This window comes from Trichoplusia ni, chromosome 23 (assembly GCF_003590095.1).
Source record: "Trichoplusia ni isolate ovarian cell line Hi5 chromosome 23, tn1, whole genome shotgun sequence".
In the NCBI taxonomy this organism is placed as follows: Eukaryota; Metazoa; Arthropoda; class Insecta; order Lepidoptera; family Noctuidae; genus Trichoplusia; species Trichoplusia ni.
Window position 1 is genome coordinate 2,031,088 of NC_039500.1, and position 66,275 is coordinate 2,097,362.

General features: G+C 37.8%; 4 protein-coding genes across 4 annotated transcripts; 2 read left to right on the forward strand and 2 right to left on the reverse strand.

The window, feature by feature from the left end:
* Positions 1-3,493: 3,493 nt before the first annotated feature.
* Positions 3,494-14,623, forward strand: LOC113504995 (post-GPI attachment to proteins factor 6-like). The gene is made up of 4 exons (XM_026887514.1): positions 3,494-3,498; positions 5,596-5,843; positions 10,387-11,538; positions 11,843-14,623. Exons 1-4 carry the CDS (start codon positions 3,494-3,496, stop codon positions 12,577-12,579), a joined length of 2,142 nt encoding a protein of 713 aa, XP_026743315.1. The 3' UTR covers positions 12,580-14,623.
* Positions 14,624-17,814: 3,191 nt separating this feature from the next.
* LOC113504816 (SAYSvFN domain-containing protein 1) lies at positions 17,815-21,138 on the reverse strand. Its single transcript, XM_026887279.1, has 3 exons — positions 20,862-21,138; positions 20,571-20,773; positions 17,815-19,751 (listed from the first exon to the last, which is right to left on the reverse strand). The coding sequence occupies exons 2-3, from the start codon at positions 20,730-20,732 to the stop codon at positions 19,371-19,373; spliced, it is 543 nt and encodes a 180-aa protein (XP_026743080.1). The 5' UTR covers positions 20,733-20,773; positions 20,862-21,138; the 3' UTR covers positions 17,815-19,370.
* A 196-nt stretch (positions 21,139-21,334) lies between these two features.
* On the forward strand, positions 21,335-26,776 carry LOC113504876 (FERM domain-containing protein 8). The gene is made up of 11 exons (XM_026887368.1): positions 21,335-21,575; positions 21,678-21,895; positions 22,256-22,381; positions 22,751-22,990; positions 23,333-23,498; positions 23,871-24,032; positions 24,445-24,630; positions 25,150-25,279; positions 25,517-25,657; positions 25,745-25,862; positions 26,132-26,776. The coding sequence occupies exons 1-11, from the start codon at positions 21,445-21,447 to the stop codon at positions 26,314-26,316; spliced, it is 1,803 nt and encodes a 600-aa protein (XP_026743169.1). The 5' UTR covers positions 21,335-21,444; the 3' UTR covers positions 26,317-26,776.
* Positions 26,777-26,782: 6 nt separating this feature from the next.
* Positions 26,783-44,370, reverse strand: LOC113504996 (dynein regulatory complex subunit 7-like). Its single transcript, XM_026887515.1, has 13 exons — positions 44,269-44,370; positions 33,178-33,372; positions 32,643-32,804; positions 32,099-32,284; positions 31,234-31,447; positions 30,698-30,845; positions 30,180-30,289; positions 29,490-29,637; positions 28,977-29,253; positions 28,593-28,814; positions 28,094-28,303; positions 27,913-28,004; positions 26,783-27,598 (listed from the first exon to the last, which is right to left on the reverse strand). Exons 1-13 carry the CDS (start codon positions 44,368-44,370, stop codon positions 27,427-27,429), a joined length of 2,238 nt encoding a protein of 745 aa, XP_026743316.1. The 3' UTR covers positions 26,783-27,426.
* Positions 44,371-66,275: the final 21,905 nt, after the last annotated feature.

Here is a 66,275-nt window from a genome sequence, read left to right on the forward strand (position 1 = left end):
AATATTGTGTAAAAAAATGTTTTATAGCTTTGCTTGAGGAATTATTTTTCTTATTTACACAAAGGTATGTTTAATCTTTGTGTAAATAAATAAAAATAATATCTCTATTAATTTTATTTAACTTGAAATAAACTTAGCAATTTAATATTCTATGCACTAAGCAATTACCATATAGGTACACACTGAATATACTCAACAGTGTACTCTCCAGTAGATACTAAGAACTATTTAATTAACACAGTTAATAAAAATTCATTAGCATAACAATGAAACATTTTCTAGGCATAATATTTAAATTCACATTTTCTAAATCACAAACACCAAATTAATTATCAATTTTTGTGTCCTAACATAGTCAGTTAATTTTAATATCAAGCTACATTGTCCAAGATAAATAACTGGTCACAAGGAGGTCATAACTGCAATCATTATCTCAATTGTCACTGATATGTACTGACAACACCTACATAAATGCATTATTTCATAAGACTGGCTGTCATATTTAAGACAGTAAGGATGGGCCTGTTGGTCTAGTGGTTAGTCACCCTGACTGCTATACAGAGGTCCTGGGTTCGATTCCCACCCAGGACCAATGTTTTTGTGTAAGGAGCAGTATAAGGGTGTAAATTATCTTTATTATGTATGTATTTAGAAATATATAAGTTATGTTTATCAGTTGTTTAGTATTTATAATACAAGTGCTGCTTAGTTTGAGACTAGATGGCGTTGTGTGAAAGTTACCAAAAAAGAAAGAGTTTCCATTAAGCTTCACAATGTCTTTCTCATGTTTAAGTGGAAAGACTAATAGACATTTAGGGACAACACAAGGAAAGGTGTCGATAGAAGCAGTTTGAATAAAAACAATTGTGATTGTAGAACTACACAGACTATTTAGAAAAATATGTAAAAGAGTGCTTTATTTTACTAATATTGTCTTGTTGTATTTAGATTGCTTTTGTCCTAAGTTTCATTCTCATTAATGGCCAGTTCTGTTTTTAGAAAGTCTATTTTTTCTGTAAAGTATCTTGTTCCTTTAGTAGTCATCAAGTCTACTTCATATTAAGTTTTATCATAATTGTCAGACATAAAGCTTGATATGCTTTCTCATTCTGATTGTTTGATTTTATTATGATCAATTTTATTAGTGAACAGAATTCTGTATTCTTAATCTATGTAGAATAATATGTTATTGACACTGTAAGTCATGGCTGTTGTGATTTAATAAAGTCATTCTAGTATTGGTCCTAGGTGTGTCCCTAGAAGGAGTCCATTTTTGAGTGAAGACAAAATAACGAAGGTTTCCTTTCCAATTCGGATTATTAAATTAATTAATTTAGTGACTAATTATTATATAAAGCTTTAAATTATTATGATCAGTCGCCAAGCAAACTTAATAGGATCAAAATTTTTAGTGGTATATGTGGGCAGAAATAGTCTTAAGCGAGGCTTCTGCCCAGCAGTGGATTGAAGACGTAACCTAACGGGCATCCAAGTAGCTATAACAACTTTCGTTTCGAGAGCTCTTGATGAAGGACTCCGGTTGTGACAAACAGCGATTACAAATGCGTGAGTAAACCGAACCTAAAAAAAGATGAAAAATATTTCAAACTAGCTGTTTACCGCGGTTTCACCCGCGTAGTATTTTTTTTCGTTGCCGTATTTTCTCATCGTTTAAACCTTCCCTGGACTTCTACGAATATTTCAAGACTAAAAAAAGCCAAATCGGTTCAGCCGTTTTTGAGTTTTAGCGAGACTAACGAACAGCATTTCATTTTTATATATATATAGATATATAGATTACTGAAGGTACACTAAAACTAGCATATGCCAACTAAGTATCATTAAATTACTGTATGATATACCGAATATTAAAAGCTGAGTTACATATAATGCTTTCGTATATCCCATTAATAATAGGGCTAGTGTAATAAAGTGTAGTTATTAATTTAATAATGGAGCGAAAGTGCGGCACGTCCCCCGGGCCCGTTCTTGCACCATAATAGGTTTATCTATTAGCTTTTATCATGAGTTTACATGCTCTCTGCCCTTTGATATTAAGGGTATAGCTGAAATATGATAGAGAATTACGTAAAGCTATGAGCATGTATGCAATATGCAAACCAAATCCTATTTTCGGAGTAAAGAAGAAAAATTAAAAATTCATCCTTATTCCAGAATAAGAAAGAACCGCAGTATCCGGGCAACTACTTTATAAAATCAGTATACCACAAATCGCTTTTTATTTTTCCTAAGCGACGATGATTTTAATTGCTTGATTACAGCTTCAAGCAGTCAAATTGATTGCTCGATAACTTCAAGCATCGCCTGTTTCAACAGTATTTCTTCGGCTGCTTAATAATTGCTCCAACGTTATAACAAGTAGACTTACTCCTATAACTGGTTCGGTTCTAATTTCAGTCCTGATATTTTACTATTGAACAAAACCGTGATCAAGTAGAAATCAATGTATGTGAATTTTCGCTAGTGACGGGTCTCGCTTCTTTTCTTCGCTCTCGATTCTTTCTCAACTCGTTCGAAACAGCAGTCGAATTCGTCTAAACCTACTACCTCCGAAGTAAACTGTCTTCTATTAGATCTCACGAATGAATGACAAACCTCTTTGAACCATCTCAAACCCGTTACCATTACGTTCACAGAAGTTTCTCCTGACAGCCTGGCTTCCTCAGTAATTGGATAACAAATATCCTAAATTCAAACTTCCGCATTTGTAGTAATAGCATCACGGATCGTTGCGTGCTTGTGGGCAGTTACAACGTTACCCGTGTCTTGTGGACAGATGGTTGTTCTAGCAAACGAACGTAAAGGCATTATGGTAATACTTTCACAGGGTAAACAATGGTAACTGTCGACATTTGAATTTGTAATGGGTAGAAGACTTTGTTTGACGAAGGTTAAGCCTAAGTTGTAAATATTATATGAGCGGTATAACCTATTAACTAGTTCGTCCTGTTTTTAGGGTTCCAACAACCAAAGAGTAGAAACTGAAACCTATTACAGAGGCTTCTCTGTCTGTCCGTATGATACAAAGCTGTGTCTCCATGAACCATGATATCTAGACTGATGTTGTATTTCTGATGCTGCGTTCCCAACAAATAACAAAAAACAAAGATTGAGTTACGCGATATAAAGTTGCGGTCATAACTTTTTTGGTTTCGACTTTCAATTTGATGTCCCCCAATCGATTTGTTTTCTTTAGCCCATATGTTCGGAACCCTCGGTATCGAGAGTCTGACTTCGGTTATTTGTTATCATCATCACATTTGTGAAACGAGGCATTACACCACAATACGTGCAGAATGTTACTCACAACGGGAACTCATGACTCTGCTGAAGACATTATACTTTGCAGATTACATCTACTTCAAATACTCCATTAAAAATGTAGCAATGCAGTATATAAATAACCAAATACAAAATTACTTTGTCCTCTGTTTACTGGGAAGGCCAAAAATAAAGTACATCTAATAAAAAAATGAGGTAAAGATCTAGAGTAATTCAATTACATTGTAAACTAGACGAAATGCCAGTTATGAACTATAATCTTGCGAAAGTACACGTTTGTGGTCTACCGCTACTATTCTGTGTGACAAAATGTGTTGAAGTCAAGAAATAGGGATGACAACTGAACATAAAAAAAAACAATCAATTTAGTTCATCAGATATTGAATTAACAAATATTTCACAAGTACTTTTGCCTTTATCAGAACAATAAAATTTGATAAAGATAAGTCTACAAAAGTTTAGGTAACCCCTAATGGTTTATGACTTATCAGCGAAGCCAAATTTTAATATACACAGAAGTGATGTCACGCTTAATTTCTATTCTGGAGAAGAGAAAAAGACGTATTCAATTACTATCATCCAACTACCAGTATCTGACCGACATTAAAAAAAAATGTCGGGTATTCAGACAAATTGCATTGTATCTCGAAAGGCATTTTGCCCATATTGCTTTCTTTTCAACCTAGACTTCAAAAACCTCACAACACATAGATTTCAAAGGTCATTTTATATGAGACTATTCTAAATCAGAATAGATCAAAAACAACCTATTGATGATAAACACAATATTTCATTATATACTCAGGCACAAGCGATAATGAATTGCGTGCTGATAATTTAGATAAATAATCTAGATAAAAGTCACTGAATTGATTAAACAATCGATATTTATTGTAATAATGTAAGAGTAAATAACAATTCAAATATTGGAGAACGAACCTTTCTGTTGGTTTTTTGAGGTTTTATAATATTTGCTTTTACATCCATAAAGCTTGCAAGAATAACAGGACAACGATTTCTCGGGCAATTCTTTTTTTCATATAATTATCATTTCATCGTCGTCATTATCGCTTAGTTTTGTAAGGTAGATAGTACTGTAAATAATAGTTTTACATCGCACTTGAACGTTAAGAATTTTATTTGGAAAGTAGAAAAAAGTAGCGAGGAACATCTATCAGTAAAGAAGTCACATCGTCTAAACATTCACACCTTACAGAAACATGGTGGTCTCGGTTGCCTGGTGTCGAATGATTGGAATAAAATACAGAGCGTGTGATAGCTCTTTATTCATAGATCAAAACGTTCCTTGTCTTTTGGAACCATAAATATGTATAAGGTATCTTATTTGCTAAAAACCTTTTGAAAGTACTTTCAACCAATTGAAAAGTCCAATGCAAAATAAACCACCAAAAGCGTTAAATAACTGTTGATATAATTTTCAATAATTTTAATGTTTGACGACCATTTCAAATCAGCTTTGTAAAGTATAAGACATGTTTGTGTGAAAACACAAAGCACATGTTGGAGCTACGTTTAATCGTCTCGGCCTTTATGGGCATAGCCATATTTAGGATATCTAGTTTTGGCAACGGGCAGACATTTTTGGAAGATAACTTTATAAAAGAATGCTTCGTGTCTTTGTAATACTTGAAACCTGAAGGTTGTCCCTTTGTCATTGTTCTATGTATTGTTGAATGATCACTTTGGAGATTTTGGGGGCAGGTCTTTGTTCAGCAGTGAACGTATTCCGTTCTTAGATTATGATAAAGATCATGTCTATCCAAAAACAACGTTAAAAATATGTTCACGAGATTGTTATTAAGGCCTTAAAAAACCTTCACAATACCTATCAAGAAAATATAAACAATTTAACATAATTTATTCGTTATCTTTGTTGATCATGCAAGCATGTATGAAACTAATTATCTATTAAGATTAGATTAAAAAATCCTGATTGATTTATAATTCAAACATCGTAATTTTTTTGTATTTTCAACCGTTCTTGTTTGATGGTTTAACAGCACAATTACCTGACAAAACTTCAATATCATCACCCCTCTCAGTGATCCATCGGCAAAATTTGTTATTTTTCAAAATACTCATCGCTCAAAATACAATCTGTACTTATGATGCGACGGTTTACTCGCTTATTTATCGAGGACAGCTCGACTAGTTTCGAAAGGAACCGAAGTCCTTAATCATAAGCTGACGGTGGTGTCGCGATTTGAACTAAATCGAAATAAACTGCATATTTCTTTCACAGAATACTTCATCCATTTCTTTTCCTTCCAGGATCATGCGATCCCAAGAAGTTATCATAAACATAAAACACGGCTCGTATCCGGCAGTCAATCCTGACGGGTACGGCTTTCCAAAGGACTTCATAGATCCAGCGACCAGAGAACCGGTGCACACACAAGAACTGCTGTCAGACGGAAAGAACAGGACTTATACGATAGAGAACCCGAAACCAGGGAACTGGTACGCACTCATCTATATAAAATGGGAGGATCCGAGGACGCAGAAAGTTGAACAGCAAGGTATGTACCTACTGTTTTTAGGATTCCGCAGAGGGTAAAAACGGAACCCTACCACTTAGATTTAGCGGAAAGCTTAGCCTTATCCTCAGTCAAGAACCTCATTCGACAAGTTTGATACGATTTAATAGCCCGTACCTTATCTTTTGCCCGTAAGTTCTATATAGTAAAAACTTAACCCTGTTACTCAGACTTAGCGGAAAGCTCAGCCTTATTTATCTTAGTCCTTCTGTTAAAATGCTGTATGTCATGAATTCAATGTGTTGCGAGTCCAGCCCTCATTTGACAAGTCTTGTTTTAAAAGTTTAATACGGTTTTATACACCGTACCTTATCTTTGCTGTAAGTTCTATATTTAAGGCATTATTTCTGCGAAGTTTTCCCTATAGGTGGTAGGTTAGGTAGGTATAAGGAAAAGGTATAACGTGTTGTATATTTAACTAAGGAAATCCTTAAACTAATACCAAGTGCAAATTAAATTTATAATTTGATTAAAGTTATAATGATAGCATTTAGTTCTTCGAATTATGATCTATACCAATTTAAAAATAACTAGAAGTGAGGAAATTACGCCAACATTTCAACAAGAAATTATTTTCCTAAAAATGCTCGTAATTTAAAATTGTTTACTTAGTTGCAATTAAATACACTTGCTTTGCTTTGTTTTTTAGCTATCTCCTATGTAATAAAAACTATCCTATGTTCTTTCTCAAGGTCAACTCTATCTCTGTACCAAATTTCATTAAAATCAGTTTTGGGTTTAGAGGTGAAAGCGTAACAGACAGATAGACCGAGTTACTTTCGCATTTATAACATTAGTAGGGATTTTTTTCGGCGCATTTTGAAAACCAGGTGACCTCTTCAGTAACTTTTCAGAATTATGTAGTATTTAAACTTAGCTTCACGTTTAGGCACTTTGTGTTTAAAATCAAAGTAATTACTTTAAAATCCTAGTAACCTAGTACCTTTTAGTAACTTGGATGATTCATTACGGATACGTGAATGGGCCGCTCCTTGTTTGGCCGCTTAGTCTAGTAGGCTAACTGTGAGCTCACGGCGCGGCGGTGCAACAACTACACAGCAGCACACACTATCTAATTATTAAACAAAAATAAAACATATATTCATAACAATAAAGAACTATGTCAAATAATCAAACGCCTGTTGAATATTGACTGCAAAAGAAAAGTTTTAAAAAAATATCGAAAAAATGATTAACTTGCGCGTATTTATCAAGATCTCTCGTTTAGCTTCAGACCTAACCAGACTCTTTAGGCAAGAGCTGATTGTGTCTATTATATATATGTGAAGGAGGTCAAAATTTGATTTCAATAAATTAAAAGCATCATCACTCAATTATTTTATTAGGGGTCGGCTCAACGTTGTCTTCTTCTTCCATACCTTTTATACTGATATCATCTCACAAGGAAGACTACGCCGCCATATCGACTTTAACAAAAAAAAAATCGTTTTCAATAAAAGCATAATCAATAAAATTTATTACCGGCCAGAAATATCGTTGACCTTTCGAAGTAATCGCGAGTAAACAGAGGCTGGAAGCGCCGCGTTGATTGATTGTATCCCGAGTTGTTTGGGAAAGACAAACACCTCGCCTACGCCAAGTTTATACATAATTATACGAATACTTAATTGTTATTGGTAGGGAGAGAACGGTTGCATTCTGAGAAAGTGGAGTTGACTGTGAAGATAATATTACGAGAGCTTCATTATATACACATGTGTATACTAGCAAATAATAACAGTTTATTTTTGTATATTATTTTTAATACCATAATAAGACCTCCCATTGTGGCACTATGTAACTGTTTTATTTGTATCCAATGGTGGACCTACATAATATATGTGGTGTGCAATAAAGAATATTCTATCTAATTAATCTGTCTCCCGCATGGGACATTAACCAGTAGATATGTTGGTTGATGCTGACCCTGGAGCTGTTTAGAATGTGACCTATGTTACATCCTTATTGTTTAGAAAGATCATAGTTCTTTTTCACGCAACGACTAAATACTCATAATAAAAGAAAAGCTTTGCTTTTGTTATGAGTAATAGGCGGTTGTTGAACATACTCATATATCTCACCCAAAACAAATGTAACTGGTTTCAAATGAAAACTATTAAGCCAGACTTGGACCAAATGACAGCTATTGCAGTTAAATGAAAAAGAATCGATAAAATTAGTTGATCAAGACCGAAGTGCTAAGGTGGAAGAAAACCGATGAACTGAGAATCATTATGAAGTCGTTTACAAATCAATTCAACTCACTTGAAATGTTTAGAAGGTTTACCTACCAGGTTAGTGCTGTCGTGGAAAATCCCAAAATCAATTCTCATGCATACTTTAGATACTATTTACTAGTATCCTTGATCCAAGACCTATGAATAAGAATTAGGTAACCTAGCTTGACCGTAGGATAAAAAAAACTCTTGAAAAACCAGCCTTAAATTCTACGTATTCGTGATTCCTTGTAAATTATGTTGAAGTAAATTAAAAAGGATAGAAATGTAGGTGACTTAGCTAAACGCAACACTGACATAGGCAGCTTCGTATTTTATGGGTTCCGCACTGAAAGGGAAAAACGAAATCTTATAACTAAGGCTCCGTCTGGTCGTCCGTTATTGACCACTTTGTATCTCATGAACCGCGATAACTAGACACTTGAAATTTTCACTGACAATTTATTTTGAACTTATTTTGAATTTTTCGTATTAGTATGAAATCATGAAACACCTTAATTTGCTCTACTTTACCTGTACTTTCGGCCCACACGTAATATCAATTCAGAATATAATAATAACCATACTTGTCTCATAATGATTGCTGTAATTATTACCACATTAGGAATAATTGCTATAGTGATTTGGCCGTAATTGTTCTTAGACCTGATCTATTTAGTAGTTCTTAGATTCCATAGCAACAATGGTGTATAATTTGTTTGTGTCGTTACAATGTATATAATTTGTGAGTAACCTTTATAGCTGTTTTGCAGGTAAGCAATCTCGGATAAACATTTTTGCCCATTTTTTTGCACTTTACATTTGAATTGTGTTGTGGCAAAATTTCTGCACGATAACTTATCGATCATTTTCCCGTTTCAATAAAACAAATGTGGCTTATCAGTCTGGGTCGTTTGAACTTTAAATTCCAACGATACGATGAGTAATAGAAAACCGAATTTGAGCTAATTATGACCTATCTATCGGCCTAGCCTTTTTCCCAACTATGTTTTGGTCGGCTTCCTGGACCTGGAATCCTGGATGGGTGGATGAATTAGGGTGCACTCCAGAAAATCGCGTTCTGAAGTGTTGTTTCTTAGTTACTTCTAGTGTGGTATTTGTTGCGCCTTTTCTCCTCTAAAACTTAAGCACAAAAGAATCGGTAAAAGATTTGAGAACCGGATTTACGTAGTAGTCGGCACTATTAGAATTAAATTTTAAATTTAAATTGAATCTAAGTTGCCTACATTAAATAAATGAATTCGATATATTTATTCACATCATCTTTAACAATACGTTTTTTTACAATTCTCCAGTTTAGACGCTAACCTTTAACTATCTAGACGTAGCTTAAAAACTAAAGCGTGGTATTGACCTTCTAACACATGAAGCAGTAGGCAACCAAATACGGTGGGTTGATCGATACAAAAAGTTTAGACTTTAAACAAAACTGTAACTACCGTTTGGATCTTTGCCCAAATGTACTTTAAACCTTTAACGTAAAAAAAAACCAGTAATAAAAGTATAGATCTGCAAATTACTCTCTCTGTCCCTTGCTTTTTAATATAAAAATAAGTTTACCGGCAAATATGACTATGCAAAACTCTTTATCCATTCAAAACAAAACATACGCGTGTTCTTGACTGTCGGGTCGAGCAAAATCAGCCCAGTATCCACTTTCCTCAAAGGAAGAAGAAATCTACTCGAGTTCTAACTAATAGAGATAATATGATACCCGATACAATACGGGCCTGAAATCAGGTCGCGTGTACTGACCTCGCAGCGACGCTCACTTGATTGTTCGACTGCCAACATCCTGTGACAATTGTGCAGTCGTGATGCTACCACAAAAGCTCCGTTGTAATGTTATTTAAATTTATGTTGGCCTATTGTTTGCTGTCACGTGGTCTGCTGTCCACAACTGTTGATGGTTTTAAGCGTGTCGTAACGTACTGTGATGTAAATTGTTAGGGAATAGAGTTTGCTGATTTAGTTATGACTTTTCTTTACTCCATTTTTTGGTATTGAAAAAAGGAACACTTAAAACGAAACGATCATGGTGTTTCTTTTTGCCTTAAAACTCAGTTTAAAAATCCCAGTCCAATTTCTAGATTTATATATCATCACGCTATAATTAATAGGAGCAGAGAAGTAATTAAATACAAATGCGGGGGGAGGATACGTACATATAAAGCTAATTTTTTTTTTGATTCCTAACTTAGGTATGTGTTCATCACCACTAGTTTATTGTAAATAAACAACATGTCTGATCAAAGAATATTATTATAATACTTGCCTTATTTTTCCAGGTCTCGTTGCCAATTGTCAAACGATCCTATACACTGACTTGCAAGTCCAACGCGAGGAGAACGTAGAGCTAATAGACTGTTACACGGGGATCACGGAGCTGAACTATGATGAGCTGCCGGCATACTTCAAATGTATGACCTTAGACAACGTCGACCCCATCAGCCTGAACGTCACCATCGTCAACACCACAGCCTCCGACAAAGAGCTCTTCGTCAGAGTACAGGCTCTCTCCTTCCCCACAGAGGAGAACTACCTCATATACTGCGCTTTCAACCCAAAAGGAAACAACATACAAACTATCACCTTCATCCCCAACCCAAACGCCTGGCACTACATCCATATAGGAGAAGCTACAGGCAATGTCACCAGGATAGCTGACTGCGAATCCTACTTCACCAGATCAGACGTTGACGAACTCATTAATCACACGGTTATCGACCTTATGCGCGACGATAAAGGACGCTTTTTCACTTTCGATTACGGTCTCCCGACAACCGATCTCCAAGATGCAACCAGTCTTGTCAACATCACATCTTCAGAAATAAAGTCTTTAAGGTTCAAAGTCAATCAATTTTTGGACATCGGAGGCAGCTTGACTATAGCGTCGAGCCTTCTTATGAGTTTGAAATACTATATGGGGTACAGGCGGGAGTTCGCAAAGGATGCATTGTTAGCGTTCACCGAAGACAACCAGTTTTTCAAGGCCGTGATATGTATGGATATCGGTCATGCGAGTATACCATTAGAGAGTGGTCACTGTCGGTACAACGATAAGGTGAAGCCGGCATTGTTCGTATTGAACAGTACGGACTCTGAGTCTATTTATGACAAGACGTTCATTCCTTATCCTGATAGTGGCCATTGGTATTTGACTTTCCGTATATTTTGCGATCAGGTTGTTTGTCCTTGTCGCACGTCGGATAACGGAACGAAGTACTACGTGGACACGTCTGCAGATAAGGATGGTGAAGGGGGTGTGTTAGAGGGGAATGACACGAGGGTGGGGACATCTGAGTGTAACGCGACGATAGTCCTGACTGTGTCGTCGATGTCGTGTGTAGGGGGGAAGTGCAGTAACCACGGGAGCTGCTTGCTGAACACTTTCGGTGGGCTGGTGATGTCCTTCTGTTCCTGTTCGGCTGGATACGGCGGTAAGTTCTACCTTTTATTTTACCTAACTTTTACTATTTTATTTAGCGGGACCTCTTCCCGCCAAATAAATCTTCTTCTATGCGCATGGTGGGATGTTTGTTATTGATTATTTTGTAATATTATAATATTTCTATCCGCAACGGACGTGTCGCAGTTGAGAAGACTTTAAATTTTTTATGCAATATTGCATGGAATTTTAAAACACACATTATGTTACTTTAAATTATCATTCCCTATGACATATGGGTCTCGCGAAGGGAATTAATAACCTCGATAAAGCAGATATTTAATTTATGTTTCCAGGTTGGGACTGTTCAGATAACTCAAGAATGGACAGCAGAGTCTACATGCTTGTGTCCATCCTCCTGCTCACGCTGAGCAACCTCCTCTTCTTCTTCTCCATCTACGTAGCGGTCATACGCACATACTACACGGAAGCCATGATGTACACCTTCACTATGATCTTCTCCACTTTCTACCACGCCTGCGACGCCCCCTCCCAAGTCGCCTACTGCATCGTCAAAGGTAACATTCTCCAGTTTGGAGACTTCTACTGCGGACTAATGTCATTCTGGGTAACTTTACTCGCTATGAGCATAATAGGTGACAAATTCAGATCCTCATTACAACTAATAGGTGCCATAATAATAGCTTTATTGACAACGTGGAATATGCATTCGATTGTCTCATTCTTACTGCCAGTTGCAGTCGGCGTAGGCGTTTTATTACTATCCTGGTATCTTGACTTTAGAAAAATTCGTAGTCTAAGATACCCTAGGACGTATTACATCAGATACTTGCCACTAGGCATAATTTTAGTGTCGATTGGCTTAATTTGTTACGCTTTTCTACAAACGGAACAGAATTATAAGATTGTACATTCGATATGGCATATGATTATAGCTTTAAGTGTTGTGTTTTTACTGCCCGATGTTAAAAGAGGTAGTGATGTGAATGCCTTCTTGCCGAGTCAGGACTATTTTAAGTTGTCTTTTCGTAAAGTGTTTCAAAGATCTCACCGGCCTACAGCTGTTGATTAACACATTGTAAAGTTACCCTTGCCACTAATTTTGGCGTTCTAACTTTGTTTTATAGCCTAAATACTACTAATACTTGACGTATAAATTTTGTAGTTTAAGTATGGCCAATGTTTGCCAATAAGACTGTCGATTCAAAAGATTTTTCAGGGAATTTCTCGAATTAAGTGTCATTTAAAAAGTTATTGTCGCGAACAAATATTGAGGTGCAAAGATTTTTTTATTTAATTTAGTTGTAAGTACAAATAACAAAAGCCTAGTATTTTTCTACTAGTCACACAAAGTACAGGTTAATTTTATACAAGATGGATGTCAATACAACTTTTCGAAGTATTTTTATATGGAGCTGATATTATAAAGATTTGAGAAGTTTTTCCTCAAATGTTGGTGGCCAATAAGCGAACGTCTAAGCGTGACTCGTGCTTTGTAACAAAAAGTCCTTGAAGATGAAAGTTAGGGGCATAGAAATCTCCCTAATAGATACTGCTGAATTTGGTTTGAGATTGTTTTCACGGTGTTTTGAGGAAGACGCGGGTAGTGCGGGTCGCGACAAGTGCTATCTTATTGGTGGATTCAAGGTCAATTTAGCAGGGCTTGAAGATCGATAATTATTATAAGGATATGGATGGTATATAAGGTGATATGAGCGCAAATGCATGTTTGTTTTGTGAATATAAGTAGTTAGACGGAATCCATTAGGAGGATGGTTAGGGATCAATGTATATATTTGATTGTTAGGAATGCATGAAAAAATTGATGGTCCAATACAAATGTCCCATCTCGAGATTAAGTAGGTAAGTGATGTTTTTAACTATAAGATTTGACCGATGTTATTTTTGACACCGTAAAGCTGAGAATAAAGTTTAGTAAATACATCTTGTTAATCTGACTGTATGTGGACTTGTGTTGATGGCTATTAGTATAGGTTGCTTTCCACGGCTTAGTTTGTGATATTTTATATAAATGCCTGTTAACAATATTTGAGATTATTAAACCTTGCAGTTTTTTTTCACTGTTGTAATACAATATTGTATTATATAGCAAAATATACATATGATTGACTTGTTTAAGATCCTAATTAACTTTTTTTATACTATTCCCGCTCTAAGGATTTTAATGCTTGTATCGCGGGGGTTTTACGAACATTCAAGTCACATGCACGCGCCATACACGAGCAAGCATTCGTGGGCTACCGCTTTTATGAAATAGATATTAATGTCCATTTATTTACGCGGCATAGCCCGCTGTAAGAGCTTCATATAACGTGAAATGTAGCCCGCGTTGCATTCAACCCTGCCCCTCTAGCCAAGTGTTATTGCTGTTATCGTAAAGGTGCGGCCTCATGCAGCCCGTATTTGTTTGCAGCAACAAATCTGGTCACATGACACCATTTTAAATTTCCCGCGACTCTAAAAGTTGCTGCTTAAAGTCGCTCGTCGCTCGTTTGCAGCGAAAAATCTGATCACGATGCACCCCTGTGTTGCTGATCTCCTAACCTTATTCGCACCCCGTGGCAATGATACAAATGAAGGAAATAGGAGCCTTTACCTTGTTTGATTCCATAATTTACTCGAATTTATTTATAAACCGTTGCAGCTCCTCACTTATGTCAACTTGTCTCACCGCGCACTCTCGATCTTTTCCCAGTGATAACGCTCAACATTTTGAGCTTTGTCGCTACATATCATGTGACCAAATTTGTCGCTGCAAACGAGCCTCAAGCGGCTGCATCAGGCCGCACCTTTATGATACAAATCTGATATGTAAAGGAAGAAGAAATTAGGTAGGTTGGTAAAATAAGATTTTGATATTATAAGGTCGAACAATGTCACGATGTATTATACTTTTTTTACGTCACAACTTTGTAATGATGCTTATCACCTTGTCTTGCTTGTATTTTCATTATTATTATATTCCTTAGTGAATTTAATCTGTTTTTGTTACTTTTTGTAAGTACGGATTGCGTTATCTTTAAGCACGTATATTTTATACGTTATTTACAGAGTTTTTGTAATGTATTTTAATTATGTTTCTTCGATTTTTTGGTTTATTTACCTACGATTTTTTAATTTTATTGTATATTTTTTACACATTTTTTTATTAATTGTTTGGAATTAATTAGATTTTAAATTAATTCTTGTTTAATTAATAGTAGGGTTTTACTAATTTCTCATACAAAAGCCCTATCTGTTTCCTTTAAAGACTTTCTGGAAAAGTTCTGCGTTCTGCCATATTTTTTGGAACTATTTACGGACTATTCTATGCTGAAAAAGTTGCAGAATATGCAAGAACGGCTCAGCCAAGTGGCGTTTATTTTATCAATCTCTGTCATTCTTTTTATTTGACAATGACAACAGCTGGACGCCATTTTGCTATGCGTAATTATTGCCTATATTTTAGTTCCATGTAACATGTCCTTGTCTACAGAAATATTGTAAATATAAATACGGTGCCTTATATTGTCCACTTTAAATATATAAATTAAATGTTTTGTGCCATTATTATTAATGTTTATTCAAATAAATATTAAATTGTAACTTTTTATAATAAGCTGTACCTAAGAAGGTATATTTAAGATTGGAAGCCAACTTTGAGATTATTGTGTTACAAATTAAATTTACGACCGTTGTAATTAGGTTCCTAAAGGCGGAGACATACTGCTGTTTCGTGGCGTGTCGTGACGTCGGAAGCGAATTGGTCTGCGTCAAGTTTCTTACCATCGTACCTACTTTTATGAGGCTCTGCGTTGCTATGTCAGTCAGCCAGATACTTAGTTCCTTTTTAAAAGATAGATGTATGAAACTAATACGCTTCTGCCGCGTCACCAATTGCAATGAAACAAAGGTGTGTCTTCGGCTTTCAAGCGCCGTTAGATCAGTAGCGTGACGAGCTGCAGTGGCGCCACTGTGCGTTTCTTGTCCCAGATTTCACACAGCTTCTAGGCAATACAGTGGCACTACTGTAGCGCACTGTTTTACGACACTGATTTAAAGACGCATGATGCTCGATGAAGCTTATTGTTAGTATAAGCTAGATGCAAGTCGAGGGAGTTAGTGATATCTTTATCCCTCTAGATACATTCGTTTATAAACATAATAATTGAAATTGCATTTTATAGTTGTTAAGTGGTTAAGAATTTTACATTTATGATGGATTTAAATTTTGTTTAACGGCAAACGAGGAATTTCGAGACACATCAAAAATGATCTGGCAACCCGGAAAATAATTTAGAGCAGATACCAAGCTAGAGTTTGGGACCACTGGTCCTACGACAGATAAAAAGCAATTGACAACTGCTTACCTTTGTATGTTATTGCTTCAAAATATTTATTCAAACGTCTTATAATTTTACTGCCGTCAAGTCCCGTGTTGTCTCTTTCACTTGAAAATGAATTGCAAAGAGAGACAGAGTCTTGAGTTTTATTTAAGTATACGATATAGAAATAAAGTTAATCAATTTTATAGTCTATTGTGTGTTCTCTCTGTGTGTTATACGTATAGATGTTTAAAATACACACGTTAGTTGAATTTCTGCCTAGAACATTCCTTATAGATTCATATCTGCAACATTATCCCAAATATAATTATTACGGTGCTTTTCATTTTATCCGACATTGTATCTCATTTATTCACAAAATATTTTTACTGTAATTGATTCTTTATTTATTGTAATATATTTCTGTTTTGATGTAACCCACAGATCATTTAAAAAATAGTGTTTTATACACACCACTGAAAATATATCACAAAATCATGGATTTTTCAAACATTTGTTTCTTATATTTGAAAAAATCTTGTTTGTTTTGAAATTCCGCCACAAATGTATACAGCCTTTATTCACGATTAATTAAAAAAATGTTTGTTTGATCTGTGGTACGAATTCGAGATTATGGTTATTTTCGCATATTTTGTAGCTTAAGATATTTGATATTATAACCGATCATGCTTTTAGCTCAATAAGTGATATTATTATATGCTCAAAAATATATCACTTTGCTGTTCTTTGGTATTTACATATGGACTTAGCCAGAGATGAAGCTTCTGACCATTATTACTTGTCAAGTGCGAGCTGGACTCGCAACAACGAGGATATTGAACATCATCATCATCATCTCAGACTGTAGCAATCCACTGCAGGACATAGGCCTCTCCATATATTCTCCAGTGCGACCGGTTCATTGCCACCTGCATCCACCGAGACCTAGCGGTTTTCACAGGTCGTCGGTCCATGAAAAATAAAATTTCAACAAAGATTATCCCTCAAATATATTTCCATAACAATTGTGGCGTAGTCTCCATTTTTTATTATTTGTTGTTATAGCAGATATATCTTTAATGAGTTTAGCCATAGCGACTCTTGAGAGACTCCCTGGTGACGGGCAGACTGACAGACAGCGGAAACCTAGTAATAAAGTTCCGTTTTAACCCTTTTAATGGTTAATTTACGTCTATCAGTTAACCGGTATATAAGTATTACTCGTATACTAGAATAATCTCTGTCTTTGACCATATTCACATTCAGTGCTGTGTTAAACGAAGTTACCCACACAATAAATATATAAAGGCAGTGTTGCCATTTTCAGTGTATATTCGTATTGTGTTGCATTTACATTTATGAAATTTATAATAGGTATATTATTTGTTGTCAATTTGTAAATGTGATTATTAAAATGAAAATATTTATAATATGTTTGTTTTATTCATTATCCTGTTGATTTACACACTCTCACCCACTCAAAGGTTAATTAGTAAATGCTGTTCTTCTTACCAAAACACTCTAGGTTCGAGATTTCCACCTTATAATAAACGGTGAGTGATTAATTGCCACGCATCGACCAAACATGGGAGGCGTTGCATAGCGGCTAAGTTTAGCTAGAAAAAGTCGGATACTACCTTCCTTCTCTGTGGAACAGGCTGACAACCCCTTTTTTATTGATTTTTTGTTCTCGGGCTTACACTAATGACTTCAACCTCGACTTGGGCACAGCGTGGGAATATGTCGTACTTCCATCGACTAAAAACACCTCGGGCCCCTTCTACTGCTTTAGCTAGATTCACGGGATCGCCCGCGTATGCTCTGCGCGACTCTGACTGAGGGTAACTACCACTGCTTGACCAGAAGAAAAGATTTTTCACAACCCTATATCTAATGGTAGGTAAATATTTCTTGGAGGGAAAACAATTAGCCTCTGTTGGACATGGATGATGTACCTACAATTTTGAATGAAATATAACCACTTCGATTGAAATAAATTATATTAATTCTACATATACAGTTAAGTTACAATGATTACATTCTTACATCAATCACAGCAATGCATAAGTTATAAATACATGCAGTTTTATACGAACTGTGCGTTTTAGCATAGTGCGTCACATTTTCAATAGACCTTTGATTGTTTGCTTCTCAATCATGTTGTTTATACTAATAATGTTATGGTCTAAACTGCAATAATAGCACTAACATCTCACGTCACATTTCGAATATACTTGTACTTTGTACACGCTATGATATGTCGAGCAATTTGAAATCGTAGCGGGTAGTAAACTAGGTATATTTTACATGATCTCCAAATTATACCACTCCTACGCACCATGGTAAAACGTATAGACGGTAGGCACTACATTGATAAAGTTAAAATACCAAATAGACACCTAACTAATGTAGATTCGATCTAAAAAATCTCTTATGTTTAAAAAACTTAAATAACAAAAGTAATTTTATTACGCTGGCAGCACAGGGTTTTATAGTCTGTGGCTGCATTGTTTTTTTTAATGATTTTAACGCCAAGGTCCTTTAGTTCGTCTGCCTGCTCATACAATACAACCATTTTGGGCAGTAATTAAGTCTATTGGTTTTACCATCTCTAAGCTGTGATTTTATCATTTCCATGATGATCCTATGGCGTTCAAAAGTCAAAAATATCTACAAACTAAAACCCTGACTACAGACTTTTAGTTACCGGGGGCTAACACCAGCACTAATAGACGGTTACATTTATGTAAGAGAGACAGGGATAAGAGATAAGGCTTCTCCCTTCCACGTCATTTCTTTAAGAGCTGATGGCAGGCCCCCTCAGGCCGACTACGCCGGGAATAAGCCGAAAAGTTAGCCAAGATCGTGGCTCAGTCTTAAAATTATATTGCCTAACTATCACATCGAAATCGCATTACAATAAATATTATATGGGACCGGATTATGACGTAATAACCATAATTGATCCATGGTTTCACTGGAGGTTTTGGGGTAGTTGGAATTATGACAAATAGCACCTTTTTTACATGGAATTGTTGAACAATACACTGGATTTGTGGTCGTTGAGGTTTAGGTACGTAGGTGCTGGACTCTTTTGAAACCTGATCGTCCATTTTACTTGTGCCCCATTATAAAAGATCTAGACACGATTTTTCCGTGTGATTTTGGAACTCTAATGGCCGGAAACCTTGTCAAAATCCGTCCCTAATGTTTCAGCTTATCATAGATTATATAATAGTCAAAAGTACATTCAAGTGATTCAAGATTCCAATACAACTGTTTATGATTAATTATTTCACGTTTGCTACAAGATTATACTTATTGACAGTCACATTGATACTACTTTAAATATTTTATAAATATAAAATAATAATCCTGAATGAGTGATATTTTGTGTGTAATTATTTGGTTCTACGAGTACATATTAGACTTGTGCTATTGAAGACAATAATAGAAACAAAAATTCGACATAGAGGATTTCATAAACCTGAAACTCCGCTCCAAAAAAAAAGGTATAATTAAAAAATGTAACAATAATTTAGAAACTCCTTACAGTGCCAGCTCCATATCGTATTTCCCTTTCAAATTGTTCGGGAGTGAGAGTACCGTCAATGCTGGCACAGTCTTCGTTGAACACGCTGTAAGCGGACACTTCTCCTTTCTTCCGCGGTCGCGTGCGGGTGTTGATATAGATACCTATTAGTACGGAGATAACAAAGAAAACTGCACCAAACTGTAGGTACAGGAAGTAAGCGTAGAGTCCAAGCCAGATTAAAGCGTAAATCGGGAGTTTGATCATGCAATACCCGCAGGATTCTTCTTCTTCATAAGATTCAACCTCGCTTGTCTCTGACCGAGCTTCCTCCGGAGGTATTTCTTCCACATGCGAGGCATGAGCTATGAGGTCCTCATTCTCAATCTGTAAATAAAGGAAAGTACCCTTATTAATTGTTGCAATTTGTGGAAATAAAGTCTGAAATAATGCCATTTGGCATAGGTATTTAGGGACTCAGTATTTATGATGCATTTAAATTTAAGAGGAAGATTGTAGATTGTAGAATCTTATAGATTTTCAATCCTGTCCTGATGGTGAGTTTAATTAGCTCTTAACTGAATTACGCCTGCTTAAAACTAATAGGGAGTTATTAGTTTCTGAGCTAATAAGCTACAAAGCACACACAATTTTGCAATTGGACAATATCAGTAAATAGTTGCAATTTAGCTTGAGTGTAAATTGTTCATGGGAGCTCAATTCACTCAAGGTAATGTCCAGAAAACCTATCAAAAAATTAATGATATGCTGCGAGCATGTGTGCACAAGTGTGCACAAGTTCATGCATAGAACTGAATTGCTAGCATGAGTGGTGCAATATTATAAAATGCTTAATTTCATATATAATTGAATGATCTTTAAAGCTTTATTTGGATGTGAACCTAAAGGGGGTTTACATTTAATTGATATAAAACCACCTATACAGTTAAAATTGGATTAAAGTGAGATGAGTATAAATGGTATACATGGAACATATGGATTAGCCATCCTACGTATGCTCCATATGAAAACGAGTGCTTCCATTTAGGGATGCAGACTGATTATTTGAACATACATTTTCTAACCACATTTATATTAAAAATGCTCCACAACTTTATGGTTCATGATGTTGTTTTTTCAAATACTTGCTTAGAGATGACATCATAATAATAGTAAAAGTCAAGGCTAATAAAAACAACTACCTACCAATAAAATTTCTTCTTCTCGTATCTTTCCCATGTTTTGTATTATTTTTGGAACTATAAAGTCCACAACTTTATCTTTGGTCTGTTGTAAAGCCTCTTTAGTGTTTTCTATAAGTTCTTTGCGACGTCTGAGGGCCCGGTATTCTTTGAGTTTCGCCTCCATTAGTGAAATTTTGGTGCCTTTCTTGAACTTCACTCTGTAACCTGTTGATTATCGAAAATGACGTTTTATATACGTTGATACTATTAAATTCACATTACCAATCCTTGAATTTACTGTAAATATGCTTACCGAAGTCACTTGAAGCCAAAAACCACGAGTCGTATCAATATTTCAAAACATTTTTGTTATCGATTTACACGTATTGAACTTCGACGCCGAAATGAAGTGCTATCTGCACTAGTTTTATCAAATACGCTGAAAGCGGTTTTCGAAATAGATAAACAATGACACTGATTTCTTTAAGCACAAAAACCTAATCAGAATCGATTCCGAATTCTGATTAACATACAAAATAAACACGTATGAGAACCTCAGCTGTATTGGTAAAGCTGTCAGTATGTATAGTGACATGACAAGTGATCAATAATTGCGTTTTGTTACACGCATAATCATAAACATCATGTTTGGAAGAACCACGCTGCTAATATTTATAGCAATTTCATTAAAGTTCCAGCAAAAATTAGCGTACATATCAGTAATTCTTCAAATAAACTATTTTAGCGTATACCATTATACAAATTAATTGTTAAAATTGGCAACACTCATCTTCCAATAGCGCGAACACGGATCGATATCCTGTTGTGCCGGAAGACAGTTGTGTGGCACCAAATATGTTATTTATTTTGTGAAGTATTATAAATTGTTATTCTAAATGGAACACCAATCAGACATGGGAGCTTATGGAGAAAATCCAAATGTGCAAAATAGTGGGAACTATATCACAATTATACCTGTGGATTATTCACGACGGGGATATCCTATGCAAGCTGAATACCAGTATAAGTAAGCATATAAATATACAAAAAGCTAAACAAAAATAAACCCTATCTTCATACGCATAGAATTAGAGATAGTATTCATTATATTATTCGATAATTTTTTCAGTGAATTTCGATCTCGGGAAGAATACTATAGCGTCCAAAGCCAGAAGCTTCAAGCGGAGGTGAATGCTCACCTGTACTCAGTGTCTCAGAGGCTGCCTCATCTGTCATACAGTCCGTTAGGTCGTCACAGCGACTGGGACAAACATGACCCGCACAAACCTCTGCAGCCAGACTCCAAAGATAGCAACAGTTCTGATTCGCTGGAGAAAAGTGTTATGGGTAAGTTATTTTTTAAGTTTTGACGCCCTTCTTTTGGGCAGAGGACTCTCCGAGTCGTCCCCATATAATATTTTTTAATACCACCTCGAACCTTTTATTTTCGCCCATAAAAAAACTTGGATTAAAGTGTGATAAGGTTTATCTTAATTGCGTTAATGAATTTCATAAAATAAGTCAGTTGCTTTGCCTCCAATAAGAATATTACATTTATTACTAACGAGAGTTTTTGTTTTTAAAAATAGAGCATTTATAAGATTTTATCTAAGTACGCTTTATAACGATTATTCTCAACTGATCCTATCGTGGTCCATTGCCGTATCTTTTCGAATTGTTTTTTCGTCAGACTCGCATGTGTTTTAGGATCGAATCTCAGCAGTTGTTCGAATCAGACTGGGTCCAGCAGTATCGCAGCAGGCTCCTTCAGCACCACGGAACCCATTACCAGCGGAGGAAGTTCTTCCAGCGCGATATCACCACCACTCCCAGGTTTCGATCTTTTTGCTTTGGTAATTTTTCGTAAGATATTGTCTCCTGTTCAATAACTTTTAGATCAACATAAAAGTAAGAACATGAATACTACCGTATTTTAAGGAGCGGTTAAATATTTATTTAAGAAATTTCGCATCGTCATTTGTTCGCTATAATAAATTGTTATATTAATTTCTTAAGTACATGGTACATCTTAAATTTGGAACAATCTCCATCAAAACTTTTTGCAGCTTTTTATCGCGGGATCTATTTAATAATTGCGGTTTATTTCTCATTTTTTACCATCATCTAGTGACTACAGAACTAAGACAAAAGTTTAACTTAAACCCAGGCTTATTCACATAATGATTCTAAGAATAATTTCAGGTTCTTCTGGTAGCACAGCATCATCCTCCACGGTATCTTCAAACCCAGTCACGTGTATCTACCTGATGTCACGTACTGCAGTCATGATGGAGATGAGCTCCGAAGAAATACCCTCGCAAGTGACGGCATCTCGGTTCCTGAACGCTTTACTGGCAACTGAGGAGTTGGGTCTGTCGCAGCCGAGCACCAGGAGCTTGGCGGCGAATGTGTTTGCCCTATGGATGTGCAGTCCATTGCTTGGTATGATATTTACTCAAATATTTTATTACGATCGTGTGTGGCAAAATTAAGGAACAGCGAAGAGCGAAAAATGTCTATATAATTTTTGTCTTTCATTTTTTTTTTGGCAATTATCTGAGATACATCAATAGTCGATGGTCAAAATCTCCACTTTTTTTTATTGCAAATGTAATGAAAGTTATTATATGGGTCGCGTTGGGATGGTTTTCAGATTCGCAAGTTAATCCTGGTATTAACGCACCAGTTCCTTTGCCTAAGCTATCGAGATCACAAACCAAGAGTTTGAATTTGTCCATGGTATCGTCTATCGTATCGTCAAAGATATGGGAAATCTCATTTCAGAAATCCAGTTGAAACCACATCATTGCCCTTGGAAGTTCTGGGCCAACTGGCAGAAGTTGGTGAACCGTTACGGCCACGCATCGGAGTCGAGACGAAGCCGCGACCAGCCCGTGCTAAGGTTGCAGAGAAACGTGTTCTTCCCAAAGCATTTAGAAGAAGGGATAAAGTAAGAAAATATTTACAAGTATTTGTATTTTATGAGACATGGGAAATGAGAAAATATGCTTTTGAGACGCTGGTTTATTTTTGTAAGGCAAATGCTGATTTGTAGGTAGTTGTTAAAAAGATTACAAATATTATATTATGTAAGTGCAAAGTGAGTCGAAAAAAAAGTCTACGTCTACGAATTTGTACGTTTTACAAGCGAACATAATTAATTCGAAAAATCAGAGTAAATTCACAACTGTTTAATACATTATGTGTTGTCTAAAATGTATTAATCGCGTGCGCATACCCGATAACACATTTATTACTCCTATGCCTGAAATCACTATTTATTCCATTTTAACCGGTACCTATACCTATTTCATGATTACAGGGACTCCCGCATCCAAGAGTTGCTGTATGAGGAAGCTCGCCACAACGTGGTGACGGGGCGCTACCCCCTGGAGAGCGCGCAGGCCGTCATGCTCGGTGGGCTTCAAGCGAGGATACAGCTGGGGCCGTATGACCCTCATCGACATACTGCTAAATTCTTCAGGTAAGTGTAAAGGAACCTCTTGTTGATTTTCGTGTTTTCTGGATGGTTCTAGCACGGGCGATTAAAACTTTGTGAACGGTTACGATATTTTTCTGCACTATGCATCCGGCTCCTTTTTTCTTAGTCCTTTTTTTTCCTTTTAATTTTTAATTGCTAGATAATTATTAGCTATTAATTGTACGTTTTTCCGTAATTTCATTTCTGAATTTTCTCATGGATGTCGGATAATGTGATAAGATCGGAAATTTCCATGTTTCCTATAACTGCACCTTATGGACTGTATCTGGACCCTTTTTCGGCATATTATAAGAACACTAAAATTTCCTTCGAAAAAATTCAAAATGTTAAATTAACCAAATTATGATTGATAGATTTTTTGACCTTGGTAAAGTGGTTAGTTTGTCGTGTCCAGAGCGCAGCAGGACAAGTACCTGCCGGTGCACGCGCGCAGCGGGCGCTGGGCGGCGCTGCTGCCGGCGGGCCGCAAGGGCAGCGCCGAGGCGCGGCTGCTGGAGCAGGCGCAGCGCCCGCCCGCCGCGCCGCCGCGCAAGCTGCGGCACAAGTACCTCGCGCACACGCGCACCACGCCCACTTACGGGTACTGCGGTACTTTACTCTAGCAAAACCATCGTAGTAGATTGCTGCTCTAGCGGATAGTGGCCCTGACTTCTATACCGAAGCGGATGTTGTTGGTTGAAATGTTGAGGTTGAGATGGTTGAAAATCGAAGCCACGACGGTTCGATTCCAACCCAGAAGAAATTTTTGCATGATGTACACGATCATTTGATGTCTTTAAGTATTTAAGTATGTTTATCAGCTGTCTAATACTCATTATACAAGATTTGCTTAGTTTGACGAGACGAGATGACGTGGTGTGAAAAATCTGGAAACAAAGTTTCCACGTTATCCCATTTGAAATTAGCACGTTATGCGATAGCAGTACCGTTTTATTCTGGGAATAAAGTAATGCCCCGCAGAAATGAACGATCCTCCACAGCACTACGTTACTCGACTCCATTATGGATATTATTACATCCGAGAGTCAAGAAACTCGATTGTCAGTGCCATTGAACTATTGTAAGTACTCGCAAATTGATGAAAATCATTTTTATCCAGGGCTGCGTTCTTCCAAGGCCAGATTGAACAGCCAGTGCGGAGTCTAACAAGCCTGCTCACGCACGAGGACATTCCAGTACTCGTCGCCATCAACTCCAATGGAGTATACGTCATCGATGATACTGAAAGTGTTAGTATTTGTTCGTAGTCATTTGGGATGAAAACCACTTTTTCACAAACCAAAGGGTTTTTTGCTGTCTAAATATTTTTTCGATAACACAAGCACACATTCTGGGTCAGTTTCTCTAATTGATCATCGCCGTTTTCTTCTTCTTCGCTGTCAAGAATATTTCGTACTTACCCAAGTACTACTAAAACCATCTTGCATTTCATCATCATCTTTTAATCAGCCTTTCCGATTTTCCAGACTGTTCTTCTTGGCCTGCTTTACGAGGAGCTGTCATGGGATATTGGGTTGCCATCAGATGACAACGAAGATTGCTTGCCTTGTCTTTTCCTACAGTTCATGGTCGTTGAAAACGGGTTGAGAGTGTCCAAGATTTTACAGGTGAAGATTAATGCCTCGTATATTATGAACTAGCTGTTGCCCTAATAATACATTATAGCCCAGTAATCTATTTTTTCGATATTTTAGGTATTCTCCAAGCAGGCTATCATGATGGATACTCTGATTGAGCACTTTGCGGGCGAATATAGGAAACGATTGGGCCAGGAGACGCCAAGTGATCACGCGAACTACGACTATCATTCAGGTGAGACAAAAGATAGTTTGGTTACGAAGCTGGTACTTTAACGTGCTCATAACAATTCCACCGTGACCAGCCTAACAGTAGAAAGAGAAATTATTAAAAAAAAATCTTGGAAATGACTAGCGTCCACTTACTAGAAGGAACAGTAATTTTCCCTTTTATTGCTCGAATTTAAACTTGTATCTTTCCATAAAATAAAAAGTCATTAACTACCCGAAGTTACTCACTTTCACAATATTTTCTTTAACCGTTTACTAATTTAAATTTTCCAGATTCAGGCAGCATTTCTCTGCCTCCCCTATCCCGCCCCGACTCTCCCCAGCGTCGACTTGCCAACAAGCTCTCCCGACTAGCCCTGGCCACGCACGACGGACGCGGCAACCTGCTCGGCGGCGCTGGCGACTGGAACATAGACTTAGACCATCCACAACCCTCATGGATACTGCCCAAACATTAAAGAAGTACTGCCAGATGTTCTTTAAACTAAAGAAATAACGAGGACAATGAGTATGATTAGCTGATGAGACGAGGATATCAAATAGTGTCCTTTAATACCCTGCAATAAGATGGATATTCGCTTGGCATTGGAAAAGTCATGCCATGCCCCAATGATAGATACGGTTGTTAATTCTGAATAGGGTTTAGATCTCTGAGAGGAAGCGAGAACGAGTTAATCAGATGTTAAAATAGTTAATAAAGTATCCACACATGTGATCTACCCTGTGCTTATATGTAACTTCTGCATGTTTATTTCAAAAGTTTATTATGATCTCAAACGTGATATTCTGTTAATTGTAAATAAATAAAAATCCGATCGTGTTGTTTTGTTTATTGAAAAAGTGATAAAAACAGTCTAGCATAATTTAGATCAACATTTACTATTATTAAAACATGATATTAGATAGCAAATGCATAGCATAAAAGGAAACTTTTAAAATATAAGTATTAAAAGCCTGTCCGATTAATGAAAGGGTTTTAGTAGAGCATATATTGATTGTATGTATTTGTGATTATTTATTGAAAAAAAAATCCTCATCCAATTAACTTACTTTTGAATAACATCATACGGATTATGACACCTCTAAAAACTATCTAATATTTGTCGTATAAACTGTGCTAGAAAAACATATTTTCCGTCAAGCCCTTTAAGGATCGGACAGGGTTTTTCATACTCACTGTATGTCGTAATAAATTAGTTAACATTGTAAAATTAATGAAGATGAGTCAACGGCAATTGATGGTTCTGCCCATATCGACTCATTTGTGATACTCCAACTTTCAAAGTCTATCATATACTATTTTTCAAAGTCTCGTGGCTTTCATTCACAACTACACGCAAAACTTTAATAAATTAAAAATGCTTCGGGTAAATAAATTACGAGTCGTAAGCAAAGCTTTCATCTGAATTCGGTAAGGCCGAAAGGATAACTTGAAAAGACTGGTGTAGACTTGTGATGGAAGTTGTTTTGTACCTATCATAAGTTATAGGGATATTTTGAGTTACTTTCAATATGAAATAATTGAGTAAAAGAGGATTCATCATCTTCTCCGCTTTCATCATCATTCTTTAAGGTCTTCCTCTATCAGAGCCTCGGTAGCTATGGGCCATCTTATTGTACTCCTTCAGAAGCGGGTGCTTGTCCAGGTAGTCCATGAGCACCTTGAAGCGAGGTCCCGAAAGGTCACGATGACGCGTCAGCCTCACTTCCAATGCGTGGACTTTGAATGATAGTTCAGCACTGTGAATCAAATAATTCAATGTTACATCATAAATTATAATGAGCCTAAAAAGGCGATTTAAATAATTGCTAAACGCGAGTCTGTGTCGCCACTTTGAGGGTTCCGTACAATTAGGACAAAGAAATACAAGAGCCAGCCATTAAGTGTATAACTGTATCTAATTATCTCTTGCTGATCCTTAATTTTTATTAGGTACTTGTTGTTATTGGTAGCGTGTAGTAATTTTTTTGAAGACAGTTTGTCTTAATATGTATATTTGTAAACATTAAATCTTGTTCTTGGTACCTACGAATAAGTAAAATGAAGTACGTACCTTGCAGCGAAATAAGCACTTTCCTTCTCAGGCGTCAGAATAAACTGGTTCGCTAAGTACCACAGTCTCTTCGCTTTATACTCTGCATTATTCTATAAAAAAGAAAAGCATTTATATTCCATATACTTCGGACTATCAAGATGGTGGAATTTGAATCTTATCCCAACGACATAAAAGTTACCTGATCAAATCTTTCCTGCACAATATTTTGTCTGACAAGTTGTTTCGCTTTGAAGTCATTAATGCATTGTTCTCTGACAAGCGTGGCCTCTTTGATGGTAAGGGGCTTGCCTATTCCGTGGCCAGAGCCAAACATCCGAGCCAAGTAGGGTGCCAATGGATCTATCTCAGCTTCCTTTTCTCGTTCCGTCACTTCGGCTCGTTGGAGTTCCTGAAATGAAGTTACATATGTGATGACAGACAGACATATCACTTATACTGAAGGTAGTGAAAGAGTTCGAAAAATAAGAAGGACTTCTTAAAGGATGATTAATGCAATCCAATTCATTTCCAAAATTGATGCAGCTAACTACCATTTGATCTCCTCAACCGAGTTACCTGGGCAACACGAAACTCCTTAGATTGGTTGTCAGACTTTCAAGCTTTAGACTACTCGTAACGGCTGTCAAAGATATACGATGTACCCTCAATTTAATCTGCCTTCAGAAACATTAACTCACCCTTTCAGTCCATCCTTTTTTCGCCGCCTCGTTTCTCTCCGTATCGAAGAGGGCGACCAGCAGTTCCGGTTCGTTCAACTCAGTCTGTCGCGCGCGCAGAGAGCTGTTACAATCGGTCTCTCTGTCCCTCAGGTGTTTGTTCGTCTTATACTCCCAGTCTATGTTCTCGCATAGAGCATAGTACACGTCTAGATTACGAGGAGGCTTCGCTACTGGGTCGGCCTGATAAAAAAAGGTTGAGAATTTTATCTTATTATGATACCAATTATGGTCTGCCAAATCGGTGTTTTTGGGTTTCTAATACCATTTACAATTAACAAAGCCAGATTTTTTTTTCAGATTTGTCGATTTTTAAGAAACACTTTGGACAGTGTGAATACTTACAATGTAACCCGAAGTTTTATCTGGATAGAACAGAATCTTGCCTCCAGTTTCAGCTAAATTGGGCTTGATAAAGTGTCTTGTATCATTGGTGACGAAGTTATATGCATACTGGTACAGGAGTTCTATAGTGTTGTCCTGGATGTGGAATATCTTCTTCCAGACATCCTTGTTGGCTGGTATGTCGTGGTTGCGGCTGTAAGTCTCCGTGATGTCCTTCACTTGACGCTTTGGTTCCTGTTTTGTACCTTCCGTGTAGATTATTACACGGGATTCCAACCTGGGCAGCAATGTAAAATTAAAGTCCGACTAGCTGTCAAGGAGAACTAGTTGTCCGAACTCTAGACATACTCAACTAAATAGTTGAGAAATGAGTAATGTGTGTTTGGAGCAAGACTTGCTGTACATATTATTTATTGATAATATTGCTAATTTGGCGTTGTCAATTGTGGGAATGGCACTGGTTAGGCTGAAAAATGTAACTCAAGATCCTAGAAAAAAAAAATGTGAAGTAACCTGTCTTCTCGTTCAACGTAGTGCTCCTCAAAGGTCAAGGCTGTGCAGATCAGTTTGCTGAGGTGGTCGAGGCGTGCGTACCAGTTAAACTCTACTTTCCGGTCTCCCTCCACTGTTGTCGGTGGCGCATCCATAGAGTACGTGTGCTCTGAAGATCACACACAAAAAAAGGAAAGTTATACACATCAAAAAGATATTCGCATTTTTAACGGAACGGATCTACGGTCTAATAACGTCCATCTACGCGATAAAAGAAAGAACAAACGGACAGCCAGATGAGATTTTTTGACAAGTACCCAAAAGCCAATGACTGTTTAACGAGACATAAACTCAAACAGAAGAATGATTAACGGTAGTCATTTTGCAGTGTGTAGCTCATTCAATTTATTTCCCATATCCTTAAGTTACCTCCCATCTAAAACCCTTATATCAGTTTTTTTTAAATTTCATATCACTTGTAGACTGTGTACTGGAAGCCTACCACCGCCTCTTAAAATAACGTGGATGCTAATCTGCCTAGCCTCCATAACATCAATAAATCAATTCGGTCTATCCAGGTCCATTGGTGGACAAAGGCCTCCCCCAGGTTGCGAAACAGTTCCCGGTCCTTCATAACAGACTCGATGATAATAATTTTAAGGTACAATGTACATACATCAACTTTTGACTAAGGATTAAAGGCCAGCTTACTCAAGAGATGATCTTTTCGTCCGCCTAAGAATGTTTCCTTGACCATCCGATTGACGTGGTCTATACTGACAGTATCCATCTTATCCTCCCTTTGCTTGTAAAATTCATACCTGAAAGGACATTAACTGCTGTTAAACTCTTGCAAATACTTTTTTTTTGGTGTGTGATGGATTGTTACGCATTGCCACTCACATGGAAAATAGCTCAGGTTTAGTCAGAATGAGTCTGACACTGTCGTCCATAAAGATATAATATCCTTGTTTTTCAGTAAAAACAGGCTGGGGCTTGTTTGGGAGAGGAAACCCATGGTAACTCCTATCGACTAAAACTAAATCGCCGTGCTAGGTCATCCGCGTTTTGGTGCAATGAATTGAAAATCTCGATGTTGTCAATACTTACTGTCTCCTACAGCCTTACAACCATTCAATCCTCATACATAAAACGAATATCTGTTTGTTGCGAGTATCGAAGTCAAGCAATTGGATCATTCTCAAATCAAGAGCATTGTAAGTACTAACGTGTGCAAAGGCACGGTGAGAGCATAGTCGTCAAATATCTTGATCCTCTTAACGATTCCATCGCGTTGGGAGTATGGTGAGAACTTCTCCAGGAGAACCTTTTTGTAGTGAATCACTTTATGACTGCCCGGGTAGCGCTGTTCGTATTCTGAAAAGATAACATTTGAAAACTTACTGGTTAGGTTAGTTAGGTATGTTATTTATTATTACTTAGTATAATATATAATATATTATTATTATAATAGTATAATATATTATTATTACGTACTATTCACACTTAGTACAACTTAGTACGTACGTACGTACTAAGTTGTACTAAGTGTGAATATATTCTAAAGAGGTATTTCTAATCAGTCGGTATTTTACCTTAATTATAAAATTCTACTCCACGAGAGACATCAACATTCAGAACAAATACAAGGAGCAGAGAACGTAACGCGACCTATAAGGAGTATATTCTTGGGTTGTGGAAGCGAGACAGCACACCATTCCACGAATAGAGGTGTCCCTCTTCCACAACTACGCTCTCAACAAACCATCAGCAGTAATATCCAGCTTCTCGACCCAGCTGCACGGCATATCGAGATGCTTCTCTGTCTCCACCGCAGTCCGCTTGTCAGAGGTGTCGATCCCCACGAACTGTCTTCTGTAGAAAGGCTCCCCGGCCAGCAGGTGTTCCCAGCAGTTCAGATCGCTCAGGTCGTAGGAGAGGGAGCTGAGGTCCTCCACCGGTTCAGGTTGGATGTTCACCTGGTAATCCGTTTAGACACTAGAGTAGTAGGGGAAAAAAGGTGATCTTGATCTTGGTACATTAATGATTGTATGACAAACTATACTTCGAGGAGACTAAAAGCGTATGGTCAGAAATTTAATCAAAACCATCAGAATAACATACATTAAAATGAATTATCTTTTTATAAGAACAAACTAGCTGTTGCCCGCGACTTCGTCCACGTGGTTAGAAGGTATAAGTTAGGAATTTTGGAAGGAAAGCCCTCGAAGATTAATATTTTTCCCCGTTTTTGCCACATTTTCCATTATATCTTCGCTCCTCGATTAATGGTCCATTGAACACAAAAGGATTTTTTCAATTTGAACCAGTAGTTCCTGATATTAGCGCGTTCAAACAAACAAGCAATCAAACAAACTCTTCAGCTTTATATATTAGTATAGAGTATAGATGTATTGATAATTAAAACACTTATATATATTGTAGAGTTCCAACACTTCCAACTCTGTAGATTTTGTCAGTTTGAAAATTTGACGTTTGACGTTCATTGTAGACCATACTAATTTATATTTCTTTGATGAATAAGTCAATAAAATAAGCTAAGGTCGAGTGGTGCATAACTTCTGGGGAAAGGAAAGTCATTAAAAATATAAATAGACAATTGATCTTACGTAATAATTCTCGTGATTGTAGACACTCTCAATGTGCTGGTAATGTTTCGTAGTCAGTGGGTATCCATTACCCTCGCTGGGCTCTATGAAGAACGGTTCCTCGACTCCCATGAACCCTGGCAGCACCAGGATCCAGGCATGCGTTCGCCATCCGTCTATTTCATCTGGAGGAGGCTTTTCTAACTCCTGAAATTGTACATGGATTTATTTCCATTTAACTGCTGCATGCTGTCAAGTTTGATGTGAACGAGAAGATGGCATGGAAATTTGTTCTTTATGTTTCGACAGTTGCCGTCGAGCGTTATCTAGATTATAATAAAACTACTTCGTCCACTAACTGAGTGAAATTGGTCATGGGTCAATTCGCAATGTTTTGCCAATTGGCCCTTGTAGTCCTTTAGTGTCGCGAGTCAGACTCGCGCTTAATCTGTTTATTTAATACACATGACACATATATGTAATAAGATTTGCCATTGACCAAAAAAAATGCCAATGTAGGTTGTAGATATTGGCTGAAAGAACTCCACATCGCACCACAACTCACAGCAATTTTAGCAAGTCTCTCATTTTCCACTTTGTCGATCTCTCCCTGGACCTTGGCGGCCTCTTTCGACTCCATCTCTTGGCAGTACTTCGACGTCAGGTCCGGGAGCGGCACCAGACGGTATCGGGGCTCCTCTTCCGGCGGCGGCGTCTCCTCAACTTCCTGATTGATAATAAATATTAGTCAATACGTATCAATGATATTTAATACTTGCCCAACCTTGAACTTTTTACTTTGACTAGGTTTCTCTAAATGCATCCAAGCATGCATCATATAGTCCCTTATAGCTTTGTCATGTAGTCTCCTAAAAAATTCATCACGTTTGGCTCAACTATTTTAAGTCGGTTGTATATTTCGTTAATTTAATACAATATTATTGTATAATATTTATCAGATCAAAGAGGTTTGAATCGCGACCAAACTGCCGCATTAAATTTTTCCATCTGAATCTAGTTGGGAACGAAATTAATAGGGTGATCCCGATTAGTATGCGTTACATAATTTAAGTTCAGCTCAAAATTATAACAAAGTCTACCTCAGAATCGTCAGGTATCTCCGGGCAGACAGTCCTGTATCTGATGGCCATACAGATGTCTCTTTCAGCGCACCCCACCACGACGTATGCATCGTACCCTGAGCCGATCAGCCAGGATGCTTGGACGTGAGCTAGTTCAAATGGATTGGCACTGCGACGGATTATCGCTGTGTACGGCGAGATTAAACGTTCCGGCTGAAAAAGAAATGTCATTTCAGAAATTGAACTGTGATACAGTTTTAAAATAATTAGAACGAAGGTCTTATTGTATCAATTAAATAAGTGACGTTAGTGGGTACCTATTGTGAGTGACCGTACGATGGTGCAAGGAAAAGGTTTATGAAGACACAAAATAAGTAGTACTCTTTCGATAGGACTTTTGTATAAAACCGTTTTTTTTTAAACTCGCGATCAATTAAAAAAACATAATCGTCATGTCGCTTCACCCTATCCTGTTTCTTTCTTTTTTATTTTAGAATAGCATCTGGCAAGCCAGCAATTATATAATGCACAGGGTGAGCAACGTAAGATAAAAGACAAGGATAAGAAACCAAACATTTTCATTAACGGCTTCAGGAAAAACTGGAACCAGTAGGAGTTCACTAAGTCAATAAGTTTGCTAAAGAAATCATAGATGGCGCTAGTAGTTCCAGTTTTCCATCCGTCTCGTTTAAAGAGCATTGTATACGAATTGTAAAACTATTGTACTTTTGACCACCTGTTACACTTTGCAAGAGTTGTTTTGAAGTTTTAGATGTTATAGGGACTATACTTCAATATGATTTGAGTCAATTAGGTAGGTATTCCTATTCAACGTACCTACTGTGTATACTATGTTTTAGACGTAGGTTAAAATTACATTGAGTCACGAGATTATTAAATAATTATTAGAAATAATAATTTTGATTCAGTTATGTACATAAGAAGATGTTAAAATGCTTTCAAACTTCGAAGAGATTGTTGTAAGATCAGAAATAAAAAAGTCATCATCACCCAATCATTTTCTTTAAGGATGATAATGATTTCCAACGTAATTGGTTCTAAAATCAATCAAAACCCATTTCAAAAACAAAATTTAAAACCAACACATTAAATAAACAGGAAAGTTACACTCAAAAAACCTATCACCCTTTAAACTTCCTCAAAAATATACTAAACAAATCTTTGTATAAAAGTTTGTTACAGAAAGATAACTTCCCACGGTTATTATTGTTGGGTATAAACGGTTGGAGGGGGAGAGAGGGGAGGCCCTCTCCCCCCACCCTCCTCCCACAAATTGAATCCAAAGTTGAGGAAAACAAAGTCAGTATTCGCAACTTTTGCGACCCCGCTTTCACTTTTCGCTGCAAACTTTTCAGTACTTTCACTATCAATTTTCTTTTCAGCATTCGCTTTTACAATTTATTGTGACTTGTGACCGACTGTACTTTGAAATGTGTCAGTTTGAAGATTATTACTTTTATCTGTTTTGTATTTCGATTTTAAGTTTTTTTTTTGCGTCGATATTTTAAATATAAGCCTGATTCGTTCTAACGTTTTGTAGCAAGCTCTTATGGTTTATGGTTTTGGCTACTTCTCAAACCATTAATATAAAATAAAAGGCTTTTTTTTTTCAACCGGCTTCTAAACCTAAGGAGGTGATTTTCAATTCGTTTCTTTCCATTTTTTATTTGTTACAATAGAACTTCGGACTGAATGAACCAATTTTGTTGATTATTTTACACTTAACGTGAAATAATTTTATCAAATTTGGATCAGTAGTTTTCATTTGGAGTCAGTTATGTCATGTTTTGTTAATTAATATCTACATATTGTAGATTTTAAGAATGTTTTCTTGATATGTAAGACTGATATTGGCAACAAAGGCTGCATTTAAAACAATATTATCAATAAAAAATAAAACATTTTTATATTTAACTAGCTGTTGCCCACGACTTCCTCCGCGTGGTTAGAAGATATAAGTTATGATTTATATCTGCCCTGTTTTTTCCACATTTTCCATTGTTTCTTCGCTCCTATTAGTCGCAGCGTGATGGTTAAAATATCCTAAAACCTTCCTCGATGAATGGTCTATTCAACACAAAAATAATTTTGTGTTGAATAGTTCCTGAGATCAGCGCGCTCAAACAAACAAACTCTTCAGCTTTATATATTAGTATAGAGTATAGATAAAGTGTCATTAAAAGGTGAAAGATCATAGCCGTCAGGATGGGTCACTGCAACATCGATGTAGCTTATCAAAACAACATGGATATATTTGTATGCGTCTCACACGCTTTTCTAAGATTCATCAGGTTTAATTTATACAGCCAGCCTGCAGCGTACACTTTGTGATCAATACGTGATTCGAAAGTTTGGTCTATTATGCCCAAGTTATAGAACCTCTAGAATCAACCTTTTTTGAGTATTTGATGCATGTTTAACTATCAAACATGATGTTGGTGATATTTGTGGTAGTGAAAAAGCTTATATTGTTAGTTATCTAGGGTTTTTCGATTTATCCGAAGGCTAAAAACGGAAATCTATTTACTAAGACTGTGCTGTCTATCCGTCATTTTGTTGATTTTCAGTGATGGTGAATTTCAGTTGTCGCAATAACAACAGAATTAATTGGTACTAAAATGAATATTCAGTTTCAGCGACGGTACGGTCATATATTTGAAGGGAAATATCATTTTTTGAACACAGAACCCTAAGTATCGCGAGTCCGACTGGCACGTGCGATGTAAGGTCAGAAGGTCATTGGGAAAAAAAGGTTGTCTTTATTGGTTAATTAATGTTGTTATAATTACATAACATTACCTAAATAAAACGAAATATTAATTTGAACATTGTGTTGAATTCGTTAATACTACTCAATAATTAATTATCAAAAAAATTAGTATACCATCATATTAAGTTAATGAGTAACGTCCCAGCGGTAATCCTTCCAAACAACGTGACGCAGGTTCAATTCCCAAGCGCGTTAAATTTTATTAAAACTTTCATCAAACTAAGTACGTAAAAGGTTAATTAATATCTTAACGGAATTAACTTGGATGGCCAGTCCAGTATGTACTGCTCAGCCTATAACTTCCATCTCAACCTGATTAGTAAAGCTATACACCAATTACGAGTACCAGTGTAGACTAGCCTCGCCCGCACAAAGAGCTGACTACCGCACAGCGGCACAACAGAACATGAAAACAATGTCAGCCTCCGCAAACCGTGAATAAGAAATGGATGTTCCCCGTACACAGAGATACTATACCCTGACGCAGAGTGCATATAATATTCAGTTCAAAAGCGCAGCCTGAGGTACACCGCATACGTCGGCGTCGTAGCGCACGGCACTATGCCCGGCGCAAATTAGACCATGCCACGTCCCTTTGAATCGCGCTTGACCAAGCGTTATTCGGATTTCGAACAAGACGCCCACCGCACTAGTGCTGCGACACGTCCGTTTTGAACGTTGTCGATAGCGAGCATCGATTAGTGTGCGGCTGGAGCGTAGCAACGCTCGCGTGCTTTGACTCTAATTGAATATGATGGGGTTTTGTCGATGTTGTGTATCGATAGTTTTTTCTTTTAAGATTAGGTAACCCTGATTAGGAAGAGATAGGAGAGAATTGCAAAACAAATAACGTCTAGGGATGAAAATGAAAAATGTGTATCGAATACTCGACGTTTTTAAGGGTTGTATAACATGGTTTATTAATGAATGCACCCTTCATCATGGTAGGTACTTTCTTTTGACATGCCCGCCTGAAAGCCACTAGTCATGCACCAAAGAAGCATAAAGCACATACATAAATAATCTAGGAGACTAGAACACCCCTTCCACCCAACATAAACATACGACATAAAAGACCACATCCTCCGGTCCACGGTTAGTGCACGAAACGGTATTTTTTTATCGACAAATAAAACTAAACACGTTGATAAAGGAGCGCAACGCGGGGGCGCTCTCCAAGAACGGCAGTCCGCGCGAGTGATTTGCGCCACCCGCCGCCTAGCGGTCGCGACGCTGACTAGGGGTGACTCTACATTAACGGTTTTTATCGACATCGATGTTATGTATAATTAATTACCATATTTTATATTGGGGTAGGTCAGTATGAATGATGGATACCGTACCGTTAGCGGTTTGAGTTTGCTTTGGTTTAATGAAAAGTTGGTAAAATGAAATTATCGACGTCGTCTCTAAAAGGAAACGTGGTCCAGCCGTCGCCGCGGCTCACCGGTTGTTTAAACGTGTCAGTTCCATTGTCAACAGGGGCTCGTTTCCCAGGCTGGAGCACTTGGTCGTGGACAAACAAAGGAGTGTTTTTGTCGCGGCCGGGTGCCGGGTGGGCGCCGCCGCGTGGCCGCCGCGCTGCCGCCGCGCGAGTGTTGTCCGTGGCGACGAGCGGCCGCGGGCGTCGGGCCGGCCGCGGATCGATATCGCTCGAGATCTGTCGGCCTACGCGCCCGCCTCGCCGGCCATTTGCCTACCTCGACGCCTCGGGCTCGTGTGTACATAACCCGCCACCCACCACCCCGGCCGATACTCCCCCGCAGATTACCGCCTACAAAGCAAACTTCATTGGTACGTGCATGCAATATGCGCAAGGAGCAGGCCCGAATTGCACCTCGGACGGCCACCCGGCCAGATTGCTTTGATATCCTTCGTCCCCGTATATAGGCCATTGCATCTCGAATCTTGGCTAAAGGCGTCTCTATTTGAAACACTATTTCAGTACATAACGCTCTCGCAATCGCGTTAATTACTCAGAAGATGGGAACGGCATTGCCTACGGGAGGTTTCTGTCAGAGCTGTCGAAACATTTAGGACGTAGGTAGCGTTTCATAAACTTGCTAAATATTTGGAGTCACCAACGTAGTGCTTTGCAAGAACGGACCTCCCTAAACCACAGAATAGCACATAAAATAAAATTGAGCAAAACATAAAAAACCGTACCAAAAGGTGCAGAACACATCATCCCCCCACAGTCACACATAATATCTCATCTTAAAAAAACTACGTACGACTCCGCGGACTGTAGTAAGTTTCAATTTGAAAGCCGGGGAGTGCCGTAAATCGGCCAAGTGCAGTCATAGCGCCCTCCCGCCCTCCGAAAGAGGGAAAGTTCACATTTGCATATTGGCCCCACTGTGCCGTCGTCGCGGCAAACTTTTCGATTGTTAGGCCAACTGATCACTGTTGCCAACTTTGAGCTAATAAACTAATTTGTAGTTCTCTTTTTGAAATAACATTTTCGCTTTGTGTTTATGGCGTTGCGTCTTCTTTGTTTGTTTTGTTGGCGATAACTAATGTTAATATTTTTTTACTCTTTTGCATGTTCATCGTGATATACGTCATGGTTCCTTAAGTGTCATAGTCACTTTAAACATCCAATGTTAATAAAATTTAACGTTTTGCGGCAAATTATGGAATTCATGGTCCCTAAACCCAAGTGTAAGTTACCTAAATAATTATATCTTCTTCTTCTTATATATAAAAATGAATTGCTGTTCGTTAGTCTCGCTAAAACTTGAGTACAGCTGAATCTATTTGGCTGATTGTAGTCTTGAAATATTCGTACCAGTCCAGGGAAGGTTTAAACGATGAGAAAATCTTTAAAAATTTCGGCAAAGAAAAAAAAATACTACGCAGGTGAAACCGCGGGAGACAGCTAGTTAGAGATATTGAAAAATATTTACAGGTACTACAGTAAAAATGTTTTGTACTGGAACATGAGAGCGGGAGTGGAAAGGTAATTGAAAAGCTTAAAATTGTATTTTCTTACGGTAGAACTATGAAAGCTAGACCATAAGACCAACAATATTAATAGTTCTTTAAAATCGTCAAACTATGTACAACATACTACATAGGTAACTAGCAGGCATGCCTGCACTAATGACGACGCACGCTCTACATAACTGTACGGTACCATACACAAAAATCACCGAATAACTGGACTTTTATACAAATTGGCATAGGAAGAAAAAAAATAACGAGAGAACTCACTCCCCACAATAAACAGGCCGAAAAACAAATAATAAAGAGTGAATGAAATGAGTACGAGTGCTGAATGTGAATGAATGGGGCGCATCGGCTAAGGCTCGGGCTTGTACCCGCGAATATTTTAAGGTATTTCAATAAAGGCGCGACATCTTTAATCTAGGGCTGGGGTAGGGGCATAAATCTTGCAGGTCCGGAGTCCGGAGTCCGGGGCGAGTTTTGAATCATTTAGCGCGGTGCGGCCGCGGGGCGCGACTTCCGTCCGGCACGTGCTGGACCGCCCCCCGCGCGGCCGCCGCGCCCCCGCGCCCCGTGCTGCGCGTCTGTCTTGTCGAGACAAAGGGGCGCTAGGGATGGTACTGATGTGCTATCGATATCGGTGCGTTTATTGTGTTTTGTTCTATAGAACTGAATTGGGTAGGAGAGTATTTATTCTGCTAGTTTTTGTTTAATGGTAATAACCAATTTACAAGTAATAGTCGATGTAAGTTGTGATCACCGCATAACTGCTCATGCTATGAGGCATTAGAAAGAAATATATCAAGCAATTCGGTCTCACGGAACAACTTACAGCTACGGTAGACTGTTGTCTTAGCAGTAAAGCTTGGCTTGAGCTAAATGTAATATTTAGTTCCATTTTGCGAATTCGGAATCATGATAATATATAATCTGTCTGGTTTATATTTCGAATCCTCATTATCCATGAGTGAACGTGGTCCAGTTTCTGAGCCAAAGCATCTGCGCTCAAAGCGACAGTAATTATCGACACAGCTGAGGCCGCATCCCTAGCGCACGACGTCCGAGCCGCCTCTAATTTGAATTCACGGAGACTCCGCGACCGTCCGCCGCGTCGGGCGCGGCCGCCTTAATGAATCGCGAGGGGGTAGGGTTGCCTCCCTCGCCTCGCCCGGCCACCGGGGCCCGATCGGACGGCCACCGCATCCTCCCGCGGATAAGTGACGCCCGTGTTGCTCCGTACATAGGTACCTACGGCTTATGTACTGCGGCACATAGCGGCCGGCCTGTACCTACGTAACGCTCGCCAAATTTATGTCCCGCACATGTCTGGAGACCGCGGCCGTACCTTCACAGGGATTTTGCGTGTTTACGTACAAACGAGAGGCCGCTCAAGATATTCGAGACGGAATTTTGTTTGGAACCCTTATTGATGAGCCGGTTGGGTTTCGTTAATCCTGCTCCAGAATTTGAATATACATATTTTTCTATATTTTCGTTCCACATTTTGGTCGTCAGTTTCCGAGCTTGGGTAGGACAGAGTAAATAATCTCGAAGGGAAAGGTTCTCTTAACGGGCATTCGCTTAAACTTAACGGTGGTGAAGGGCTTTGAATAAAATAATGCAAATGCCCTCTGAACGATAGAGATGTGCCCTCGGGTAACACACGACTGGTCTGCCCGACTCGTAGTTGGCTGTAAACAAAAACTTGCTAATGGTCAATTATGCAAATAAAGCGCCCGTGATGACCAATCAAATCGCAGTAAATTATTCAGTCGCTACAAACACGGCTCGGGGTCGACTTAATTTCAATTCCATTGATACCGCAGCTAGACAGTTACCTGTAATATGTATAATGTATATCTTGGTTCTTTAAGGAAATTTCCAAAAATCGTTTTACCAAATACAGTTAATTAATATTATCATGTTTTTCTAAGCCGAAGTGTTTTGGCTTGACAAAATATCTCTTGTCATGTAAAGAAATTGAGAGTAGTAATCGAAAGTAACTTTCACATTTTCCATAATTTATTTTACAGAAATCGTATAACTCTTGCTTTACAACTTAAAACGATTACACAAAGGCACTAGCAGAAGCAAATACACAACTAAAACACTGAGAAACAAACGATACTCGGTCAAAATCTATTAAAGAATTAATTTTTCATCCCACAAGCCGGCCGGCGGAATAAAAGCATCGATTTAATTACAAGCACACAACGCACATCGCAAATCCTCTTACCTTCCACAATAATATAGTATTCTCCCCTACATAATGCTCGATTTATCCGGAGTACGGGTCCACCGGCCGACGGAACCGGACCGGGTCTCGGCCGACGGGTTTGGTAATGGAATAGAAGAGTGCAGGGAAGTGCTCTTACTGAGGTTTTTTCTAAGAGGCCTGATTGTGCTTTGATTTCTATACCGGAGGTATTATAATGATGTAGTCCTGTAGACCTGTTAATATCTTACGAGCCCTAATGTGGATTGAGTCGATCCAATGTACCAATAGAACAGTGTCAATCTTAGTAAAATGTACGGATTTCTTTGTTCACTATTATTTTGCGTTTTTCTTTCTTTACATTGTTCAACTTTATATTATAGTTAATGAGGTTTGCTTCGCATTTTCACCATAAATATAACTTGGTATCACCACACAGATAGCAGAGTGGTGAATGAAGGTCACCAAGCCGAACCCTCTGTGCGCGACAGTGTTGCTCCGTGTCCATGATTCGACGCATATGTATGATTCACGAATACTTACAACTAGTCCTGTCTTGGTATCTTTGTGCATGTGACTGGCATATTAGTGCGGGAGTTATTAAAAAAAAACTCATCTTGCAAACATGCTAAAGTTGATCATCATCTCCTAATAGTGCCATGCCACTCATGTCGTGCCATTTCCTTGTTTTCTACTTTGAGTGTGTGTCTCGGGTCTCGCCTCTCGGGGACGCGTCTCGCGACCATTATATCGATTATCACGCGATATCGATTGGCATGCGTGCCGCCCTAATTTGGTGAACGGAATTAAGGCGAGAATGTTCTTTTTGTTTTTTTTTGGAAACGCGCCCTTAGTTTTTATTTTTGGGGGAATATTGTATCGTATTTGGGGTTGGTCTGGCGAACTATTACTACAATTATTGATAATGTAAACGGTTATTTGCAATCACCGTTTTCACCGTGCGAAGAAAAATCCTCACACTTAAACTATACATCATAGAATCGATTAAAGCAAACTCACCGCGACTGTACACAAACCAAACAAATTCGAATCAAAATGACGAGTCACTGCAACGTACAGTCGTCAGCAAAATAGACTCGTTATAACTCGTTGTAACTGGATGAAACCGGATGTTTTGTTAGATAACAGCCGGGCGCATAGCAACAGGTGGGAACATTACCAGATATTTTATAGCTATCACTAAGCTGAAAGTTTCAGTTTCTATGTGACGTCATCGTTTGTGTTGGCTAATTAGTAAGTTAAGTCTGAATAGTGTGTTGTGAATGTTGTCATAGGTGAAATGAATTTCAAATAGATCTAAATAAAGATAAGTAGACATTTAAAGTAAAAAAAAAATTGTAATGTTTTTTTACGATACTGCTAAGTTTACATCATTTTTATCGATAAATTAGCTGACCCAGCAAACGTTGTTTTGCAGATTTTTTTTTCTAGTTGTATGTATTTTTAATGCCACATTATATAAAAAAAACAAACAATTTCGTCCAAAAAATAAAATATATTATTCACTTAGGGGTATGAAAAATAGATGTTGTTCTATTCTCAGACCTGCCTAATATGTATACAAAATTTCATAAAAATCGTTCGAACCGTTTCGGAGGAGTACGGTTACTAACATCGTGACACGGGAATTTTATATATTAGAAGAAGAAGATAGGTTCTGTAACCAGTCAGACTGACTGATAAGAGTGATAAGTAGCAATTTTAGCAATGAAATACTTTTTTGAGATATAACCTCTTTCAAAAACAAATAGACTTATTTTACAGTGATGTGTAAACTAGAAACCAATTTAAATTCAAACCTAACGCCAAATGGTTTCGTAAAACTATATTAAAAATATTTTTGACTATTTTTATTAACTTCAAGGGTCCAGACCAGACCGAGAATCCTAGAGGAAAGAATGAGATAATATAAAACGGAAAAACAACTTTAAAACTAAATACTTTAAGTTCAATTTTTTTTAGCATTTTGAAAAATCACAGAACCGGGCAAATGATATTCATCATTAACATCCCAGGTTTTTTCAATGTTATATTGATTAAGTATTTTCCCTCAGCCTACAGATTCAAAGGGCCTTCATCTAAGACCTGATTTCAACTGGAAATGATTTATCTGTGCGTCTGTCACTCTGTTTTAGGCCTCTCTTTGTACTTGATAGGCCCAAAATGGGAAAACTTTTGATAAACCAAATATATTTTGATTCCCTTTCGGATATCCCTTGTCAGATACTATTAGGAATTAGGATGAAAACTAGTGTAGCTAATATTTGTAATATAGAATCTAGTAAACCAACAACTTCGTCTAGATAATAGATTTCTCCATAATTTAGAGTGTTTTCTCTGATTTCATGTTTACTTTATCAAAAAAGTTTCTAAATCTAAATGAATGAGGAACGAGTAAAAGAGATATTATTTAGACAGCTTTAACATAAACTAATGCCAAAAACATTTAATCAACCTAAATCAATAACTATTAATAATCACGAAACAATATAAACCGGGAAAAATTAAACAAAATGTTCAGTCACTCAATAGCTATTATACATTACAAGTACCATAACAAGACGTTATATAACCTCCATGGTAATAAGATTGAAGTCAGCTATACGGCATGCGAGACATTACGGTAATTTGCACGGCAATGCAATATTTGCCTATAATTATCGTTTGTCTTAAGATTAGCAGTCACGGCATGGCTCAGTAGCCAGGTGGCATGGCAATGAGTCTGGTAAAGAGCTGGCGGTGGCTCGCGGGAGGCGACGCCGACGTGCCTCCCAGGCGCGCGCGCCGCATCCGCTAGTGATGTGCGAACGGTGATATTCATATGTGTCATTTTATCGATATCGGAAGTTGTAGGAATTATGTAAAAGGCCAGGGCAGAATCCATAGAATAGTATTTATTAGTTCGATACATCAAGCGAGTTTAAACCATCGTCTACTGTTTTATGTGTAGGTCAAATGCGAGTTGAACATTATTTACTTAATAATTGCAAATTTCAGACATATATTTTTAAATTAGAATGGGATTTTTAGGGTCGCGTGTTTTTAAATATAAAGAAGGACTCAATCAAAACAGTTCTTATAGTTTAATACACATATCGACATTTTATGCGACATTACGAATATCGATACAAACTTTCCCATCACTATTCCGCGGCACGGCGGTTTCTCCGCGAGCTTGCGTGAGGCGCTCCCTGGCGGCCGTGATACAATCTCGCGCGAATGTGCGTGACCACATCCTGCACCCCCCCCTGTCCCCACCCCCCCTCCTGCGGCGCGTCCGCTGCGTGTCACCCCGCGGTCCGCTGCGCCCGCGCCGGTGGCCGCGCTTCCGGCCGGTAAGGTTCCGCGGCGAGGTCATCCGACTGGACCGATATTTTATGTTCTTATATAGGTTGGTCGTTAATGATCTGTAATTGCTAGTGTGGGACTCGGATCGTACGTCGAGTAAAACGTAGCATCTAAAAACTTTAATGAAGGAACACACAAGATTTAAAACACTTTGTTTGCCCATTGTTATACGTAGGTATGTTTTTCGTATAATTATCTGGCTAAAGCTCTTTGTAAAGCTGACGACTTTTGTGTATGCTTGTGTTAGAATGTTTATAGCGGTAGTAGCTTCAAAACTCCAGTTGCCTCGTTTACAAATGTGATAAATGATTATACTATTGCTAGCACACACGACAACGCAATGGATATAGTTTGTATAGGAACATTAGAAACCAAAAAAAGGTCTTATTTAAAGTTCACATTTGTAACGTTAAAACGATTTCCAAAATCCCTATGCCTACACAGTTTCGCATCCTACATACATGGGGTATTCTTGTGGGATTAAACTAATCTGTCGAAAGGGGGCGCACCTGCAGGGTGTGTTAACAGAGCTTGACATAATCGTAAACGCGCTCGTAAATCGAACGAGCCACACTTAAAAAAGGGTTCTAAGTTTTGCAGTTGATTTGCGCGAGCATGGCTATAGCGAACCTTAGGACTAGTGAGAACATTTAGCTCTATGGTTGACTGAAATTATGTCGGCATCAGTGACGATTGATCCGATATTATTAAGGTAAAAATATGTACATTTTTTTTATCTTAAAACAACTTTAGTTCTATGGACTATCTATATGCATCATAGCAAGAGCGTAGTGGCTCACAAAAACAACTCAGAATAGTTAGGCAGCGGCATTTAGGTACCAGGTGCTACAAATAACACATCAACGTTTTTTTCTGATTATTTATTAAAATTATTTTGTATTAATTATTTTATATTAAAATGATTGTATTTTTTATTTAAAATATTCGTCTACCTTTAATGTTCATCAGTATTAAAAATACATGTTTAACTGAAAAACAAGGCTTTCTAGCTCAGGTCATTTTACTCAAAAAAATGAAAACAGGACATTTTACAAAAAAAAACCATTTAAGTAGTCTTTTTTATACCTAAAAATTTTTTTTTCCTACTTTATATTAATTTTTTTTTATATTATTGTTGAGGCTTTGTCAATATAATTATTTCTGTGGCAGTCGATGCTCGCACAAAACAAATTCACTCCGAACGCGTCCACGCGCACTGTTTTTCTTTAGCTATTTTATTTTTCATCGCACCAAGTGAATTTATCTATACGGGCTACGTTTAGCTCGTAAAAGCATTACCCTACGTTTTACTACGTCACGTAACTACGTTAAGTACGTTCAGATAGATATTCAAATAGTTTAATAGGTTCCGCTTTATAAATATTGAAGTTAGTTTTGCGACTGGCCAGTCGTTTTGAAGTGCTGGGCATGGGTTGGTGTAAATATTCGCATAGATAATTAATTAATGGTACGTATGTGCAAGTTTAATGTGCTCTTTAGGGTTCAGGACATTTTGGAACCTTACTACTAAGGCCCTGCTCCCTGTCCGTCTGTGATAAATAAAATTGTTATAGATATCTTTATTTTCAAAAAATCTAAACTCATTTTTTTTTATCTCAACTAAAACATAAAAAAACTATTATACATATTATAGATAGCTATTTATACAGTATTTTTGTTACAGTTTTGTATTCTATTTTTTCAACTCAGGATAAACATCATATTGAGTACGTTAATATTCAGTTGTATATAGTCATTTTAATTAAAATCATAAACCAATACTAAAAACAAGGGTATAACTTTGCGAAATAACGTGACTATACGCGGTGTACGGGCTGAGGATCCCGTTTGATCACATAATCCAGCCTTCGGCTATAAATATGGGATCGGGCACGTGCACGCGGCTATAAATAGCCGGCGGATGTTCCGAGCAGGAGCATTAATTGTGTGCCTCCTTAGATGAAAGCTGCTTCTCCAAGAACGGTAACTCGAGTCTAGACCATCATTGTAAATGATCGAGGTGTGTCTAGAAGGATTTTAATCAGTCGACTCTGTTTAAAATAAAAACTCTGTCAAGGTCTTCAGAATAGGTTTGTCCTAAAAAATCTGTTTAGTCCGTCTTTCTGACGGAAACCGATAGGTTATTTGTCAAAAATGATGTTTAGTCAGTCAGATAGATATCCAAAAAAAGTTGGTCATGTATTTTTATTTCATCTCGTAAATAAGGGGATACATGCATTGATTTAAAATCTCCTGTGACGTCACTTACCACCACGCTTTTTTCTAGCTAGTGATGTTTCTAGATCCCAATACCATACATTTCATCATCTTGGTGTTTTAAATCAACCTTACTTTTTAATTATGTGATAAAATGAAAAATACATATTCAATACTTTTTGGGAAACTATCTAACTGACTAAACAGCTTTTTTTTGTCAAATAACCTATCGCAACATAGAGGATACCGTTGAAATACGAAAAAAAAGTTGCAAAAAAATTACCCATCAAAATTTTTGACCTAGACAACCGATATTTAACCTCGATTTTTATTTTTATTATTTGTCGTTATAAAAGCATTAACAAAGAGACAAAAAGTGAGACTTCCTTTTGATGAGACCGGAAAATACACGTGTTACGGTTAATGGAATGTTACCTACAGTAAAATCAATATTGTCTACGGAATATTCCGACTGGGAAAATTACGAATTTATTTTGGCTATATATATTAGACAATTTTCTTAAACGTTTCAGATGGTTCTTCTTGTAGTTTTACCAAATAAGGTATTGAAATGTATGCTTCCATTGCGGAACTGATCAAACATTTTTCTCAAGCAAAGAACTCACATAGCAACAGAACCCAATTTCTAGTTACTGAGAACACGGGCCATACGAATGTAAAACCAAAAAACAAGGGTAAACCCAGCTGCAGTCTGAAAGTGGAAATTCTTGGAGTCGCGTCGTCCCATGGGCGCCGCATATTTTTTAACCCCCACCCGCCGCTGCCGGTCGCCCGGAGCCGCCACCCTCGCTCGGAGGGTTAATTAGTCGCGAACGCGGTCCGGCACCACTCCATCTAACTTGTTTCCTTCTTTATTTGCCCACTTGATACAAATGTGGGCTGTGACGTCAGCGCCCTCGCCCGCTACAACCCCAGAGTTGAGATGCACTTTTGGAGGAATTGTTTGTGGTAAGAAAGTTTTGGATAGAATAAGTTATACCTATAGTTATTTTTGCGTTTATTGCTTCATGCTTAAAAGGAGAGGGCATTTTTATATAGATACTAGCTAACCCAGCAAACGTGGTTTTGCCTAGTAAATTATTCCTAGATGTATGTATTTTAATGCTACATTATAAAAAAATAATCAAAAAATTTCGTCCAAAACATTTTTTTTTTTTTGTGTGAGCAACCCTTAACTCTTAGGGGTATGAAAAATAGATGTTAGTCGATTCTCAGACCTACTGAATACGCACATAAAATTTGGTAAAAATCGGTTAAGCCGTTTCGGAGGAGTACGGTAACTAACATCGTGACACGGGAATTTTATATATTAGAAGAAGAAGATTATCTTTACGCATAGGCTTGTAATATATTAGAAAGCAGAATTATAATATGCATAGAAATAGTGATATTTAATCCAGTTTTTTATATTTACCATTTTGGGCATCATCACCTTTTTGGGCATTGTAAGTACAGTCCTTATGCAGGTATGCTATTATGAAAATGGTTATTAATATCTTTTACATAAAATTCATTTGCAGTTGTCTCAAACTGGCGATTTGACTTTATCTTATCCTTTTTGATAGTCGATGACTGCATGCCGCTTGTTCTGGTATTTCGTCAAAATTCAAAAGAGACACTTTTCGTTATACTTAGATACAAAAACTTGCATTTCAAAAGTACTTCTCTAAAATTTCAAAGCGAGGTTTCCTGAGTTTGTTTCGACATTTCTTCTCAGGGTAGGAAATATCAACCCCAGCGTTTTTAAAAAAGACATACAAAAGTGTAGTAAATATATCTTACTCATAGTTTTAATATCTCATTTAATTTCGTGTCACAGTTTATCGAAGCATAAAATCATCTCTAGAACTAAGTTATACTAACCAAGTAATAATTTCACATTTTAAAATTTTCCGACTTTTAAAATTACATCTGTCGAGTTGTAAGAATGAAATGCTTAATTAAATAAATAAAAAGAGCAAGAGAAGAGTTTAGATCCGGAGTCGACCACTGCCGGCGTCGGTTCGTTTAACAAAAATGCAAAAGTATTAAAATATGTTTTATATCATTTATTGGAGAGTTTGCCGACGAAAAAAAATATGTGGAGATAATAAATATGGAAAGAATTACTGAGGGAATGAATTGACTCAGAATTTCAAGCCTATCATTATCTTCACAATTTCGTAGGTTTCATCATCATTGACCCATATTCGTCCACTGCTGCCCTCCCTGCTTGCACGTCATAACTACTGATTTTATTTGCAACACTCGCTTACAAACTAAATAATATGAGGAATCAACCTTAATAACCAAATAAGCCAAGTCCAGAAGCGGGACACAAAAACAGACCACAAAAATCAACACCAAACTGTCCAACCAAAACCAGAACAACAGACCAACTTAATTACTATAGCCAGTAGCAAAACTAAGGTCGTTTCAGGAGCAACACACAAATTAAACTCTGAGAATCAAGGCCGGCCCCGCGGGTCACTCGGACCCCGCGTTAATGAAGGTGAATATCTTCAAAGCGGTCGAAAGGACCCCACGCCCGCGGTGTTGTGAATCTTTAAACGGGTCGCGCACCGGGAGGGTTAAGCAAATGGAGCTAAAATGTATTCAAGTAGAATACACGAGTATTGAACGGTATTCTCTTAGTTAAGCCTTATAATAGAGTATTAATTACATTATGTACGTATTTATGTAATTAATTATGTACATTTTCGATCTCATAGTCAAACAGTACTGTTTTGTGAGTCCTTGTCCTAGCTTGTATTTTTATCATGTTCCTTTTTTTAAAATATGACATACTTAAATAAAAAATGCTGAGTCTTCGTATGGGTAAGTCGTCATCAGATGTAAGAGAGGGGTTGAAATACTGTTTAGCAGTAAATCTGATAGACTGAGTAAATATCCACCGTGTCTTTGTCTGTTAGTTGAGTTGATCTCCTCAAGTTTAGGAAACGCTTTGTAAGTTGACATGCATTGGTGTGACTTCTCCCACCTTGGGTTGAGCGGTACCGGTAGGGAATGACTTTTACTGATTAAAACCCACTCATGTTTCTCTTCTTCTTTTGCCCTTTGTGTACCGGGGCCGCGGTAAACCTTTCGGACAATCCTGCTGCCTCGGCTGGCATTGGCTCTTATGGGTTAAACAGAGCATTCTGACATCTCTTTGTGGCACGCGTGGAACACGAACACGCAGTCTGGAACGGATCTGGTCTTGGACACCCAATAGTCCCCGTCCGCAAGCCCGCGAACAGAAATACAGCATAAGTGAAGTCAATTTTAACTGTACAGCTATCATGGTCTATAAGCTACACAGCCTGGTGACACTCGGACAGACAGCGGTGCCTCAGTAATAGGACTCCATTTTACCTTTTACCTTAATTACCACGAAGTGTTCCACAACACTATTTATTTGACCATAGAATTTGAATTTCTCAATAAAACGAAACTTGACAGATAATACTAATTCTTCCTGAAATAATATAGACAATGTGTGTCGGTTCTCTTTGTAAAAAAAAGATATGTGAAATTTATTTATTTTGATACTATTGAAAAACTGAGCGAAACACATGGAACGAAATATAATATTAAAGTCATGCTGCTGTTTTGCAAAATATCGGAATGATGTGTATATATTTTTATTTTTAATTGAATACAATGAAGGCTTTTGTTACGTTGTTTATGAAGTATAAAATTTCTATTTGTGAAGCGGATTTATAGTAATCAAAAAGCTCAAACATACGTTAGTTATTTTCAAGTTTGGATAAATATTCCCTGTTATTCTATAGAATATCGGTCAAATAAACTTTCTATATCATATTGAGTCTTACATTTATATGCTACACATACATGTTAATCACATAATACACTGCTATATGTGCAAAATTATGAGTATGTTTATAAGTGTGTATGTTTGTTGCCTCTTCACGCTCAAACGGTTAGACCGATTTCATACATGAACTTTGGATTCATACGAGAGCTATGATTTTACTCGCGTAAAAAAGTTTAATGTTTTTTGCAACTGTAATCGACATTCAGGCAGGCGAAGCCGCGAGTTACTCATAGTCCCATATGCTACGCGAAAGTTAATTTGCTACCTGTTACGTCCAGCTTCACTTAAGTTATTTTTTGCAATGAGGTCACTCGCATGGATAGAACCACAGGCTATGCTAGTCTATACGAATCTACAAAAGTGATACATTAAGGAAATACAAATCGAAATCTCGCACCATCAACTTGAATTAATTAAAAAGTTAACGTTACGTTACCCGGTAACTGTTTACCGTGAATCCATCGAGTTTCCAGTACCTTAGACCGTTCCCTTAGTGACGCTCCGCAGAGCTTGAGGAATGGACGGCTCCGATGTGGAGATGAGGGGGGCGGGGTGGAGGAGTGGGGCGGGGGGGGGGGCGCTGGCAGTGCACCGACTCACAGCTGACGGCACCGAGCCATAATATACGGTACATAACCTATACAGACCAGACACAGAAGATTCATTCTGAAAATCCGCCTAAAATTGTTTAAAAAAGTCCAATTACTGGAAATCAATTGTGGGAATCGTATTTGCCGAAAGGATTCAACATTTTTGGAATAGAATCAATGGCTGCGTGGAAAGCTTTATTTTGCTGAGTGATAGATGGTTATAAGTTGACTTAACACTCGAATTTTTGAGCACGGTTAGTGGGGGATTGGCATACGGAATCAAGAAGCTTCTTAGTCGAGAACTACTCTTTTTCGGAAGGCTCAGAATTGATCTGATAAATTCAATTGTTTAATGATGTTCTCATTTTCAGTAGGGAATTAATAAGTATTTTTTCTCTAGGCACAACACGATCATGCAACCATGGTATCACTTCATTCTATCATTATAATAACAGCCCCACTGGGGAGTCGGGGTAAAGAGTCTTTTATATAATACTTCTGTGTCTTTTCTCTTTTGCGCTCATACCCATTATATAGGCCGGCAAGATAACGCAATATGGAACACCGGTATCCGAAAACCATTGCGTCTGGTTAGCGAAATATTCTGAGGAAAACAAGCGTCGTATTTAGGTCATTATGTTTCGAGAGTATATTCGGGAGGCACGAACTTGATCCCCTTTTTAACTTCTTTACGTTAAAAAGTTTATGGAAATGGATGTCGTTTTTGGAAGCTAATTGTATCATCAATTATTGCATAGCTCATGTCCTGTGGCTTTATGATAGGACGTACGGGACGGATAGTGGTGACTTTAAGCTAAAAAATGGAGAAGGAAAAAATACTAAACTATGAAGACTTGGACTACTTCAGCGGACTATAAATGACAGTACACGTAACCTAAGAAAAGGTCTTAGCATGAACTACATTAAAAGGGATTCCTAGGAGAACTTTACATAGTATAGAAGTCAAGTCAACCACCCTGAAACGGCGCTGTTTCAGACCCTTTTTCAGTAGTTGCACAAAGGGACTGAGGAAAAACATCAAAAGACTACCCACCCGCTTGATTTTGTCCTTGCACACAGTGGTATCTTACTAAAAACTTGTGAACATAAGATTTTGATAAAATTCGAGAATTTGGAAAGAACCCTTTGTTGTGAGGTCATAAGATACGGCAATTTCAAATTACAAAGTCTTCAATGTCCGTGCGTGTGTCAGTAAAGGTATCTCGTTTTGTCACCAGGTTTTTACTAATGAATCGTGGCAGGTAGACAGTTGTAAGTTTAACATATGATGTATATCTGTTATCACTGGAACCACAAATAATAAAATCAAAATGGGTTTAGCAATGGTTAGTACACTCATGATTTGATGGGCAATCAATTTCTTTTTTACTTTTTTCCTTGGCCTTTTAGTACAGAACCCTTAGTGTCGCGAGCCTGAGACACACTTGACTGCTATTTGGGGGAAAACTAACTACCCCATTCGCAAAAGGTTTTCTATTCCGTACAAATTCCGTATTGGAAATACAGCCGAAAATCGTCGAGGACCGAGCAATAGAATACAAAAATTACGTTACTCAAAAAAAGCCTAAGCTAAGCCAAATTACACGACACATTTCCTTATAATTAAAATAACAAGCAATATCCAGTTGGATACCATTGCAGTATCACGTTCTGTCTTCTAAGAGGCTTTAGGCATCCAAACAAAGCGAGCGTAGTACGTAAGACAAAGGAGTAGAGGGTACACAGTGTACATAGGTACATAGGTTCGGAACAAACACGGTTGTGTATCGGTCAGGCAGGACACCGGGTGCGGCCCGGTGCCGCGTCCGCGCTCTAATTAAAACCCTCGCGGCACGCCCAGCTCACCCCCGGCCGATTCCCGTCAAAGATTATTTACTGTAATTTCTGTGTGATTGGGTATTCTTTTTGTTAGAACTTAGTAGTTAGGTTTTACAGGTTTTTTTTATATTGTGGTGTGTAAGTTGGGTTGTTAAAATTGCATTCCGTTGGTGTGATTACCTAACGTTAGCGTGGTAGGGTAGTGGTATACTGTATAAGTAAATGTGAAATTTTATGATATATAGGTAGTTGTTGTTGTTGTAATGTTTTTGTATACTTGTCATATGACATTTGATGCTAACGAATAATGATATCAGTTAACTGATTCTGAAAGGGATGCCGCGGCAATAGTACTTTTTTTATGTTTTACTACACTCGTTCAATAATAAAATATTATCTAGAACTTAAACTATAGCAATACTTAAACGTAAAAACCTAACACAAAAGCTCATTGACATCACAAAAAAAAAGAACGAACGTTAAAACAAAAAACAAAGAAAAAGCAAGCCGCCTCTGCGTCATAGTCTGTGTGTCGCGTGCCCGGCCGCCTACGGCGATGTAAAAAAGAACATTCACGCACAGCGCGAGTAAGATTGCCTCGTAAAACTCTACGTATAGGTACGACTACCCACATATTACGAAGGGCACTCCTCGACCCTCCCAATTAACTGTTAATCACGGTCCCCGCGGACGAGGCACGTGGGACTCAAATTTCGCTATGATTCTCTCCTGATGGATTTTGTGGGACAATCGTTGTAGGTTTTCAGCGGTAATTAATGTTCCCGGTGTTAATGTACAGCGTTTGAAGATCTGATAGGAAATTATGTTTTCAAGAACTTCTGAACAGATTTATTTATCATCATTTTATTACATAATTGCAGTTAACACTGTTAAGCCAGACACTGCGAAATGTATTCACTAACTTAGTAAAAAAAAAGTAGACGATATAGAACTTTCCAGTATTTCATACAAAATATAGTATTTATATCTATCTAGCTTTTCGCCCGCGGCTTCGCCCGCGTCGAGGTCGGTTATATCGCGTTTCTAAGAGAACTCTTCAAAAGTCTGGGATAAAAACTATTCTGTTCTTTCTCAAGGTCAACTCTATCTCTCTACCAAATTTCATTGAAATCAGTTCATTGGTTCAGACGTGAAAGCGTAACAGACAGACAAACAGAGTTACTTCCGCATTTATAATATTAGTAGGGATTGTGAAATAAAAGAGACGAATATGAAGATGATTCGCATATTACATGGAGTAATCTTAGTATCAAGACAATCCTTCCATCAGTAATTATGTAATAATGATTATCGGAAACCTGTAACACATACACTGTAACAATGGCAGACGGAACACAAATCAGGAGTGGGAAGTGCCCCTACTTTAGTACTAACTAGTGGCAACAAATTATAGTCTGGTTTTTTATTCGAGGCAGTAAAATGACATTTCCAGTGTGGCATGTTAGTTAGTCGAGCTTACATTTTTTTATTCAGATATCAAATTAGCTCTGTATAAAAAATATATATTTACGACAATTAATCAAAAGATATGCACGGTGACTGTTTTTAAATGTAAAAAAATAATAATATTAATTTAAATTTATAAAATTAAAGCCAAATGCGGTGCTGTTATAAGATGAAGTACCTTAAAATGCAAGAAAAGTCGAGCGCATCCAACTCCAAACTGGATGAATTCTGACATTATGCAGTGGTTGGATGAAAAACAAATTTAATATCAACTTACAATTATAAAAGCTCAATTAATAGAAATATTAAATTTTTGATACATAATAAAATAAAGCATGACTAAATGTCATCGTCGTAGTAAGATTTCCAAACATCACTATCATAGCGGGTCACCCTTTTTTGTATAAATGACAGTTGCAATTGTCATTTTACTGCCTCGAATTAAAAATCGGACTATAACATAAACTTACAGTACTACTTTGTAGGAATAACGGTATTTTTAAGGAGTTAAGGAATCCCATTATTTATTTTTCTATCAAAACTAGATAACTAGGCATATTTTTTGTGTTTAAAAAGCAGCGAAGCACAACGATAGTACCCAAAGAACGAATTAACTAAGGTTAATCGTTGCCTCCTATTAGTAACACTTGCTTGAATCCGGAATGTCACTTCCTTTAACTCTTCTATCTCATGGATAGACATAATTTATTGATATGAAAATGACATTGACAGGTGTGACTTATCGACCGCTTTGCGACTAGATGTCAAGGTTTTATAAGGGGTAAGGGGCGACTGACCAACCTCACCAGTGATTAGTCGTTGGATTGGCATTAATATTTAAAACTTGTCTGTCGGTACTTTAGAGATTACTCTTTCATTTTCTGTATGTACTTAATAGATGAAATAGCGTTAAGCGCACATCCTCTTCGTAGTAGCGATAAATAAGTGAAACGGAACGCGAAAGTGATAAAAATATCAAAGAGAAAAATATAAATCTTTGGTTTTACGGAGTGAGGTCGTCGCCGATCCCCGAGACAATGAGGACGTGCCCGTTTTATGTAATGCATGGTCTGATTGAAGGCTCGTTCATATCGCAGCCACGCGCCTACGCACAGTGATTAAATGGCGTTATTATAACCAGACCACATCAGACTAGACCAGCAATAATGTGGCCCCATGTTGGGCAGCAATAACTGAGCTGTTATCAAATTATGAAATACATAAATAATACATAACTTGTTTTTCTTTTTATTTTACCCACTAATATAATACGGATGAGCGACAGACTCATTTGTAAATATTTATCTAGAACTTGCTACGACTGGGGCGTGACTAAATGGCGCCCTAACGTGGGACCGGGTCGAAACGAACATTTTTGCAAGCCAAGATCTTTCGACAGTCGCGACATTTGGGAAAATGGATGAGGGTTGTTTACGTGCACTCGAACCATCCCTCGAGGTGATTCTTATAAAAAAGCGTGATCGATACAGTGCGCGACGACACGGCCGCCCGGGGGCGCGTCAATTTGGCCTGCGCCTCGTCAGCGCTAAATTATCCCGACATCTTTAAATGGAATTTCGCGGGTCGCGCGACCCAAAGTCCCTGCACGTTTCTCTAAAGGTTTTCGAGGCGGATAGGGGGTGGATTTTGAGGCCGCGCTCCAACGGCGTCCCCCGGCGGCCGCACACGCGATGTGCCACCTGACTCCGGCCATTTATACCAGCTTATATAGTAAACGAGCACCGGCGAAAATACGCGAAGCCTTTCAACTATATTATATACCAGATACCGATAATCAGGCCATATCCGCGTTACCATGCTCTAAAACATATTTAATCATGTTACATGCTCCCATGGATACATACTTCATTCAATATTTCCGAGCAACTATTTCAACTACACATGCTAGTATAAAATTTAAGGCTGGTGAACGATGTAATTAAAACTTCGCGGTATCATCCAAACTCTGAGCTGAAAATTAAATATTTGCGTTCAACTACTGATGTCTACATTTATTAATCAATGCCTTTCCCTTTTGTGATTTCAACGGCCCCTGAAGTTATTGAAAAACTTTGTTTCAATGCTTTCAATAAATCATGTTTTGTCTCGTTGAGTGTAATCGAAAAACGAGAATATTTTCCGCAATCATTGATGATGGGTCATTCTTTATCGCTGGACCGCGGCATGCCGTTGTGCGAGATAAAATATATTGACGGGCAGAGCCGTGGGGTGGCTAGGTATATAATTAAGTTAACGCACCCGTCGTCGGCTAGCACGAACAGTCTCCACCCTCGGGCGGTAGTCAACGTCCCGACATGCACACGCCACCTTAATGACTTACCCACGACGTTGGCCCCAACCAGCCAAACATTTGCGAATCCTACCAAATCAAAACGCCTCTCAGCTTCGCAGATAGAGTTAAACAACAAGATTTTGCAATCGGCCGGTTTACCAAGTTCGACCAATACGCCAACAAGCGAGTGTAATCACCACCGGCGGTGACCGCTCGCGCGTAAATTACGTAGCATGACCAATTTTCGTTGAGCTTCGAGTTCGTAGTCGTTTTCGTTGGAGTAGATGAGACATCAGGGGTCCGCTTTTATTGGTCGGTTGTATAACCTACGCGTCCTTCGCTAATGCTCGCTTAGGTAGCCCCGGAGCGCGCTCAAACACAATCGTATGCCTTTTATAGACCCGCGCTAAGGATAGGGCTGTCCTGAAATCGTCATTAGATTGATTGGGTGCAAGTACTAGTCTAGGAAAACTGGATGAGTGTGCGAAGCTTGTAAAAGTTCAATTTGTTAAACGACTTTGAATTACCTACTTACTTGGTAGGGTTTGAGAATGAGGGTCGAAGAAAAAGTGTAGTGACTTTTGCTGGAGCTTTCGAATGTTTGGAAAGGGGTTCCTTCGATATCTTCTGGTTCGAAGTCTGTCAGAGCTCATTATTTATTCAGTATTGCGAGCTTTAAGCCCTCACAGCGTACTTAGCTGTGAAGGACACGTGAAAGGAGCGTGACGTGCATATACTATTCTGCAATAACAAGCGAGATGAGCTGCGGCGATGTGGTCGAGACTTACAGGGGTTGTCATACGAGCATGAATATAACTCATTAATCTGACTTTGCAGATGCTTATTAGAAATGCCAGATTACTTTTACTTGGTGTTTAGAAGCATTCTCTTTCGTACAGTTCTTAGTTTATAAGAGATAATGGTTGCTGGTGTTTCAACAAACTCCCACTAATTTTTATATTGTTATTTTACAGCAAAGTATGTGAGACTATTGTACTGTTTTCATTTCTTAAACCACAGTTTGAGCAAACAGCGTTGTTTGATTTGAGAATACAGAAAGTTTAATTAAAAAAACTACATACTTCAGAATCAAAAATTGGAAAAGTGAGTGAAGCTGTTTAAATTATAATACTCATACTCGTATTAACAGCAGCACTGAAATATGTAAAAAGAGCAAATGACATTGAGAATGTCGCATCGGTAGTTGCCAAGTTTCGCACATTATCTGTTGAAAGGCGTAACGGTGGCGCGAAAATCCGCATCCCATTACCATTATTAACTTACAAGAAACATCTGGCTAATGGGCGACTGCAAGGTTATCGCGATTCAGTATGTTATTACACAAATTTTGATCAGAAAATTATTGGTAATTTATTTGGCAAGCCCCATCTGGGTCGATGGTAAAGTACTCGACGAAGCAGCAGCGGAGCGTGGCCCCCGGCATTATCTTGCGACAGAACGCCACCGGCGGCGCGCTGCGTTCCCGCCAAATCCAATATCCGCACGCGTAATAACAATCGCGACCGTCTATCGGCCGCGCGTAAATTATGCACGCCTAGACAACTTACTTCTACCTTTAGAATAAACGAAAAGACACTGTATTTCTAACGTGTTAAGAGTCAAAACAAAAGCAGACGTAATTTTGTCCGCGAACGGTCGCCGACGACGCCGTCGTGCTAATGGCTACGCGACCCTCCCCCTCCGCCCCGCGCCGCCCCCCCTCGTCGCAAGCAAAGCACACGTTCAGAAATAAGGGAAAAGCTTTGTGCCTAATTGTGTATAGAGATAGTTGAATACAAATCGCAATGAATAATTAATGAATTTGATACGTTTATTTTCGTGGACCGCGATTCTGTGAGGGTTGGCCGGTATTAGAACTGTTTAGCTGGCGAATTATAGTTAATTAGGATACGGTATATTATAATACATTAACTATCCGAAAGTTTTGTTTTATCATTACCTATTTCGGACAATGATTTAAAATATTAGGAGCATGTTTGCAAAAACAATTATATCAAAAAATTAATAGTAGGTATTTTACTTATTTTTAATATGATCACAGTAAAAAGAAATTGAGTCTTTTAAAACTTTATCAACTTTTAATAAAAAACAAATATTACGACGAAAAAGGTTTCTTGTCGCATATATACACGTCATATTTATACTCAGCCGCATTGGTATATTTCTTTTATAACAACGCCATGTAACATCAACAACAAAACTTATTCCCTAATTAAATGTGGAATACGTTTTCATACTACATTCGCGCCCTACCCCGCCCGCACGTTACACAAAGAGCGGAGCGGGTCCGCGCTCTAATTCCCGCGCGACATGGCGCGGCGCTTGCCGCGTCGAGCCGCGTCGCGCGGGAAAATACAACGGCCGTTTGTGCGCCATGCTTAGTGCCGCGTTCATTTCAAGGACTTTATTTTACTACGTACTGCGTTTTTTTTTGTTTTGAACTAGATGTTCAGTACTGGGCTTTGTCTAAGTCCTTCTTGGTTTTAATTTGAGTTGTACTAAGTTTGATTCTATTATTTACTTAGTGTTGCGCGCGACTTTTTCCACGTTGTTGTATGCATATCAACAATCAAATTAAACTTTTTACATATATTTCATTGCTGCTCTACTCCTATTAATTTTAACGTATAGGTATTGTATTCAATTATTTAATTAATTAATTCCTCAATAAAGGGGCTATCTAACACTGAAAGGATTTTTTTAAATCGGACCCGTAGTTCCTGAAATTAGTGAGTTCGAGCAAGCAAACAAACTCTTCAGCTGAGTATAAGTAAATAATAGTACCAGTATAAATTTATCTTTTGCGGAAAAGTTGAAAGACCCAATCGAACTGATATAGACTAGGTATTGTATGGTGAATGACAGAATTACTTTACTAAGAAGTTTTCGAGTTTGATCTACCAGAGATAAAACAGATATCAGTTTTCAAAATCAGCACTAATATTTAAGAAAAATCATCATTACGATAAAGTATTTTGGTAACTATTTCAGGTGAGTGCTAGTTCTGGAATTAAATAAATATTTGTAAATGATAGACAAATTTTAATCCCAAGTCAGTGCCAAAAAATAATGAACTAATAAAAAAACTTGGAACGTTACTTACTCTTTACTAATTTACTTATTATAGAAGACAACTAGAAATTTCTTTGAAAACTTGAAGATAGGTTTTATATTTATAACGCAGCTGAAACGTGAACGTGTGATGCCATAAAATAAATGTGTGAAAGAATATTAATAAATAAACCATGTCCGTAGACCGTAGATGATCGTAAAGCGATGGGGGAGAGCCGGCGAGAGCGGACAGCAGGTGCTCAATAACCCAAATTGCCCGCTTCTACCCGCCGTCTAGCAACCCGTGGTGTATGGGCTAAACAAAGGAACTTTCATTACTTTTTAAAACAAAAACAACTTACAGTCGCGAGACTAAGTCAATTCTTTCGTGTTTAGCAAAAAGTTTATAATAGATGATATGATAGATGATAGATTTTCATGTTTAAAGAGGTCTAATTATGGTGGTTTTCTCTACATAAAGTTCTACGCCAAAAAGGTTAGTCAATTTTAAGAAAACCTGTTCACCTATTTGTTTACCGAGGGTATCGTTAATGATAGATCTATTACAAGTATGTTTAAGTTATCTAAAAACTAAGGGAAGTTAAGAAATCGAAAGTGACATCTACAATCTTTGAAACCCATTCGCAATTGAATGCACATGATCAAATTGATTGAACAATTTGTCGATAACCCATTCACTATTATCATAGAACAATAAAGAAATCTAGAGTGCTGAGTATGGGTACTACTGGTACTTGAAGTACCGCGAACCCTTTTCTCATCCAGGCCGGCTATCTATTGCCGGGCCGCTGGAGTGTAAGCGGGTGAGAGCGACTCAGTCATCCACATTGCCCGCATCCACCCGAGGTAACTCACATGACTAGTACACGCGCAATTTGAACAGGGCTGCCACGTACTAGGAATCTCGAGGTTCTATAGAGAATGTTCTTTATTTTACATCAGAGAATATCAGCAGAGAAATAAGTCTCAGACATTATGTGCGCCATTGTACATAGTTCATATATAAGAAGAGTAAATAAATAAATAATATTTAGTGTAGGGTGGAGAGGAAGAGTAATTTCGTCCGCCTTACAATTTTGTAGCGACTATCAAAAGTTTTATATAACTACTAAAAACCAACTCTATAAAACTGAAAATGGATCCCTTTTTTCCATATCGAAAACAGCAATAGATTAATAATTATCTTTAAGATAAATAAGCATAACTAAAATTATTCCCCCTAATTTAATGACTTACTACTTCCCGCAGTGTTGTCTACGGACAATACCATGAGTCAATCCAAGATATTAACTGCTTCTGGACCAAAGTGTTGTCAAAATCGTTACAGCCGTTTCACCAAAAAGAGTTTGCACAAGCACAGAGAATAGAGAATAGAGATTATATAGCAGAAAAATTTTGAACCTCAAATTAAATTCAACGGGTAATCCTTATTAGTACAAGTCGATCACCCTTCACAGTTAAGAGACAATGCTCGTTAAACATAATACCCCCAGATGCATCGCGAGCCCTGGGAGATAGGTCCCACATGCGAGTCGCCGGCGGCAAGCCCTTAATGTCGTTAGTTCGTTACTCCGGGTGCGTGCCGCGACCGTTTGACCGTGCCAGGGATATACCGGGGCTTTGGACTTATTCAAATAAAAACTGGTCAGTTGCGAGTCGAACTCGCGATACTGAGGGTTCTGTACAACCTAGGTTAAAAACAAATCAGTAGAAGAATAAAAAAAACAAATTTATTGTTAGATCGGCGTAATTTATTGTGAAATAATTGTTTTTATCAATTGTTCTGTTATTACGGTTCATGAGATACAGCCTGTTGATAGACAACCGATCGCAAATAAAAGTTCCGATTTTACACAAACATAGCTAGTAAGATAGAACGAAAACCTTTTCGATGATTTAAATCATGTTATTTACTGATTTCGAAAGACAATTTATACAATGCAAAACTATAAAATATGTGTTTACACATATTACATTTATGTTAATGATGAAAGATTTAGCACAGCCCTATGCCACACTATGCGGGTCGCGGCTCTACGCGGTTACGTACGATGTTTTTAACAAAAGGTTACTAGTAGTGTTTTACTCATTTTCTTGTATCCCAGTCACGTGAGATAAATTCCCTACATTCGATTTTGATAATTACTTCATGCTTAAACATTTGTAAATGTTTTGAATTTCAGTAACTGAAATGGTTTAAGTATATGAGACATTTGAAATCCCGTATCCCGTATTTGAGAATTACAATTTTGCGTAGACCCACTATGCAATTTTTTTTGATAGCCCCTTTTTGGTAAGGTGAGTGAATCTTCATGGACACCCGCTCCCTCGGGGGTGAGGATGGATAGTGTCAGACTCTTACTGGCTAAACCTGAACTGCCGTGCTACGTCATCCGCGTTTTGTGTCGTTTTGTGTCGGTGTATTAATGACTGCAACGCAATGCCATACACCGACACAACCACCGGATTTAAACATTCATTTCTTCATTTACAGTAAACCAAAATGTCCTAAAAGAATATCTCTCTGTCTCAGCACAGCCCTGGCAGTGAGGTATGGGTCGCGGGGAGGCGCGGCCGCCTTGACAGCGCAGCGCTGTTAATTCCTGAGCGCTGCCGCGGCCGATTGACAACGCGTTCGGAATTATCGACGCGCACACTCGCCGACGACGCTGCCCTCTAGTGAGGGGGTAGTGTCGATACGTATAATGCAAATTTAATTACAAGATTATCAATTATCGATAGTTGTTTCAGCTAATTAATTTTACACTACCAAATACCTAAACTACGCCCTAAACTGTGTCTCTGCAAGTATGTATATACTAATTGAAACCCGCCACGTATGTCCGTTATTGCAAATTTAGTAAGCTAAGTATCTAACTTCAACTCAAGAATACCACCGAAAAAGGGATCAGCATATCTTAGGAAAGTAATTGACGGCCGTAGATAGCTTGCTGTCTAAAGCAAGATTAATAATAATTAATCAACATTCATTATCTATCGACATCGATACATCATCATCCCAGCTCTACCCGCGTCTCTGGGTTCAGCTCCCAAGTACATGCCGCTTATATACCTGCTCGTATATAAGGGTACGCCTTTTAGGTCCAACCGCGTCTGGTGCCAAGCCGCTGTCTGCCGCTCAACGCGCTGAAATGCGAAAAGACTTGGCGGATATCACCTAATTTTATCTGTACAGCCATGGATTATAAAGCAAGGGGGTGATCGAACAAACACTGCTTTTGAAGCGAAAACAAAATGTGTTAGTCAAATAGGTGGGACGATATGCTTTTTTTCAAAACCTAAGGACCTTGAATCATAGGGTCTAAAACATTTTTTTAGCCATGAAACTAGACATCCTTGAATAGTAAAAGTGGCTAGACAAGTAGAAGCAGGGAATGTATTCTATTACGTAACAGTGCCACTGAAATCAGACATCCCAAAAAAAATACTGAAACTGAATTCCAATTCAGTCTATTTTTAGGCATTAACACAGAAATTCTGACTTTCACATTTCCCCGAAAAACCAAACTAAGAGAGTCTCGATTTAATCGAAAAACTTTTTTAATCTGTAACATCTTCGAAATAATTAAGGTAATCTTAGACGGTCAGGTTTGTTTTGGGTCTGGTCAAGTTTCGGGAGCCAAGAGTTTGTGGCTGAAGTAAACTAATTAGTTAGGGTCTCACACGTAATGCGTTTAGGGATCCGAGAGGGGCCCTAATAGGCGTGAGAAACAATACAGATTAAAATCTATACAACACATAGTTCCTTTTTATTGTTGATTTGAAATTTCAATTAAATGGGTTTTTAAACTAAAAAATCTTTTTGACTTCACGAATTGCCTGTTGCATACAATATACCTACTGTATTGGACATTATTTTTATTGATCTGAATGTATCTCTTACTGATTAAAGTTTTAAAGACATTTAACTAGACTAGTAACTATCATCATCGTCATCATCCACAGCCTTTATTCCTCCCACTGCTGGGCATAGGCCTCCCCTTTTTCGTGCCAATCTCTACGGTCCCGTGCCAGCCTCATCCAGACTCGACCCGAGACCTTTATAATGTCATCGACCCATCTTGCTCCCGGACGACCGACGCTTCTTTTGCCTTGACTAGTAACTATAACGTTGCGAAAATAACCTAAAAAAGGCCTTCTTGAAGGAATAATTAAATTTTTAGACTTTTTGATCTTAGCTGTATAGCAAGCCTTTGAAAAAACATTTTCAAAACAAAGCGAATATTCATATTTTCTAAAAACAATACTTATTCTAGGTCGTAGCGATAGCTATTCTCTTTAGTAGCCTGGTTTACGTTAAAGTATTGCGCATGAGTGCATGTAATGGGTATTATAAAACGAAATGGATGCTTATAGCTAACAACAACACATGAAACTGTATGATAACATAACAGAATTGAGGAAGCACCGGAATGAGTTCCAATACGTATAGCTGACCTGTTTAATATAAGCTATTGAAGTATCACCTGCTTTCGTGGAAGGGATGCAGCTATTTGAAAATAGTGGGCTGTCTCTTTTCCACACTGACAAAAATCCCAGTTTTGGAGCTCATTGTACCGGTACTATACACCGTGATTTTTTTAGTCGTCTTACAAAAGCAGCCCAGTTCATGTATCCAATGACCAGAACACGTTCATGATAAAAAAATAGGTATTTATGAGATTTGAATAAATTTAAAATTAAATTTTTATTCAATATTATGATGCAATTCGTAGTTTTTTAGAAACAGCTCTGTTGCGAGCGCGGTCCGAGCCTCGTAACAATGGTGAGGGGTGCGGGTGGCGGCGTTTTTATCATTTTTAAGAGTATATTTCTGATTTCTCTTGTTTAATTTTTCTTCGTACTTATTATCTTAGTTGATGATAAAAAAAAAATCGCGCCTAGGGGTATTTTACGTCGGATACATGAACTGGGCTACTTTTGTAAGACGACTAAAAAATCACCGTGTATAGTCAGGTGTCATTGATGACAGTATTATATTTATTTAAATTCACTCAAAATGCCTTGAATAAAAGCGCCATTGCATATAAAACTATAACATAGTCTTGTTTCATGGTAGAGTGGTAGTCAAATCAAAAAATAGCTTAAGATGCAATGAGACCTTTTTTAATAAAAGCCGGTTAAAATTTTTGTAGTAGTGAGTTTGCGTGTAGTCTTCGGGAGTATTATTCGCGCAATATCTCAAAAACTAAGAACTCTTATATCGGAAGCTACTTAAGTCATATTTTTCAAGTCAAAATATAATATTACTAAGACTACTACTAAAAAAGTTAGACATCGATTCTACTGTCCCTACCGCCAAATCGCTATATTTGTATGTATCGAGAACTGCCATTATAACAGACTCTTACAAATGAACTGTCGCAAGCAGGGTGAGGTCTCTTTTCAAAAAGTGGCCCCGAAGGGCCGCGATGCAACGTCCAGTTGCCATCCGCGGAGGGTGGCACCCTCGCGACTCCACAGAAGGGTTCCGTATATGAATAACTGCGTCTAATATTAAGGTACCGAGATATTTAAGACATTCGGCCTTTATATTTTAATGTTTTATTGTTGATTGATTATTGTTTTAATGTGAAAGATGCTATTATCCTCTTCTTCTGCGGCTTTGATGATAAGTGTTCTTTAGGTCAACGTAAAATGCATAAAGTATTATTCCTGAACATATTTAATTTCACTGAAAGTCTTGACAACTATTTTCAGCGGTCAATACTAGTTTTAGGATCAAATAATGACAAAATCCATTAACTAACTAACTTCTACAATTCAGACTAGGGTGACGGATAAGTGGAGTATTTCACACTCTGAGTACTCCAAATCCCGAGCTAGGAGTAATTATTTTTCTTTTGTTTCACTTGTCATGTTACTTATATTATTCATAAATAGATGTAGTAATTTGAATTGTTTCGTATTGTTCTGTTGTACATATTCCAGCAGCTTCTCCATATGACCCAAAGGATGACTGGTAGATAATGGATTACTTCAGTAATTCCGCCTTAGTACTAAATAAGTGAGAAAATATGTTTAGCATTCTTTCAAAATTCGTACGAGAGCAAAACATACTTTTCTAATATAATATTTGTTATAAGTTGCGTATATATTTCATCAGAACTTTATCTGGGGTCGCGTCCACTTGACATTTCTGGACCTTAGTAAGTCATATAGCGGTCATCCCTTTTCAACGTCCGCCCTAGCTCCCTGCGGTGGCTGCCTAGCTTAAATTATATTTTAATACATTGTTTAAGGTCATTGCTAGTGTAAACATATGGGTGTACCACTTATTGCTATGGGTATAATACTCTGTCTGTATAATTGGTCTCGAGCTCCTGATTTTTGGGTGCTAAGTGTGCTTGATGAATTGTAGACAAACTCTGCAGTTATTATCTATTGCGGGTACCTATTCAATAGCTTATAAACTGTCAATATGGCTTTATTAC

What these genes read in the sequence shown, in the direction of transcription:
- LOC113504995 (XM_026887514.1), top strand. An exon ending in GCAGAAAGTTGAACAGCAAG is followed by an intron (nt 5,844 to 10,386) that starts GTATGTACCTAC and finishes TTATTTTTCCAG; the next exon opens with GTCTCGTTGCCAATTGTCAA. An exon ending in CTGTTCGGCTGGATACGGCG is followed by an intron (nt 11,539 to 11,842) that starts GTAAGTTCTACC and finishes TTATGTTTCCAG; the next exon opens with GTTGGGACTGTTCAGATAAC.
- LOC113504996 (XM_026887515.1), bottom strand. Translation starts at nt 44,370, where the DNA reads ATGTGGTCACGCACATTCGCGCGAGATTGTATCACGGCCGCCAGGGAG. An exon ending in CGCGGAATAGTGATGGGAAA is followed by an intron (nt 33,373 to 44,268) that starts GTTTGTATCGAT and finishes TTTCTTTTTCAG; the next exon opens with CCGGAACGTTTAATCTCGCC. An exon ending in AGAGACTTGCTAAAATTGCT is followed by an intron (nt 32,285 to 32,642) that starts GTGAGTTGTGGT and finishes GTACAATTTCAG; the next exon opens with GAGTTAGAAAAGCCTCCTCC.
- LOC113504816 (XM_026887279.1), bottom strand. Translation starts at nt 20,732, where the DNA reads ATGGAGGCGAAACTCAAAGAATACCGGGCCCTCAGACGTCGCAAAGAA. An exon ending in GAGAAGAAGAAATTTTATTG is followed by an intron (nt 19,752 to 20,570) that starts GTAGGTAGTTGT and finishes CTTTATTTACAG; the next exon opens with ATTGAGAATGAGGACCTCAT.
- LOC113504876 (XM_026887368.1), top strand. Translation starts at nt 21,445, where the DNA reads ATGGAACACCAATCAGACATGGGAGCTTATGGAGAAAATCCAAATGTG. An exon ending in CATACTGCTAAATTCTTCAG is followed by an intron (nt 24,033 to 24,444) that starts GTAAGTGTAAAG and finishes TGTCGTGTCCAG; the next exon opens with AGCGCAGCAGGACAAGTACC. An exon ending in TCATCGATGATACTGAAAGT is followed by an intron (nt 25,280 to 25,516) that starts GTTAGTATTTGT and finishes CCGATTTTCCAG; the next exon opens with ACTGTTCTTCTTGGCCTGCT.